Below are 56,077 nucleotides of genomic sequence, written 5' to 3'. Positions count from 1 at the left end.
ACTGGCATCAAGTGGCAAGAATAAAGGAACAAGAACTGTCGGATGAAATAAATATAAAAAGAGGAGTGAGACAAGGCTGTATATTGTCGCCTTTATTTTTTAACTTATATTCGGAGGAAATATTTAAGGAAGCCTTAATGGAGACAACCGAAGGTATTATTTTGAATGGAATAACCGTTAGCAATATTAGATATGCCGACGATACCTTAGTGCTCGCTAATTGCGGAGAAAACCTTCAAAATCTAATGAACAAAATATAACAGACTTGTGATCAGTATGGATTAAAACTCAACGTTAAGAAAACTAAATATATGATAGTTAGAAAATAAAATTATATACAGGATGACGGTATAAAAGTCGGAGATCTCGGTGTATCTCGGCAGTAATGTCAATTAGAGCTGGGATCCAACCGCAGAAATTAAAAGCCGAATAGAACAAGCCCGAGCTGCCTTTGTAAAAATGAGAAACGTACTTTTCAGTCACGATCTTAGCATTGACCTTAGAGTTCGAATGACATATTGCTACATCTTTCCTGTCCTACTGTATGGAGTGGAAGCGTGGACTCTAACTGTAACTGAGGCTATCCTTAGACGCTTGACAGCCTTTGAGATGTGGGTATATAGACGACTACTGAAAATAAGCTGGGTCGACAGAGCTAGAAATGAGGAGGTCTTTAGACGGCTGAACAAAACAACACAACTGGTCAATATAATAAAGAAACGCAAGCTGGAATACCTCGGTCACATTATGAGACACCCTGAAACTTATGATCCTTTACATCTGATCATTCAGGGAAAGATCCAAGGTAATCGTGGTCCTGGTAGAAGAAGAACATCATGGCTGAAAAGTCTAAGGCAATGGTATGGAAAATCGTTATTTAGAGCAGCTTTCAATAAATTCACGATAGCGAATATGGTAGCCAACATGATATCCAACGATCAATAACGGTCATGGAACTAAAAGAAGAAGAAGTTGTAAGTATTGAAATATTCACCTTGTTTACATATAATAATTATTTTAATAAATTTACAGTTTTCTCCTGAAGAAGTCACAAAATCGTAACGAAATATTGAGACATAGAACAAATAGAGTTTTATTTCCTACAGACCGATTGCTGAAAACTTACGAATAACCATTCTTATCACCGTAAATCAGAAAAAAAATCTCTATTATATTAGCCTTGCAATTTTACTTTTATATTAAATTTATTAGTCTGCAAATGTTCTAAAATTATATGCTATTACCTGGAAACTCTATTTATTTTATTCGAAGCAGACCACAGAAGCCTCTTAACTTGCTCTTTCCCAAACTATCGCAATGTTGCTATTTAAATCGATGATAAATCGTAAAATTTATACATTACTTAATCTCTTTCTGTTCATTAAACAGAAATAAAATCACTATTATATTCTTTGAGACTGTTTAATATCTTTAAATTAGTAGGACTTTTTACAATAAATCTTTGCTTTCTGAAGTGACGATATATTCTATAAATTATTTAAGAATTTATAGGTGATCAAATTTTGATGTATTTTCATAACGTAGAAACCACGGTCTCACGGTAAGATGGTTTCGCATTGGAAAGTATTGATTAATCGCTGTAAATTTTTCTAAAAAAGGTAATATAATCAGCATTTTCACTATTGTATTATCTTTCTTTTGTACTTAACATTAATTTAATAATGTATAAAGTATTTTGACTCGTTTTGTTATACTTTTAAGACGATCTATTAACGGTTTATTACATCTTTTTTTCCTTATTTCGTCATAATATCAATAAATACCCTTTTTTCTGAACGTGCAAAAAATATACATACAGCTTTCGTACATAAAATACCTATTGAATATGAGAAATTGGGGTTTTTACAGGTTTCTAGTCAATTAATATTCTTTTTCTTCTTAAGGCGTCCATCTAAAAACTTTTTGGCGAAATTCGGCTGTCATCAGTGGTACGCGTATTTTAGTAATCGTCACCTAAGTAATTGGTTTTTGCTACAACTTTATTATTTTTTAACTGTTTCATTTGTAATTTTTTTCTACCATTCTTCTTTCTTATTTTAAGCAAGTTAAAAAATTCTTTAGATAGAATACTTTTTAGTGTATAGACCAGGTAGTTTCCACTAGGATGTAGGTATAAACTATAGTGCGAAAACCAATTCAGTAGTTCTTTTCCATATCCCAATCGCATCTACTCTACTTATCTATCCTATTTAATTTATTTTTTCTTTATATTTTTCTTTTTTTTTCTTCTTTTTATGACTCTTATTTTTCTTCATCTGATTCTTCTTCTTCTTCTGATAAAGTAGGCTATGCAGCCTGTAGGCATTCGCACTGGTTAAATTATGCGTAAGAATTCTTCTTCTGCTCTTCTTATTATTGTACTGATATTAGGTATTTCGCACCAGTTTTTTATGTCTCTGAACCATAAGTGTCGATTGCGATCTGATTCTCTCTGGCCTTCAATTTTCACGTTAAAATACTTTTGAAAAGATAATATTTGTCGCCTCAAGATAAAATAGATAGCATATTGTCTATATATTGGATCTTTCGCTGTTTATTCATATTTAGAAGATCTCTTTGGATATTAATTAGTTCTTCTTAATACACCACATACACTTCTAAGACACCACATATCGAACGTTTTAATACTGTTTATTGATCTTATTTTAAGCGCCCAGGTTCCGCTACCGTACATTATTTTTGGCCATATATATCATTTTAAGATGCGTATCATAATCACCATCATAGTCATTAACATCTTGGTAGATGTGTTCTGGTTTATCATTGATCTTCAGCAGCTCGGATAGTCTGATAAATAATACTTCTCCATTGGTCGTGGTCTTCTGTTATATGCACTGCCTCAGTATACTGCTTGTTAATAAGCTTTTCTGATATCTGCCCATCGCTGTTGAGATCTGCCACGTTAGCGTTGATTCTGAGGCCTTCCTTGGTTCACTAACCGCTCCATTTTGTGACCTTTTCGATGGATATGACCAAAGCATGCCAGACCCAGTTTAGCTCAGTCATTGCTGCTCACGGTGGACTAACACATAGTGGGAAAGTATTTTCGTAAATGGAGGCTCCAACCAAACGCTACCAAAACAGAGGTTTACAGTTTCCACACGCTTGCAGGAAGAACACTCAACATCTAATTTGAAAACACCACATTCGCCTACAATAAAACACTAAAGTACCTTGGGGTGACTCTTGACAGAACCCTATCTTTCAAGGAACATCTGTCAAAAACAGCGGAAAAACTTAAATCCAGATACGACATCATCCAGAAGCTGTGCGACACAACATGGGGAGCATCGGCTTTCACCTTACGATCAGCAGTCCTGAGACTTGTCTTCTCAAGTGCGAAATACTGCTCTTCAGCCTGACTTAACAATTTACATACACACAAAATAGATGCACAATTGAACAATACAATTGAGACTGATTGCTAGCGTTATCAAATCCACTTTCTTACTAGTGAGTACAGAAAGATACTTAGTAACGAGATCCTGCCAATCCATCAAGATATAGATGCTGCTAACAGTAACCATCTAAACTCCAGACGACCGCCAATAAAACAGCACAGACTGCTGTGGAAAATGAGTTCAACTTAACGACCACTTGGACTCGAGAATGGATGGAACAACAAAATAGCAACTTACCCTGCATCACACAAAAACCACCAGGTTTGGACTTACCACGCAACACATGGACTATGCTGAACCGAATCAGAACCCAACACGGCAGATGCGGTTCCATGATGCACAAATGGGGTAAAAGACCATCCCCACTCTGTATCTGCGGAAAACCCCAAACCATCTGTCACATCACAGAACAGTGTCCCACAAGATCCTATCATGGCAGGTCAAAGGATTTCCTAATGGAGACTCTGGTAAATTTAAATGTAAATAAATGTAGTTAAATGCTCTTCGAATTTTTGGGTTCACAACTGCCTGTGTTATTTATTCTTCATCTGATTGAGTTCGAGTGCATGTTTCTAATTTATTTTATGTAAAATATGCCGAGAGTTTTGACGCAAAGGCAGCTACAGCTGGCCCTGGTGGTACGTGAGTTGAGCGATGAAAATAGTAAGTATATCTTAACTTTTGGAGGTTTGTGCACGTTTGTACATATTATTTTTTCTGTTACTCAGCAGTCGTTCTTTCTAGAGCAAATTAACGCTGTCTATATTCGACTTGATGTAGATCAACTAACAGACGAGGAAGATTTTGCGAAGGACCTTGTAAATAATGGCCAGAATATTGACATAGCACGCACTTTCGAGATTCTTATTCCATCCCAGACAATCTAGATGAGGAATCTGATAATCAACATTTTGGAAATATAACGTCAAGAAGTCTTAGAAGCAACGGCAGGAAGTGAAAAACCAATTTGGAGAGCTGGACAATTCGTGCACCAAAATCTACCTGTATCTAAAGAAGAGGAACAAATTCAAGAATTAAAAGGCGAATTATAGGACCTGTCTCCATTGGATAATTTTTTAAAGTTTATCGATGAGGACCTAATGGATTTGATTGTTTAGTTTTAGGAAAAATACGCACATACCAAAAATAGATCACTTGAGAGAGGCACTCTGCCGAAACAGCTATAGTGATAAGATATAATATATTTTGTGTAAGTTTTTAAAAACAAAGATTTCAGTATTTTATTGTTATATAATTTTAAGGCTTTTGTTAATTTGATATTGAAGTTTGAGATTTGTAGAGCTTACCAGAGTTAATTTAAAGGGAATCTACCGTTATCTTTCTTCAAGTTCACATATTCTCCCTGTGTTTTTTAGTTTTAATATTTCACATTCATAACTGGTATTCGCTTATGTTCAACCAAAATTGCATAACTTACAAATTTCCCTGTAGATATTTATGTAGTACTGTCATTTAGCGTTTAACCAACGATTCAGTAAGCTCCATTGCATTATATTTTAAGTTACTAGCATTAGTGTCTGCTTAACTGACGTTACGGAAAAAATCTACAATTCATTTTGTAAATAATAGTGTCTAATCAAACTGCTAATAATAACTATTCATTGCATCGCTGTTTTGTCACACAACATCCGCAAATTACCAATTATTAGTTTCATAAAGTTCTCCCTTCATAATAAATATATTAATAATTTAATTGGTAAAATAATGGTCGAACTTTCACTATAAATTATTAGTTAATTTTTTAAGCTATTACTATAAAGTGGAGATCAAGTAATTTATTTTGTACGCAGCATCAACTGCTTTTACAAGTCATAAAACGATTTCAAATAAATTTTAAGTTGTTTATCTAATGCATTTGCATACATTATAAATAATAAAAACAATAAAAATGAAATTTATGTAAAAAAATATGCTAATAGAGGCGCTTAAAGATGCTGAGTGGTCTTGTGATGAGTTAATGTTTTATAATGATAATCATACGAGATTTATTATATCTAGTAACTTTTGGTCAAAAGCTCAATTGATAAATAGGTAATCCATTCGTTCTGGAAAAAATATGTCTTAATAAATTGTAATAAAATGGAAAATATGACAAACATAGACCACTATGCCTGTATCACAATAAATAAAACACAATAAAGCAAATTTTGTTGTAATAAATGATTTCAGAGTTTATATCTTTAGGAAAAACAATATAGAGCAGCCACATAATAAGAATGAGTGTAGAGTAAATCATTAAACAGCAAAAGAAGTACACGAAGGCCGAGAAAAGAAAGGAGTTATAACTTTGGAGTTGGCGGAAATAGAAACGAGAAAAAAATGCCGAAATCTTCGCAATAATATTTATAAGCTTAAGATATATTTGCTACATACTTTAAACATTTGAATTATAGAAGCGAATATATTTATATAATAAAAAAATAATCATCATTTAATGGTTTAACGAGTAATGACAGTGTAATTGGTTTGTATTAATACGAAACACTCCATCATAAGAAATGTTATTACGAAAACGCCATTTCTACAAATAGAATAATTTATATTAGGAAATATTATGTTGTGCTGAAAAGTGTCGAAATAATAAAATCTTATAAGGATAATTAATGTGAAGTATCATGTATTTGTATGTTATTATGTATTTGTAGATCTCAGTGATGTACTTCGTATATTAATTATTACAAGTAGAATTTATTCATTTTGTAACTAATTTTATAATTGAAATTTCGCAGAGCAATATAATAAAAATAATAAAAAGACTCATGTTTTTGTAAACAATTGTGACAAATCAAAGAATGTAGAATAAAAGTATTTCTGAAGTGTGTAAACATGTACATATTTCCAAGCTGAGCGCTTTAGGCTCACAAAGCCATCTTCAGAGCTATGGTCAAGTTTTGAAACAGTACCACTACTTAGGAGATATCTCATTTTGGTGGAAAAGTCCACAAATTTTTTTTAAGCTATTTTTTGAGATTAAAATATTTCTTAAAAAAAAAACACAAAAAGACTGTACACTGAACTACACAAAAACACATTCAAAAATTTGGTTATGGTACGGGTGTTGGAGTTAATAGTGCTTATAAATTTTAAATAAAAATAGTAAAATTAAGCATACTGGGTGGTGAATCGTCAAATTAGCCATAGGAAACTAAATGGGAAATTCTAAATTGTGTGTAATTCCTGCTTCTCTAATTATTTTACATCAAAAGTCATAGGAAACTATTACGTTAAAATTGTTCTACGAATTAAACGTACTCCAAAATTTTGGCAAAAATATAATACATTTTTCAGGCCACCCCTAAAAGTCAGGTCGCACGTAGTGCAAGAATGTGTATGATGTGTTGCGTTTGATCACATTGATGTAAGATGTTTGACAATTTTTTAATTGTCAATATTTTTATTTTATGATTAAATTATAAACGATAAATTTTATTAATACTACAATTACTACTAACAATAAAAATTGCTTTGTAAAATTATTATTAGTACATTTTTTAATCAACTTTATTGCTTTTTAAACAATAAATCACAAAATAACTTTTTTTTTGTTCTTGGCTTGGACAATTGTTATTCAGCCAGTCGCAATCAGCATGAGCTTTATTATCGAATTTAAATATGCATATAAATATTTAACGAATTAGTGAAACATGATTAATATAATAATAATAATATAATTATTCCATACTTAGCTAATGTACATACTATGTTAATAAATACTATATTACACCTTTATTTCAGTTATTGACAGACGTCATGTGAAATACATAGTGTATAAATCTTACAAATAAAAATATCTACCTACTATGTTAATAAATACAACTATAGTAAGGATAAGGAGTGGCATATACTCAATACAAAAGAAGAAGTATTGAAAAGGTGGGTGGAACACTATAAAGAACTACTTACTATCGAAGTAGAAGATCCAAATCAACCACCCCCAGGAGCAAACAATAATACACCATTGCAGCCTCCATCAATTCAGGAAGTACGGGATGCAATAAAACACCTAAAAAATAATAAATCTCCAGGAAGTGATGGTATACCCGCGGAACTTATTAAATGTGGAGGTGCTACTCTGACTAATCATATATATATATATATATATATATATATATATATATATATATATATATATATATATATATATATATAGAAAAAGTAGTCCAAAGTTTTTTGACTAGTTTGGAAAAAATATGTAAATACTTTTTTCTTTTTGGGTGTGGTAGTCAATAAAAAATAGAGCTTTGCTAAGGCGTACTATTTATTCTGAATCCAAGCTTTCGGTGGTTTTTTGCCACCTTTATCAAGGTCTACAAAGAAAATTACTATGAAGTAACAAACTGAATGGTGCCAAAAAGGCTGTAAAAAACTATAAAAAACTTACCCGAATGTAAGATTCGTGGCATAAACAACAACGTTAAATAACATGATAAAACTGAGGTTGCAACTAAACTTAAAAATGTTACTGTTAAAAAACACTTTAAAAATTACTAAAAACGTTAAAAGTTAAAAACAAAATGTAGGACGACATGTTGAAAACAGTCGTCGTTGCAGGCTTGATTTCAGTCACATTTCACGAGCAGAAAGAGAAAGTGAGTGGATAATTATTGTTTAAATAGTTTGGAGAAAATACAAAAAACAACTTTGAAAATAACGTCTAACAGAATACTGTTAGTGAATTTTTAGTACTGCCAACTGTATTACCAACTTGAAATTAAGCGGGAAATTAAAAATGTAAATTATAACATAAGCAATCGAAAGAAAATAGTATTTAGTAAATTTTCTAAACCTATTTACTAAATACTATTTTCTTTCGATTGCTTATGTTATAATTTACATTTTTAATTTCCCGCTTAATTTCAAGTTGGTAATACAGTTGGCAGTACTAAAAATTCACTAACAGTATTCTGTTAGACGTTATTTTCAAAGTTGTTTTTTGTATTTTCTCCAAACTATTTAAACAATAATTATCCACTCACTTTCTCTTTCTGCTCGTGAAATGTGACTGAAATCAAGCCTGCAACGACGACTGTTTTCAACATGTCGTCCTACATTTTGTTTTTAACTTTTAACGTTTTTAGTAATTTTTAAAGTGTTTTTTAACAGTAACATTTTTAAGTTTAGTTGCAACCTCAGTTTTATCATGTTATTTAACGTTGTTGTTTATGCCACGAATCTTACATTCGGGTAAGTTTTTTATAGTTTTTTACAGCCTTTTTGGCACCATTCAGTTTGTTACTTCATAGTAATTTTCTTTGTAGACCTTGATAAAGGTGGCAAAAAACCACCGAAAGCTTGGATTCAGAATAAATAGTACGCCTTAGCAAAGCTCTATTTTTTATTGACTACCACACCCAAAAAGAAAAAAGTATTTACATATATATATATATATATATATATATATATATAAAATAATACTGAGAGCCTGGAATGAGAAACAAATCCCAGAAGAGTGGTGTATTGGGATCGTTTGCCAGCTACACAAAAAGGGGGATGAATTAGAATGCAGAAACTATAGGGGAATAACCCTCCTTAGTACAGCATACAAAATATTTTCGAGTATTTTATATGGTCGCCTGAGTGCATATTCAGGGGAGCTTCTTGGCGAATATCAAAGTGGTTTTAGGTCTGGTCGATCAACAACAGACCAGATCTTTGTGCTAAGGCAAATACTGGAAATAACCAATGAATTCAATATCGACACATACCATCTTTTCATAGACTTCAAATCGGCCTATGATTATGTCCTAAGAAATAAATTGTATGAAGCCATGGATAAATTCCACATCCCCGATAAACTGATAATGATTGGTTAAGGCTACAATGCGTAAAGTTGTTTGCAAAGTCGAAATACAGGGCGAACAATCACAGGCATTTGAAACGCATGTTGGGCGGCGACAGAGAGATGCGCTGGGTGTCTCCTTTTCCTCTGGAAAAGGCGGTCAGGGATGCCCAAATAGACAACACAGGAAACATTTTTAATAAATTATCCCAAATTTTGGCATATGCAGATGATGTGGACCTAGTTGCCCGCACAACACGCAAGCTAGAAGAAATGTATACCACCTTGTCAAACGCCTCAAAAAATATGGGCCTGCAAGTAAATAAAGATAAAACTAAGATAATGACATCAACACCCAACAATAGAGCCAGAAACATCGGCCACCAATTCACGGTTGATAATTCTACCTTTGAAGTGGTGGACAAATTCATATACTTAGGCTCCCTGATCACCAAGGAGAACGTCATGACGAAAGAAATCAAGCGAAGAATAATCCTAGCAAATAAATGCTATTTTGGACTGAGTAGACATATGAGAAGCAGAAACTTAAGCCAAAAAACAAAAATAACCATATACAAAACCCTTATACAACCAGTGTTGACATATGGGTCGGAGACATGGACCATTTCCAAGGCAGATGAAAATCTCCTGCTTATATTTGAACGAAGGATCCTGAGAAGAATATTCGGTGGCATCTGTGAAAATGGTGTTTGGAGAAGGAGGTACAACTACGAGATATATCACAGATATAAACATATATTTGGTGGTAAAGACGTAGTATCCTTTATAAAAATAGGAAGACTAAGATGGGTAGGACATCTGGCAAGATCACAGCAGAACAACCCTCCTAGAAGAATCCTTATGTCGCAACCTGTGGGAAGTAGAAGTAGGGGTAGGCCAAAACTCAGATGGAGGGATGGTGTAGATGAGGATGGCAGACAAATAGGCGCAGCAAACTGGCAACAGTTGGCAATGGATAGAACTGACTGGCGTAATAGACTTGGGAAGGTCGAGGCTCTTTTATAGGGCTGTAGCACCAATGATGATGATGATGGTAATATATATTTTTTTTTCACTACGTTAGGACATAAACCCGATTCAACACATCGGAGGTTTAGATCCTCTTAGTGATTGTTTTACTATATTTTTTATTTTTTTTCTTATATTTTTCTTTTTTTTTATTTTTTTTAATATATTTTTTATAATCCTTTTTTTATTTTTGTTTAATTTATTTTTTTTAAATCTATTTTTTTTAAGTATTTTTTTATATTTCTTTTTTTAATCTTTTTTTTTAATTTTTTTTATGGTAATTCAAATATTGTCATACATCTTACATCAATGTGATCAAACGCAATACGTAATACACATTCTTGTACTACGTGTGGCCTGACTTTACGGGGTGGCCTGAAAAATGTATTATATTTTTGCGAAATTTTAGAGTACGCTTAGTTAGTAGATCAGTTTTAACAATTGTTTTCGATACATATTTCAGTCCTCTACAAAGAGTTTCCTATGACTTTTGGTGTAAATTAGGGAAGCAGGAATTCAACAATTTAGAATTTTCCATTGAGTTTCCTATGGTCCGTTTGACGATTCACCACCCTGTATAAATTCTTTTTTTTTTCTTCTTTACGTGCCATCTCCGCGACGAAGGTTGGTAATCATCATGGCTATTCTGATCTTAGATGCTCTCGCTCTGAATAGTTCGATTGATGTGCATCCGTACCATTCCATCAAGTTACACAACCATGAGATTATGAGATTCTTCTCCTTCCTACATTTCTCTTACCCTGGATTTTCCCTTGTATAATTAATCAAGGTATGTTGTATCTTTTATTACGCATAACATGAGCCAGGTATTGCAGCTTTCGTGTCTTGATGGTTTCCAATATTTCCATTCTTTTGTTGACTCGTTGTAATGACTTCGTTGTTTGTTACATGCTCGGTCCATGATATCTTCAGGATTAGTCTATACACCCATAGTTCAAATGATTCCAACCAGAGTCGTGAAAATATATCACCTTGCCAACCTAGCTCTCAAGTCTAATTTCAGTTGTTTTACACAACTTATGTTTCTCATTTTATTGAAGTTTGTTCGTGCTTTCTCTATTCGAACTTTGGTTTCTTTGGACTATTCGTTTGTGTGATTAATTATTGTGCCAAGATAATTGTAGTTTTTAATTTGTTTTACTAAAGTTTTACCGTTAATTTTCAGGCTTTTATCATTATTTTGGGTTTTTGATATCCTCATAAATTTAGTTTTCTTGATGTTTATTGAAAATCCATATTCTTCTCCATACTCAACTATCTTGTTTATTAGCTTTTGGAGATCTTACAGGTTGTCTGCTATTATGATAGTATCGTCCGCATATCTAATGTTGTTAATTGGTGTTCCATTGACCTTTATTCCTGCTGTTTCTCCCTCAAGAGTTCTTTTCATAATTTATCCAGAGTATGCATTGAATAGTAGTGGTAACAATACACACCCCTGCCGCACTCCTCTTTTAATTTCGAACTCTTCTGATGTGTGTTCATTAATGCGCCTGTGTGCCTGCTGTTTATAATATAGATTTGTCATAATTCGAAGGTCATTTTATTGTAATTGTTTTGCTTTGAAGATGTCCATTAGCTCTTTGTGGCAGACTTTATCGAGAGCCTTGTTGTAATCTATGAAACAGATGTACATATCTAGGTTCACATCCAAGCATCTCTGAATTAGTACGTTCAATGCAAAGAGACCTTCACGGGTACCTACCAAATCCAAATTGGGTTTCTTCAATATCCATATTAAGTATTTGGTAAATGAGACTTCTGCATCGGTGCATTCTCTAGCATTTTTTTTTGGGAGACAAATAAATGTTGAGGTGAACAATTCATTGGGTATGTCACCCGACTGATAAATTAAATTAAAGAGCTTTAAGAGGATATCCAGGTACTCATTTTCTATTATTTTAAGGATATCAATAGGCAGTTGATCTGGCCCCGGGCCTTTTCGGTTTCTGGTGTTCTTTAGTGCATACAATATTTCTTCCTTTGTAATTTCTATACTTGTTTCGCTATCCTCGAAAGATATGTCTTGTAGGTTTCCTCTTTCGTCGTCGAAGAGCTCTTCCATTATATTGTTTCTATCGTTTTATTTTTATATGTTAATTATACACATTAATTCGATAACTTTTAGACAAAGTTTACAACAATTAGTTTTGCTAAAATATATTTGTAATGTTTAAAAAAAAATTGTAAAAATAATAAGCAAAATTAAAAAAAAAACTAAGACGTATAGATTTAATTCAATAAATTTAATTTTAGGTATTCAATGACATTTTTTAATTAGTTATAATTAAAAATGTCATTAAATACCTTGTCTCCACTGATTTGCATGGAAAACCTAAACACTACCGTTTAAGTGTTTTTAAAAGCTTATTTATAAAAGCATTTAAGTCTTAAAAAATGTAGTACTAAAGTCTTCGAACAGCTTATTAAGCAAAAATCATAATTAAATACAATTACTTAATTGATATAGCCCGTTTATCTTTAATTAGAGTCAAAATTTATTAATGCATCAATAAATTACAACAATTAGTAATGCTCGTTAGGAAAATTAGAAACTAGAATTTAATATAGACAATAAATCATCGCGTACCTTAAAAGTCTATACTCTTAACAATGTTGGTTTTTATAAGCAATATATCAAATAATATTACCTTCTGCGACGAGATAAAACACTTTTCTCTGTGAGATAAGTTGTCTCTGTGTGAATACAAATATCTTTACTCCTTAGTTGTTATTTCAGTCAATATTACTTTTTTATATGTTATATTGAGATATAAAAATAATCTATTAAAAAAGTTATATTATTTTAAAACATTAATTAGGAATAATAGCGTCCCTTAAGCTTAAATTAATTATTAAAGTAACTTAGACGCAATATTCTGTAGGAAGTTAATTTTTTATTCGCTGTTGTGTATTCTTCATCATCTTTATCATTCTGGTTTTTCAACCCTACGTGGGTCCTAGCCTCCTCAAGAATTTCTCTCCAGTCGTCCTTATCCATCGCCTTTCTTCGACAAGCACATATTCCTATATTTCTCATGTCTTCATCGATGTTATCAAGGAACCTTGTTCTGGGTCTTCCTCTTCTTCTCTGACCAATGGGTCTATCAAGGAGGGTTTTTCCAGCTGGGTCATTTTGTTTCATCCACATTACATGCTCTATCCATCAGACGTTCTTAATATGTTTTACGGTATCAGGTGATATATTCTATAAAGTTCGAAGTAGTATTGTCTTCTCCACACTCCATTGTCATTCACTGCTTCATAGATTCATCTTAGTACTTTCCTTTCGAAACATCCTAAAAAACATCATTTCTGAGTCCATATTTCTTGTATAATCTGCTGTAATGCCATTATGGTATCATGGCCACCTTCTTTATAGTTTCAGTTCAGCTGGAAGATTATCTATTCCGGGTGATTTGTTCTGGCTAGTTTTTTTAACTGCATCTTTAACTTTAAGAATCGTTGGTGGTTCCTATTACCTCTCATCTGCTCCCCTTACCTCATCTCTTTCGTCTTCCAGCTTTTCTTATACTTCCTTCATATTAAGTGCCTGGTTAAAGTATTCTACCCATCTATTCAATACATCTTTCCTTGATGTTAATAGGTCGCCATTGTGACTTCTGCATCGTCTTGTGGTTGCCTTGAATTATTTTTTGTTGATGTTAACTTTCTTATACAATGCTCTGAATTCTTTCCCTCTGTTTAGGTTTTCTAGAAATTTAAGTTCCTTATTTAGGTGTTTTCGTTTTTTTTCTTTTGTGGATCCTCTTTTCTTCTCTTCTTTTTGTCTGGTAATTCTCTACAGTTATTCTAGTTCGTCGGGTAAGCATCTTTCTGTAGGCTTAATTTTTTTCTTTGGTTCCTTAGCCTGTTGGTGATCTTTTCCGAGTACCGTTCTGCAATTGTCGCATCTCTCAGATTTTGCACACATTTCATTTTTTGTATCCATTTTGTTTTCTTTATTGGTGTTTGAAATTCTAGCCCTCAATGTTGAGATCACTGGGCAATGATCTGAGTCTATGTTTGCGACTTTATTATAACTTCTGAACTTTATTACGTCTGTTCCATCGCTTGAATCTATTAAGATGTGATCAATCTGACTCGTTGTTCTTCCATCAAAAGAGGTCTAGTTTACCTTGTGTATGTCCTTGTGTTCAAAATAGGTGTCATATTTTGCTAAGTTTATCAGTCGTTATCCATTACCGCCACTAATTTTGTGTAGGCTATGCTTTTCTATCGTGTAGGCATGAAAACTCGCTCTCATCCTATTCTTGCATTCATGTCATCTAATACAATCTTAATGTCATTTCTGGGACAGAAATGTATTTTTACACCGATTAAAAAAACATATTGTTCTACGACTCATAAACCCCGAGTAAGCCCTTTTTTTCAAAAGTTTAACAGGGCTTTGTTAATATAAAAAAAAAGAAATTAAAAAAGAACCATTTGAAATTTCAAGTTAACATAAAAAAAAATTAAAAACGATTCCTTTAAAAATAAGCCGTGTATGATGCGTAAAAGGTAAAGGGTAAAAGGCGAAACCCTTTCGCCTCTACTTTTTAATTTATGTGAACTTTTAGTTATTTAGACTCTATATGTGATTTTTATACGATTTGCACCATTTGTCAAATTTATTGACCTATATTTTGATTAATATCACCATGGCACATATATGTCCCCCCAGGTTATAATTATGTCCCAGTAGTTACAAAACTCAATGAAAGGAGGAAACACAGAAATAAATATATAAATGTTTTGGATGGGTTGGAGTCAGTAAGGGGGCTATTGGTTAACTATTTATTATCTCGAGCTTTCAATTGTGTTTACAATTATTAATAATGTACTGATATTACTAATATTACAAGAGCTGCTAAAAAAGACAAAATATCTTACAAAGTTGAACTACAAAGAAAAAATTTTTGTTAACTGACCAAATAAAATTAGTTTGGTAAATAAAATTGTATACAAAAGTAAATAAAAGCATGATCTTTCTGAACAGAAAGCGAAACGCCTTCAATAAATATATGAAGTAGCCACCTTCTTTGTCTTTTATTTCTCCACTTTGACCGAAAAACCCACCACTCTTCGAGTGTTCCTTAGTTTATATTGGATTGACGGTCGTACTCCTTTTCTCGATATATATATATATATATATATATATATATATATATATATATATATATATATATATATATATATATATATATATATATATATATATTCACCCATTTCTCTCTAACGACCAGGGACATCCTCGAGAAGAACAGGATCCAGAGGATGCATAGACATACCCATAAACTGATCGACCACCTGATCAGGGTCTAGCCGGATGGTTGCCGAAGATCAACCAATAAAGGAAGTAGGTACGATGCCAAAATAAGTACCTACACAAGAAGACGACAGGAAGACACCAACCGAAGACCAGGAATCCGAAAGGAAAAATATTCAGAAGCAGACGGTGCAAGAGCGGGACGTCGCGTCGGAAAGAAGATAATGAAATATTAAATTTGAAATGTAAATATTATTAGGGCAATAAACGTTTTTATTTTTATTTTTATTTTTATTTTTTATTTTATTTTCTCTAACGTGCATTTTTCTTATTGCTTCCCATAGTTTTTTCTTCAGCACACATCATATGGACAAAAGTAGAAGATATTATTATCGTTGGTAAGAGAGGTCTAGGTGTTAAAAGACTTTATGACTGCGTAACAATCGTCAGTGGATGTGAATACACAGTAATGACATGCTTAGCTTAACATATCACCTGAAAGGGTAATGGACGGTGGATACATATGCAGACAGACACGGTACCTTCAGGACACCTTAAGAAGAAGGTGCCTATTTATTGAAATGCTACGAAAATTATTCGCGAACAAATGTGCTAGAATTGAATTTAGTGTTAAGAGTGAATATAGTGCACAATTAAAAATTAAAAAACTTTTTCTTCAGTAGGTAACTATATTTTTCAACTTACAAACATATTAATATCTACTACCAAATGTTAACATTTATTTAAAATATTGTTGTCAATTTTTAGTGGTTTATGCAAAATTAAGACTACCGTTTCAGAACTGTAAATTAATACCATTATATTGTTTTAGGAAGGTTTTTATTAAAATTTGTGTAACATTAGAAAACAATTTATCAAATACTATTTACAACAAAAAACTGGTTTACCAGACAATGAAAAATATATTTCTAATCCGTAAAAAACCTATGATTAAGTTGGGAAAATCAGATTAAATTACAAATTTCTAATACATAGGCGTAAAAATTTCAAATGATCGATGAAATCAACTGATATTTGTTGATTTTTATAGATAGAAAGTAAAATTTCCACAATCTGTTTATTTTTTTTTGGCAAATGTTGTTATTACAATGTTCTTATAAACACTTACAATTCATAATAATTTTTTAAGGAAATAAGTCATCGACAAATAAGTACATATTATTTGTTTTGAGTATTTAATTTAGCTAAATTATTATTATTAACGAGAGCTACCAAAACAATAATTACAAAATATGTTTAATGTTGTAGCATATGTTGACGAATTTACCAACATAAAAGAATTTTAAATAACTTGAAAACCGATCGAATCCACCAAGAATGTCTATATTTGGACGTAAAGCGTTTCCCAGTTTTCTCTATAGTAGACCTTCTAGTACCATAGCTTGGCAATTATTGCTCTCAATTATTTACGGTCCCTAGTTTGTGCTCTTCAATTTCTAACACCTTTCTCTTTAAGGTCCTTTTCTGCTTCATCTAACTATCTTTGTCTCGGTCGACTCACTTTTCTTTTATCACCTCACTCTGTATTTAATAATATTTTTTGTATTTCTTATTTTTTTATTCTTTAAAAATAATACAACCATCTCAATATTGTTCCCAAGGCGAAGAACTTCATGGTTTTGTACACAAGTGAAGGAAAAACGTAAAAAAAAGAAAAAAAGACTTACTTTAAATACGTACCAAAAAAAAAACACAAGAGGCATACCAAAATTACAAGACAATTAGAAATAAAACACATGCACTTGTAAAAGAAATAAAAAATGATCACTGGGAACACTTTTTCAAAGAAATAGAACATGATTTTTACGGTCTGCAAAAGGAAATATGGCGCTTCATATGAGGTCAAAGAACGAAGGTAAAGGAACTGATAGAACCAAAATACATAGAAAAGGATACTTGGATTGACAACCTGAAAAAGCTCTATGCAAGGGAAGAACAAACGACGCTAGAACCGGAAAAACTAGAAATTGCCACAAATGAAGAACTTAATATAAATGTACAGGAAGTTCGCAAAATACTTAAAAAACTTAAGAACAGAAAAGCAGCAGGTAAAGGCGGAATACCAAACGAATTACTGAACTATTGTGACCAAGATTCCCCAAAAACTTGACGCCTAATATGTTTACTACATATATTGAATAGAATAGGGGATATTATGCATCCCTGTCGAACTCCAGATTTTAATTTGAAGTTTTTTGAAACCACATTATTAACTTTTACATAAGCAATATTATTTACATATAGTTTTTGTAATAAATATATTAGATGTTCTGGCGTACCCATTTCTCTAAGTATATGCCACATTTTATCCCATTTTACGGTATCGAAGGCCTGGGAATAGTCAACAAAGCATAAATTATGTTAAACTCTCGAGATTTTTCGATAATTTGACGAACATTAAGAATATGTTCTCTTGTTGCTCTACCTGGGATGAATCCGCATTGTTCTTGGAGAATTTGTGGAAGAGAATTGATTTTGGTCTTTCACTGATGATGGTTAGAAATACTTTGCTCGCATGTGATATCAATGCTACTGTATTGCCGCCTCAATTTCTGATTTTCATATTTGAGGTTTTTTTTCATAACTTCTTTTCTCTGTATTGTCTGAGTCGTTGTTAGAGAATAGTATTTCGCAATATTGTTTCCACACCTCTGTGATACCGTTTGGGTTTGTTATGGTATTTTCCATAACAAAGTATAACCATGGTATGGTGATACTTGACTTTTGAGAAAAGTTCTCTAGATTCTTGGCGGTCAGCATATTCCTCTAGTAGTACACATTATGTTTACACATATAATAATAATAATTATATGTACACATATAATTATTTTTGTCCCTTCTGCACAAGTGTTTTATAGTTGTATTTATGGTGCATATTTTAATTTCTTTTTGTTTTAAATTTTATGTGCCGTTTTTAAGTTTTCGTCTTTCAGTCATCCAATGTTTTTCCTAGCTGTTTTGTTCATTCAGAAATTTTGTAAATTTAGAAAATGATTTACTGAAAGCTTACCCTTGTTTATAGTTTTCGTAAACTTTGAAAAAATATTCGTCATAATAGAAAATTAGGCAATTATAAATGCTTTACAGGACACAAGTAAAAATCGATTATTGACCTAATCTCGAAGGAAATAGAATGATTGAAAATTTACTAATTAAACGAAAACTAAATTAAAATCCGGAAAAAACAAAGTGTAGATTTATTGTAGAATGTCAAAACTTTAGAATGAAGAAAAAGAAGATAGAAATACATAGTTGATAAAGCCGTCGATAGGGAAACGATTGTACCGAAAATTTCTAGACATGTATCAATTTTTAATATTTAAAAGGAACTAAAGAAATCAGCTGTTGACTGGTGAATATTGTGACACAGTTATTCATAATTAAAATCGAGATGCTTAATTATCACGACTTTTTTATCTCCTATGTAATTAAGTTCTTCAGATCCGATGGCTTTCAAAATAAACCTAATTAAAATAACTCGTTTTCGAGGTGTAAAACACCAATATATTTCATTTTCTATACCCTTATATAACATACGAGGGCATTAACAGTTAGATCAACAAAAAATCCGAAGCACACTCGAATCAGCCGGTTACAACATAACCTCAACTAACACCGGAAACTAATTTAATTAATGCAAAATATTTAGGAAGTATTCTGTAATTGCACGTCCCACCTGCTCAACTTTATCTTGAGTACACGAAGAAAGCGAAATTCAGAGAGCCCATCATATACGTTCTCCAATATGTACTGACCTACTGGGGGAAAGCACTGACAGAATACGAAATACCGCCCGGTATAAAGCTACAGTTCTTAGAATAGAATATTCAGTAAATACACTGCCTTAATCCCCTTACAGAGGGGTCCAAACCATTCGAGATGAAGTGCTTTTTGCTGTTGGTTAGTGTCTTTTTGTTTTTGTGATTTTTGTGCCGCATTTCGCGAGGTTGATCATTTACAAAAATATTCGCGTTTAAATGTTGATGTCTACCAAAGTGTCTTAAACGATAACATAATTAGGGCTAAGTTAAGCTTTTATTTCCAAAAAAGATCAGATTGAAATAATTTAAAAAACCAATTCATTAATTAACTGTAATATTTGCATATTTTTATTATTTTGGCAATGAAACTTTGATTTTTTCAAAAAGCTTTACATATTTTTTCATTAGTTGTGTTATTATAAAAGGATAAATGTCATTTTGTAGAAGTAGTTATCATTTTTTTTGTATAAATACTCTTAAGGGGTTTAGGTCGTATAAAATTTGGCAGTTTTTCTTATTTTAAGCGTTTTTGGTATATTTTTGGACTATTTTTAAATAAAATAACTTGTTTTTAATCAAAAATTATTTAACTAGGTTCAAAAAATGAGAAGCTTTTGAATAATTTTAATTTTCTAAAGTATCCAAGAAGTTTTTTTTTGTTTTTGGATATATGGCAACTTTTATGACTGAAACCAAAAGAATTTTAATAATTTAGTTTTATTTGCCTTACTCATAATAACAATTCAGACATGCTAAATACATTTGATATATTAGAAAAAAAGCTTTTAAAATATACCTAACCACAAATAACAAAAAAAAATATTTTATGCCCATTTTAAGCAGTGAGTGTAAATGTCTTTTTAATATCCATCTTTTTTTAATCTCTTCAGATATGCATTCTTTATTCTTTTAATTAACTATATTTTTTTGATTTTGTTATCATATTTTAAAAACTTCATTCTCAAATTTTCAATTTTTATTCTGATATCAGGTTAGTTTGTTTATGTATCCCAATTAAGCGTTCAGTACTTTTCTTTATCTAACTCCAAACAAGAAATTAAGATTATAATATACGATTTAATATATCAATATTATTACGTTTAAATATCATAAAAAAAATATGAAAATTCAAGCAAAGAAAGTGACTAAAGGTAAATGTAAAAAAGGTAAATGTGTCTATCACTGTACAATGTGATATCACATACTCGTAGTTCTTTGACTGAATGCTTTTAATAGTCTTTTCTTCTTTTTCTTTTTAACAGCTCTCCATTTTTTCTGTATATTAACTTGCCCAATACAACTTTAAACACCTTTTGTTAAGATTTGTTAATTGACATATTTAAATTCTTTAATAACGATCATGTTGATTGAGACTGGCTGAATGACAATTGTCCAAGCCAAAATAAAAAAAAAGATTTGTCTTGATTTACATTTTACTGTCTTCCTTCGTCTCTCTTTTAGCTTTCTTGGTGCATCCAGAACTGCGCAAGAGCCTTTTCCGCTTATTTCTACCCTGTTCTTTCTTTACCCAATTTAGTCCTGCCTAGTCTTTTGTATTCATTATACCATCTTGTTTCTGGTGTTTCTCATTATCTTTTTGATCTCCAGTAAATAATTTTCAATTGCATATATTAAAAAAAATACAGTTATGATTTGATTTCACGTATAGTGCCTATGTATACTCGCTTATACGTATTTCATCTTACCAGGATTCATCTGGATTTTCCGGAAAATATTTGATGTCACTTTTAGAGCTTCTATACCATTCGCTCTGATGAATCCTGGTAGGATAAAGTACGTATACGCAATATATAGAGACACTATACATGAAATCAAATCTTAACTGTCTCTTATTTTATTTCGGTTTAATCTTTATGAGTACAAGAAACCAGTTCACCAAGGATTTTGCTTAGATGAGGAGATATGTTGTGGAATGCAACTTTTAAATTCCGTATGTCTTTCTTACATCTTTTTGCATCGTATGTTTTGTCTTGCAATTTATAGAAGGTACAGATTAAAGCAAAAATCTGAATTTTGTGAACCAAGAAATCTTCGCATTTCTACTTTAGTGTTTTACGTATATACTCATTCTATTCTATCTGCATATTGAGCCAAATCCTTCTTTCGTATTGGGCTGTTTCTGATATGCTTTTTACTATTGTTTTCCTTCTAATCCAGTTGTTTCTTATTCAAAAAAAGAAAAAATCTGAATAGTAAGATTCTTCCTGAAACGTAAGAACATACTCAGCATCGCTCAGTCCATTGTGACGACTTCTTTAAGTCTATTTCATTTGTTAGCATTTAAGTATAAACTGCACATGGTAGTATGGGGAGAAAACTTTGAGATATTTATTATTTTTCAATATATGAACTAATTTTCTACATGTAGTCGATTCGAGGCTTCTTGTTCCATGTATTTCTTTTGTTTTATATCTTTTATTCTGTCTTATTAATTATTAAATAAGGCCCCTCGAAATGGTCAAAAACAGCCCTTTTGACCTTTTCGAGGTGCTATATTTAAGGAACTATATTTCTGAGCATCTCGTTTTTTTTTATCATAATGTCAACTTTTTGATAAAATAATTTACAAAACCGTAAAAGGAAAGTTTTATTTTATAGGTAAAGAAAAGGAATTTTATGATTTTCAATTAATTGTCAAAATTTAACCTCACAAGAGAAAAATAGTAAAAACCGGGATATACAAATGTAAATGAGTACTTTGTAAATTGAAACCTATTGAGTAAATTCGTAGATACAGCGATGTAAAAATAGTCAGTTTTTTAAAAATCGTATTCATTATTATTTGTAAACTGATACTACTTTTTGCTGACAATCTTAAATTGCCTAAAAATTTAGATCAAGATAGTTATGTTTATATTCAATAATGTTTACTTATTGAATTTCTTGGCCCGGCTCTACTATTTTTTTTTGACGGCCTAAAAATTGAGCTTTTTGCTTCATAAGTAGCCAATACATGTGATCGTTAATGATTTCTCTCATCTGTTTGATTACTCAGCAATGTTAAAACAAAACGAATTATTAAAAAAGATAAGAAAACCTAAATTTTAAGCTTTTAAGAAAGCTTAAAATACCCTGTGTCTTACACTGACTGAATCTTACACCTTTTCTAAGTGTACGAAGCCTAGTCTTAAATATATTATATTCATTCAACTTTTATATTATTATGTTAACAGACAAGTAGTCATAATGAGAGCTTAGATTTAAAGGCAACAAAAACTGAAAAAGATAATAGAGAAGTTTCCCTAATAATAGGGAAGTTCCTCTAGATATTATAAAAACTATCAAAAACATCTACCACAACAACAAAATGGAAGTCAGAATAGATGGACAACTTACAGAACCTATAGAAATAGGCAGCAGAATAAGACAAGGGGGTTCATTGAGCCTCATGCTTTTCAATTTGATCATGGATAAAATCGTCAAAATCGTTAACAAAGAAAGACGATACAGAATGGGAAACAAAGAAATAAAAATACTCTTTTACGCAGATGAAGCAATATCGTTAGCCCAAGATGAAGATGGTCTGCAAAGACTGGTACACAGATTCAACATAAGATCAAAAGAATTTAATATAAAAATCTCATCTCAGAAAACTAAAAGAATAGTAGTCAGCAAAGAACCAACCAGATGTAAAATAAGAATTGATGACATTAGCATTGAGCAAGTAATGAAAATAAAATACCTGGGAATTACACTGTCCAGCTATGGAGACCTGGACAAAGAAGTAAGAGGTCAAGTACAGAAAGCAAATAGACTGGCAGAATGCCTTAATAACACTATATGGCGAAACAGACACATTAACACTGAGATGAAGTCAAGAATTTATTAAGACAGTGTATGACGAATAATGAAATATGCCTAAGAAACAAGACCCGACACAGCCACAACGTAAAGGCATATTTCTTTTTTTTTAATTAATTGACCATTAGTTCTAAGTGCCGATTTAATTTTTGACTTAATTTATTTACTAATTTTACTGACTCACATAAATTTATATGCTATCTCGTTCATAATTTCTTCTACTTTTTAATTTTTTTTCGATTTAATTATTTTCTTTGTGTTTTGCCTTTGATATTTGTATTTTTCTCGTTCCTCTTCTTTGTTTGGGCTTAACCATTTCAATCTTGTTTTATTCTTTCCTTCTACTGCTAATTTGCACTCATCGTTCGAATCGATGTTGGCCCTTCTTTGGGGTTTAACGTCATTTATCGATTCTTTGTGTATCGTTTTAATCAGTTTATGGTCTATTTGGTTTCCCTCCAGACTTCCTAGTCTTCTTCTTCTTTACGTGCCATCTCCGCGACGAAGGTTGGAAATCATCACTGCTATTCTAACTTTTGACACTACAGCCCGAAAGAGTTCAGTTGAGCTGCATCCAAACAATTCTCTGAGGTTTCGCAGCCAGGACATTTTTCTTCTACCTATGCTTGAATCTTTCCCTGCATTATTAGTTTTATTAATTCATATCTGTCACCACGTGTTATATGACCTAGATATTGTAGTTTTCTTATTTTGATGGAATCCACTATCTCCCTGCTGTTCTCTATGCTTCTAAGTACTTCTTCATTGGTTATTCTGTCTGTCCAGAAGATTCTCAGCATTCTTCGATATGTCTACATTTTAAATGCTTCCAATTTATTAAAACATTGTTTATTTAAAGTCCATGTCTCCACACCATACAAAAGAATAGAAAGTACACAACACTTTGGTACTGGTTTTTTTAAGATTTAGGCTGAGGTCTCTACAACATAATATTTGTTTCATATTATTCAATGCACTTCTAGCCTTTTCTATTCTACCTCTAATTTTTTTGGTATAATCGGTTTTCATTAATGTTTGTCCCTTAATAGTTATAATCCTGAACTTGTTTATCGTCTTATTATTTTGTAGATTGATGTATCTAATATTTTTCTTTGGTATAATCATGAATTTTGTTTTCTTTATGTTTAGTGCCAGACCAAATTCTTCACTCGCTGCAACAACCTTATCCAAAATTCTTTGTGGATTTGTAAATGGTTTCCTGGTTAAATAGAAATAAATTCCTGGCCTTATCCATGTTATTTTGTGTATGTCTTTGTGTTTATATCTCGTGGTACTTATGTTCATGTTTAATGCAGCTGCTAAGACTTCTTAAATATCATCATTAAATTCTTACATTACCAATTTTATTTCATTTTAGTATTCAAACTACTTCGAGCCATGTTGCCCTTGTAATTAGTGGTTCAGGTGGCAAAGAGACATCGGGAAGTCTTTCTTTATATATCTTTACCCTCAACAGAGCCTTTACGAAAATTGTTTCCATAAAATATTCAAATTCATTCATCAACGGAAACAGATTTCTTATATCTTCTGCTATTCTATTTGTTTCGTGGGCTAAGGATAAAAAATCTTTAAATTAACATCAGCTTCTGACATATATGCCGCAGCATCTGAAAGCATTAATTAAAAACAATTTTGCAATAAATATTAAGTGAAATTTTTGACACATTTTATAGGTGAATATTTGTGATATTTTTCCTATTTTCAAGTGAGACTTAAGTTTTTTGTGCATTTTTAGAAGCTATTTTTGCAATAATTAGGCAATAAATAAAAAAAAATCAGTTTACAAACTCTTATTTTAAAGAATTTTCTATGCTTTTTCAGTATTTTTCAGTAAAATTGTGTCACTTTTCCATATAATTTGTTCACCCTCTCACCTTCACCTTCATAAATATTTTGTTTATTACAACATATTCTTTCGTATACGAATGATTTTTGACACTATTATTTTTAATGTTTTTTAAAAATTTGGTAAATTAGTACATAATAAGCTTAAATTACCATACATGTTTAGTAAGAAAGGATGAAATATCTAAAAAAATCACAAATTTTCATAATTGTGAAAATGCGCTAAATCTCTCTTCACATACTCTGCTGAATACAATAATTATTATTGTCATTTACCCGATTTTGATAACGTGCCGTGTAAGTGTGTTAAACAATTACGGCGAAAATATTATGATGGTATTAAAATATTTCACGACAAAATGATTACGTTTAATTAGGAGAAAATTCTGATATGAAGTACATGTGGACCGCCATTCAAGGTACCTGTAATTACAGATGTGTTACGCACATCATTCGGATGCCTTAAAAGTTGAGGTGATTTACGAATTTTGCGTTGTCTTTAGAGGTAATTGAATTTGGTTTCTTCTTGATGATGATTTATTACCGTGGGTTTAACAATAAGACCCAAATTGGGAGAAATTTTTAATGGAGGGACTTTTTTGGTTAATGTTTCGCTACGAATATACTTTCATTTCTTCAAGTGTTCTAAAAATGTATTTATTAAAGAATTTCTTTAACAATATATTAAGGAGGTGAAATGCAAACTAGCTTAATCACAAATAAGCTATTATTCAGGAAGCGTGAAAAACTTGTAGCTTTGCTATGAAAAAGGATTATGAGTTCTAATCAATATTATGCAATAGCATTGATTCTCAAACTCTTGTACCAACCAAGACATGGGTTTGGGTCAGAAGTCAGTAGACCAGTTACCTCCAAATATTTTTTTAACATCTTGGGTCTTTTCTTTGGTTAACACATGATGACGTGAGTTTTTCAGTCTTACTTGTCCAAGTTTGTTTTTCCCTTTCTTTCTCAAAGATAAAAAAGACTATTTTCCGTCATACTTGTAGTTTTTCAATCTGGAAGACGAATTATAGAGTTAAGTTATTCTGTATATGCTTCTAGATAAGGTCACAGAAGATGACACGAGGCTGTAATTGAAAGTAGTAATGACATTTGATCTTTGATCGAGTGAAACATACTGAAATGGTAGCCATTCTTCAGCAGGTAGGTATTGATGATAAAGACCGACGTATCATTAAAAATGTTTACTAACATAAACGTGCATTCCTCATGATTGACCGAAATAATTATGAAAAGGTGCAAATACGAAAAGAAGCAAGACATGTCTGCATTTTGTCCTTTGTAACTTAAGAGAACCAACAGTATCACTTACCTTGATTGTAATTTAAATGAGAGCTAAGAAATTAGCAAAGAAATTAGAATATGTATAGAGAAGGCCAGAGCTGCAACAGTATCAGTTTGAGAGTAAAAATGCGATTAGTGAGATGTTGTGTATTCTCTACATTTTAATATGGTGTGGAAAACTGGATGTGTTGAAGAATACTATTGATATGTTGAATAGATAAAGTTCGTAACGAAGTTATTTGGTACTTCTTCTTGTAAAAGACGTTTCGTATGAATTTACATTTGCCAAAAATTTTTAAAAGATTTACCTTACAAAGATATCCAGCTCTAAAAAGATGAAAGTAAAGCAAAGTTTAACTTATGAACCATGAAAATTACACGTTCAGTTTTTTATAACACTATTTCATCATGTGTAGTGCAAATTTTAGATTTGACTAAGTGGTAATGTTAAATTCTGGTTTTTATGACACTGAAGTATGAAGAAAATATTTACAAATAAAAAACCAACCCTACCAAACCAAAAATCCTTACCAATATATTTGTAAAATCAAAAATTCAACATGAAAATTTTACAATTAGGATATAATATTATGTCACATAAGAATTCTAATATCCATTTTGGTAAAAAAATACAGTTTAATCAGATTTCCTGTATTATAAGCATTCACCATTTCGAGAAACACGGATAAACAAGCAATCCTTCTATAAACTACAAATTTTATCGACATGATGATGGCAGTGATGTTTCCATTTCCTGCTCCTCAATTGATTCACGCTATAAATTACGGAGAAAGTAACATCTTGGAATTCGCCGAACAATAGCCAGTAATGGAAGAAAATGATCATATCGAAGAATAAGTGTTAAGGTATGAATTCGTGTAAGAAAGCTTATTGTCAAACGATATATTCTATACAGTTCCGCACGAGATTGAATATTTTATATATGGGAATAAATCACAATGAATTGAAATAGGAATTAATGTTTTTTGTTTTTGATTATTAATGCGGAAATGATTTGATTAACTTTGGGGGAAATATTTTTGTCTTGCAATACTCCACTCATTTTTTTTCTGACTTGAGATTTGAGACCAAATCTCAATAAATGTAAAATAAGACGTTGTGCTGTTAGTTGTGTAATATGCCGAGAGAAACCAAAGAACTTAATATTTCTTTTCTAGATTAGAACCAGAAACAGAAATAAGTAGGTTATTACATTTAGATTTTTAGATATGATTCTAACTTTATTTCAGACTGCCTTGATTTAACCTGTTAATTCCTTTTACAATTGGCGGTAAATGAAATGTCGACAGTTCAGATTTACTTGGCCTTGGTGTAGTAGGCATTACTCACTTCATAGGGCTAAAGTCTTGGAAGACGTTTATGCTCTCGGTTGATATCAAATTTTCGTCTTTCTGTGCTTGAGTTGGACTGTAGATGATGTCTACCTGACCTACTGTTTACTTATTAGTGTTGGTATATTCTTACTGATAACTTCTTTCCTCCTTAATTCTATTGATGAATTTGCTACATCATTTACTTCATTAATTTTTCTCCTTTTACGAAAAAGTTATTTCAAAAATATTGAAGTAACTTTCCATTGGACTCTATTTTTATTTTCTCATGTATGATTTATGTTAATTTATCAAAAGAATAAGTGATCTTAAAGTTTCACTCAGATAAAAATTATAACATTAACAAGGTATTCTGTAAATTCAGTTCTTTTTCTGATAAGCATTTTTTGTATAGAATTAGTTTTCTTCGAAGTGCTTTAAGATCTCTTTTACTGTTGTTTTGTTTTATTTCTTCTACCTTTTAAAATTTCTTATTTATAAGTGACAATGGATACAGAGCAAAACTATGTCAGACATAGTTGTTTTTCCTAAAATATGTTTTCGCTGCAGTAAGTGTTTTAAAGATCAAATTTTTAATATATATTTGATGATTTAAACTGTAATTCAAATATCTGTCATTGTGTGTTGGTTTCTGTATACTTTGGTTACTTACTAATTATTTACAATTTGTATTTCAGAAATTTGGTGAAAACGATTTCCGGATTGCAATCGAAAGTCAAAAATAAAAACAAAATAATGTTTTTTCCAATTCATTGTGGCTTATTCCCATTTATAAAATTTCAGTGAAAACATGCCACATGCCATAATTAAATAAGTTCAAAACCTTACGAATAACAAATTGTTTATTAAATATTAAAGACAATAATCAATTTATGGCATTTCTCCAATTTATTTAGTTTGTCATATTAAGACCGACCATATGAATATGTTTGCATATATTAATGGATCAGATTAGGATTAGACTACAAGTTGTTGACAATATCATTTAACTTTTAGTATAGAGGTGGAAATATCGGTTAGGTCGATATATTATCACCAATATGGATTAAACGTTTTTTCTTTGTTTCACTTAGATTAGGTCGTTTATGTTCTTCTTTCTGTAATATAAAAGTGTCGATTTATATATTATATCTATTCTACATTCTATTTGCTTTGAAAATAAGTTGTAGTACTTAAGTACTATCATAGTATCGAGTATTCTTCAATAATATAATCCAGTTAAGACATTTTCCTACATTTATAAATGAACTAGCTGGCGTAAATAACGTGTGAAAATTCAATAGCTAAGAATTAACAGAAAAACAAGAAAATACTCAAGAAATTGAATCAATTTAAAGCTTTCTGATAAATAATATTTTTGTTTTTTTCTGTGGTGCGTAAACATACAGCGATGACGGTTTACCGACTCGCTAATAATTTTCTATGCGTAAACCATGGAAACTACAACTCAATTCTGCAAATTTCCAACGGTTGGCCTATCGTCATAGCCAAATGCACGGGAAATTGTAATCGCTTAAAATCAAATGGTAACTTCGGTTGAATCATCGGTATATGCAGGATCAAGACATTCTCTCCCTTGGATTTTTACTTGAGGATCGTTGCCTTTATGACATTGTTTAATAGTCTTCTCATATTAAGTCTCGCTGCATTGCGCAGTTGACGTTAAATAATTTTCAGCAGCATAATGACAACTGATACTAGTTTTAATTTTAAATTGATAAGTGGAAGTCCAATCAATTCCAATGAATTTAAAACCTCTGTAGGATATTTAACTACGTCATCCTGGTTTATAACTGTGTCATCTGATTTGAACGAAAACAACTTTCCTGAAAAAAAATTCTGAATAGTCACATTAAGATCATCGACATCTGTCCTTTATTCACATTGCTAGGAAGTCAGATCACGAATATACGAAGAGATTATATATATACACCGGTATTTAGGCGCCACGCCCTTCCGGTAGGGATCTATGGAGGAGTATCACCGAGTCGCAAGCCCTTATCACTTGCCGTACTGCTCCATCATAGGCCTATCAGACACCAGTATATTCTAGTCTAAGCCGCAGATTCGTTTTAGAATTTTAACTTGCTGCGTTAGCCTTTTTTTATTTTTCTGTACACCGAGATCCACTAAACCATTCGACAGTGAAGCGAATGAGAATTGGCCGCCTGGCCCGCTTGGCTATCTGACTGACACGAAGAGATTAACATTTTCAAAACCAGCGGGCATAAGAAGTAGAGGACGACCACGAAGGAGATGAATTGATGATGTGGAAGAAGACCTACAGATTCTCAGGGTCAGAAGATGGACGGAAGTTGCCAGGAATTGACAGGAGTGGCGACTTCTTTGTGCGCAGGCCAAGATCCACAACGGATTGTCGAGCCACTTATGATAATGACGATCTGTCCTTTTGCCGCCAATATTATTCGTTCACTCAGCCAATTATCGTTATTGAACTGCTGAATAAGCTCCTCTTTCGAGTCATTGAAGCTACAGAAATCTGTGGGGAATGCAATGAATCCGGTCGAGGTGTCAATTTAACACTGTGGGTTCGACAGCGGGTAACACTTCGCAAACACAATTGCACTTTGATCTTGGTGCAAAACACTTGCATGTTAGGTAATAATTACAGCATTGTTACATGCCGCCATAAATTTGATGATGTTAGGCATGCGTTTAGCTTGGCCACAGCAGTTTATTGGTAAATAATAAAAAGAGTTTGACAATAGAATTGTGGTTCCAAAAAAAGTGCTTTGGTTTTCACGAATATTTTTTAGTTATGTCCAGTGTTTATAATGACCTCTTGTGGCCATGCGTCCTTTGTACAAATTCATACGAATGACATCTTCTGTCACTTAATATTGTGCGGTTTACAATATCAAATGCTTTAGTGAGATCTACAAATATTCATAAAGAAGGTATTTTATGATCTAAAGAATTCTAAATATTTTTTATCAATTTACTAATTGCATCTTCTGTAGACTTTCCTTTTTTAAAGCCATATTGACTTTCAAATGATACATTATGTTTCTTCAAAAAATTATTTAGATGATATTTTAGAATTTTTTCGATTACTTTACTGAGATTCAAAGTCAAGCTTATCGGTCTATTGCTTCCAAGTTCACTACGATCTCCACCTTTAAAAAGCGGTTTAATGATACCTGGTTTTAATACATTGGGAATTATAGCTAATCTGAAACAGTTACATATTATATAAGTCAATTTTTTGAGCAATTTGTTCCGCGTTTGATTTTTTTATTTTTTAGTATGTGTATAGTTTTTATGACTTTATCTTCATTCGTTGAAAATTAATATATAGTATTTTTTACATACTCAATCTCTTCAACATAATTGAGAGGTGTATCAATTTTCTCTGCATATTTTTTTCTCAAGTCACTGAAATAGGTATTAAATAGATCTGCAATTTTTCCATGATCTGTTATTAAATTAAGTCATTAAATTTTTTTTTTCTTTTGCTATTAATCCCGAGATAATTTTTGGATAAATTATAATCGTTACTGATATTCATGTCACTGGAGTCTTTCTTAGATTTTTTATATAAATTATTTGTTGCAAATTATTATTATTATTTTTACAAAAATCAAAATAAAATAAATGTATTAACAGCAGTAGTATAAAATCCTAGAAGTTCTCTCTCGGACTATTGTAGAAAAGTTTAATATTCGTAATTCCACGGTTTTAAAAATTTTGATTTGAAACGGAATCAATTCCGTTTATATAAATTTCAATGTCATTAAGAACTAAGAGAAGGAAATGCTAAGAGACGAGCGGAATTTTGTTACGAAATTTTAGAGAGGGCTAATGCAGACTGACAATTTTTAAAAAACGTTTTGTGCAGTGATGAATGTACATTTACATTAAATAATAAACCAAATGTTCAAAATTATAGAATTTGGTCGACAAGAAGGCCTGAGGATATTATTGAAAGCCATACCCAATATCGTCGAAAAATAAATGTCTGGTTAGGAATATTTAAACACAGTATTATTGGACCATTTTTCTATGAGGAAAATTTAAAAAGTTTTTGGTTTGGTTTTGAAAAAAAATTGGTTTCAAATGGATGGATGCCCTGCGCACAATAACTGGAAGTTTAAGGTATTCCTGAAAAACTGCTTTAATAATTGTTTGATTGGACTTAACTCCAACCTTAAGTGGCCTCTGAGATCGAGAGACCAAGCTCCTAACGATTATTTTATCTGGGGGCATCTTAAGTCAAAAATCTATTTTAACCAAAAATTTACAGATATTTATTAAAATTAAATTATTATAAATTATTTTTAAGAATAAGGATCACAGTAAAACTATATTGAAATTAAAATCCTTAAACTAATTTTCGAAACCAAATTCAGAATTTTGCTTTAATCTGTACCTGCTATGAATTGCAAGGCAAAACAGACGTTGATAAAGATGTTATTAGAGACATGGGGAATCTAAAAATTGCATTTCACAACATATCTCCTCAACTAAGCAAAATTCTTAGCGAATTAGTTTCTAGTACTCGTACAGAGTATATCGGAATAAAAAGGAAAAGACAGTTAAGATTTGATTTCACGTACAGGGCGCCTGTGCATCCACTTATATGTATTTCGGCCTAATAGGCCTCTTCAGAACGGCTTTCACAGTCTCTCTGAACGTGAAAATAAATCTTCTCTGTCTTAGGAAGCAACTCTAACATGGCTTCGTATAGGCGCAAATAGCGACATCTAACCTAACCTAACCTAACCTAACTGTCTTTTCCTTTTGATATTGAAATTCTTTGAATTGTTGTAAAACCTGAAATTAAATTGGAGTGTTTTAGAATATCTTACCTTTGATCACAACATTATTGCACTATTGCCTGAATACAACATTATTGCGATTTTTCGTCAACTGAGCTTTGTAAACAATATAATTTATTGTTTACAAAGTAATATTTATAGTTTAGTAGTCGTATTTGGTAAAATTTGTTGTTTATAATTTAATTTTAAAATAAAAATATTGACAATTCAAATATTGTCAAACATTACATAAATATGTTCAAACGCAACACTTCATACACATTCTTGCACTACGTGTGATCTGGAGTATTTTATTAAATTTTGGAGTACGTTTAATTTGTAGAACAATTTTAACGTTTGTTTTATTACAGACCTTTCTTATGACTTTTGATTGGGGAAGCAGGATTTTAACAATTTAGAATTTTCCATTGAGTTTCCTATTGCCCGATTGACGATTCACCACCCGGTATATATATATATATATATATATATATATATATATATATATATATATATATATATATATATATATATATATATATATATATATATATATATATACTATATAATATTAAATTATTAGGGTAATTAGATATTATATTAAACATTTGGATTAAAACATTAGATTAAAAGTTAATAAAAACAAAAAAAAAATCTTAAGAGGGGAATCCAACTCCAACAATTCGCATGCAAAGTAAAAAATGTAAATAGACGTGAAGGTAGCCAGGGTTTTATTGACGTCAAACCAAAGAAGTATATATAATTGTTATGTAGTTCCAGGCTGATATACTTCTTACGTTCCAGTTAGCTATTTTTATATGAGTGGGTTGAGTATTTTTTTGCTTTGGCGTGCGAAGGTTTTGCTTATTGACGACTAAGGAGGCCGCCAGAGCAAAAGACAATAACATAAAAATTATTTTTCAGTCAGAAGATAAGCGAGAAAGAGTGAAAATTTGTTCTGGTGTGTTTTGTCTTAATATTTTCTTTAAAAAATATTGAAAATATACTACATATGGAAACTATACTCTATAAAACAACTTTAAAACCTATACTAACCAGCGTAGCTAAAATTCTAACTAAAAACGCGACCCAGATGAAGCATCATTAATAATAGCATTGTTCTTTGGGTGGTTTGACACCATTTAAATTGATTTGATGTAATAAACAACAAATTTCTATAGACTCTTTGTGGTTTTTGTTTACACAATAAACTGTTAAAATGACAAGAATAACAGTCTATAAGAATAGAGATTTACGATACAAATTACAACGTCTATAAAAATTAAATATGCAGAAAGAATGGTAATTCCCGTCGCGGCAATAACTAGATAATTTTAAAATGACCTGCAGACAGAAAGTAACCGGTATGAGGTTACACTCCTTGCTTTGGAAATTGTCTATTGCTTTGCGTAACGCAGTTAATCCGCATTTTATCGCTTTTTGTAGGAGGAGAAGTTTCTCTGATTCCAATGTCATCAATATTATTTGAAGTATTTAGCAAACTATAGTAATTAAAATTCTTCGAGCACACTCAATTATTTTGAAATCTAACGGCTACGTTTTTTGGTTTTGTATGTAGATTAGGAAAGATAGGCGACCATCTTAAACGCTTGACAGTAAATAAAAATGTTTATGATTTTATTAAAAACATACATAAAAATAAAATAATTAAAAACAGTAAAAATATATTTTTAATTTGTTTTTAAAAATATTTATCTAAGCGCATTCATATTTGATATTTTTATGTCAGGTCTAGATCAAGCAGGCAACAAGTGAACAAAATTTTGATAAAAATAAACACAAGATTGTGAACAAAATATCTTACAAGACAAAATTGATGCGAATTGTCCATATCACAGTAAAGAAAGTTCAACATAATTCTGGTGTTGAAGATGTATTCTTCTTCTTCAGGTGCCATCTCCGTTACGGAGGTTGGCAATCATCATAGCTATTTTAATTTTTGAGGCAGTAGCTCTAAATAGTTGTTTGAGCTGCATCAAAACCATTCTCTCAGGTTCTTAAGCCATGAAATTCGTCTTCTTCCGATGCTTCTTCTACCATCTATCTATCCTTGCATTATGGGTCGCAGGATGCCATACTAATCGCCCTCATCACATGTCCGAGATACTGTAGCTTTTTCTCTTTAATTGTAAGTTTAACTTCCTTCTCTTTACCTATTCTTCTCAGTACTTCATTGTTCGTAACTCTATCTACCCAGGAAATCCTCATAATTCTTCTATAGGTCCACATTTCGAATGCGTTAAGTCGTCTCATTGTGTCTAGATTTATTGTCTGTGATTCCACTCCATAGTATAGTACACCGTACACGTAACATTTTGTTAGGCTTACTTAAAGAGCTAATGTTAAATTTTTGCCACATAGAACCTTTTTCATTTTCATAAAAGTAGAACGTGCTTTTTCGATTCTGACTTTGATTTCTGCAGTGTAGTCATTATTTTCTGTTATAAGTGTTCCTAGGTAAGTGTACTTTTGTACTCTTTAGATCTGCTAGCCCTCTACTATCAAGATTTCGGTTTATAATTACGGTATTATGGTTGTTTTTACAAATTTTCATAAACTTCGTCTTTTTGATATTGAGCGAGAGTTGAGCGTACTCTCTACTACACATTACTATTTTACTTATGAGTCTTTCCAGGTCTTGTAAACTATCGGCTATTATTACTATATCATCTGCATATCTGATGTTGTTAACTAAGACTCCATTTACTTTTATGCCGACTGTTTCATCTTCCAGAGTTTCTTGAATTACCTCTTCAGAATAAGCGTTAAATAATAAAGGTGATAGTATGCAGCCTTGCCTGACTCCTCTCTTTATTTCCATTTGTTCAGATGTCTCTTTTTCAATTCGTACTATTGCTCGCTGATTGTAATAAAGGTTTGTTATTAGCCTTAAATCTCTTTCATTTAGGTTTTTATTTTTTAGAATTTCCATGAGTCGGTCATGTTTTACTTTATCAAACGCTTTATTGTAGTCTATAAAACAGACGTAAAGAGGACGGTTAACATCCAAACATCTCAGCGTCAGCACGTTGAAGGAGAATAGGAGAATAGATGAATAGAGAAGATGTATTGCAATGTTGCGAAAAGAAATTGTAAACAAAGTAAAAGAGGAAAATCGCAGTGGTTGGCTGTGTAAACAAGCTGTGTAAACATAATTTAGAAAAATGTGTAAACATTGTTACGTAAACTTTGATACTTATTTCACAGATCAATTTTTAATTACAAATGTGAAGATGATATTGGAATAAGAGGTGAGATTCGTTCAAGATTTAAATGAAAACTTAACTTTTAATGATGAAAGGCTTGATCTTGAAATAAAGAAGTAGTGACAGAAGTAGTGACATCTTTTGATGACTCTCTATCTATCCACTATCTATCCACTAATGGATGTTAGCGATCACATTTTCCATTAATTCTCTATTTCTTGCAGTATGTATCAGAGATTGTATGTCGTTAATCCCTGTCCATTGCCTTATGTTTTGGAGCCAGGACATTTTCTTGCGTCCCATTCCTCTCTTGCCTTCAATTTTACCCTCGATTATAAGTTGAAGGAACTGGTATTTTTCATTTCGCATGATGTAACCTAGATACGCCGTTTTCCTTTTCTTGATGGTTTCGAAAGGTTGGCGTTCTTGGTTTATTCTTTTAAGGACATCTATATTTGTGATTTTCGCTGTCCATGGTATTTTTAGGATATGGTCATAGAGCCACATTTCGAACGCTTCTAATCTGTTTATATCCCTCTTTTTGAGTGTCCAGCCCTCTACGCCATATAGCAGCACTGACCACACGTAGTACTTAGTAAACCTTAGTCTCAGTTGAAGATCGAACTCTGAATAAGTCAGTACCTTCTTGAATTTTACGAAAGCTTGTCGAGCTTGCTCAATGCGACATTTTACTTCCCTGTCCGTTGCCCAGTCTTCAAAAAGCCACGATCCCAGATATTTAAATTTACTCACTCTTTCAATGGACTTAGTATTCAGTGTTATGGTGCAGTTTTCAAGTGCATCCAAGTTTCTGGAGTTTAAATAAAATAAAATTTAAATAAAATTTATAAAGCTGGCTATATTCCGACGGATTGGCTGCTGTCGACTTTTGTGGCGATACCTGAAAAAAAAAATGTGAAAAGATGTTTTAAAAATATTTCTTTAAATTTTGCACTCAAGGATGTCTCAAAAACTATAAGAACAAGTTAGTGACACGCAGTTTGGGTTTCTTAGTAACCTTGGAATCCAAGAAGCACAGATTATGATACAGAGATGCAGAGATATAGGCTATCCCGTTTATATGTGTTTTATTGACTTTGAGAAGGCGTTTGATCGAATAAAATATACTGAAATGATAGCCATTCTTCAGCAGGTAGGTATTAATGATAAAGACCTAAGTATCATTAAAACTCCTTACTGGCATTAACATGCAAATATCCGAATTGGCCAGCATGGCTCTGAAAGCATAAAATACGAAGAGGAGTAAGACAGGGTTGCATTTTGTAGCTACTAATATTTAACATCTATTTGGAGTTCGGTTTCACTGAAGCATTGGATAGTGTTTATTGCGGTATCAAAATTATTGGCATCAATATGAATTATTTGAGGTACGCAGATGACACAGTGTTAATTGCAAATTGTTGTGGACTAAAGCTAAACACCATATGGACAAAAGTAATGGTTTTCAGTAAAACGGCAATACAATCAAATGAGACTGAAAATTAGATTATTAAGATGTTGTGTATTCTCTATATGGTGTCGAAGGCTGGACTTTAACAGATACCGTACCAAGGAAACTTAAAGCCTTTAAAATCTGGTTGTATCGGGGAGTCCTGCGAATAAGTTGCATATGGGAAAGGTACCGGAAGTAGTCATATCAGTTAAAATAGCAAATTGGAATATTTTTGTCTTGTTACGAGTCACCCAGAGAGATATAATGTACTTTATTTAATAATACAAGGCAAGGTAGATGGATGAAGTGGGCCAGGTCGAAAAAGAACGTCACGGCTTAAAAACCTGAGGGAATGGTTTAACAGATTCTCTGCATCCATTTTCCGAGCTGCTGTCAACAAAATTAGTATAGCCAAAAGAAAGTGTAATCTTTTTACGTAAACGTATATACTTGTACCACAGATGAATTGTTGCTGATGTGAAGATGATATTGGAATAAGTGGTGAGATTCGGTCAAGCTTTAGAGATTTCCTAAGAACGTGCACTCATATGGACCTGCAGTTTTACACTGCATCGTCCACATTGTGCTGACAACTTGTAAAATGTATTGTCAACGCAAATGCATTGTCATCAAACTCTTTGATATTTACTGACTCGAGATAGGACTTGCAAACATCTTCGTACTCGAGAACAGCCACAATTAGACAAAAATTTCACAGAAATGTATTGGATTTATTTCCATTTTGTTCGCGAAACAAGCAGTTTCTGTTTTGTCCGTTTGGTATGGTCCTAACATTGGGAACACTATTTTATTTCAAATATATTTTTTTTAAGTTTCTGTCTATAAAGATGGCTTCAGTACATCTAAAGCCCTGTTGTGTTTTGCTTTTAGTGTTGTGATTAGTAAGTTAAGGTCCCTATAGTTTCTTGAGTCATTTATGTCTATTTCTTCTTTAAAGAGGGATATTAAAATACTTTTCTGAATTGATTTCCAAAGTTGTTAAGTTGTGATTTTTTGTATTATATGTTTATGTTATGTATGTTCACGTAGATTTTAAGGTTGTGTATTGTGTGTTGCATATGTATTGTGTATAAATTATCGATGATATATCGAGGACTTCCTAATAATTCGCTATTCTTGTTACTGACTTCTTCTTTTAGTACAGGCAACCAAAGCCTGCTACATTCAACTCATTGATTTGCTACACATTTTTCTTGGAAAAATGCTGCTTCCTAGGCTTTTGTCTGTTTCATGTCTGTTTCTTTTATTGTAACATAATAAATATAGTATTTATCTCAGACATGACACAAGAAAACAGTTTTAGAACCTTTTTTTAATAAAAAGAGTTATTTCTCAGTCCTCCTCAGGATCATCTCTTTTTTTTTCACTGTCGGGACGAAAGTATGTCAAGAAGCCAATATCGTGCCAAAGCTATAATAACCCAGAGTTAGCTAGTTTTCTGAGGTATCGTTTAAGCAATACTCAGTTTGTGTGTTAGTGTATATCACGTTCAATCAAGAGTTAATGACTTAGATGGGACCCTTTTGTTATTTTTCTAGTTGATTCGCCTTAGTTGATCTGTCCGATGGTTCTATATACTCATAGAGCGTTTCCCATTTGCTATTGGAGCTCCCGTTCAGTCTCTCCCGCATGATGTACTGGCGAGCTCGGAGTCACAGTGTCTGACCGACAAGAAAAAACTTTCCCAGTATTCTCCGTTATTTTTTTAAACTAAGACGTGTGTTTCGTTTAGAATCCAATTGTAATGGTTGTATTACTTGTTGAATTTTACATTGTAGAATTGCTTTCTGTGTTTCATCGCATTTCATCTTCCAAGGCGTCCTATTTCCGAATATGACCTCTGCCTTTCTCTGAATATGACCTCTGTCCTCTGTAATGTTCTATTTTTTTTTATATAAATATTATATGTATTCCAGAATTAATGCTTTTACTTTAATTTTCTTTTGTATCTGTAATAAGAAAGTACAGCTATTAATTTAGAGGAAATCTTTTGGCATTAAATTTTCTAATAGCTAGTTCATTAAACAGGAGTTTAAAAAAAAATGTAATTTTGATTTGAGAGATTTAGATTTGAGAGAGATTGTAGTCATCGAATTTTGGCCCAAAAATATTTAAACAAAAAAATGGATAGACGTCTTTTAATCAAAAAATGCCAACATAAGCATTACACTAATAAAAGAAATTCAGAGTATGTATATATAAAGACAGCTTTTATATCTCATTAAAATGTGAAGCTTTCTTAAGATTTTAAAATAAATAAAGGATTAGAAGATGAGTGGATACGTCAAGATTATGTGATTAAACCATATATTAATAAATAAACAACTGAAATGATATAGCTATCTAAAAATAACGACTGAGAAAAGATTATCTAAATAAATCCTAATGCGCAAAAATAAATATCTTAGATTAGAGAAATGGAAAACCCAGAAAAATTGTTAGAAGTAATTAAATCGAAAATGCGGAAAAAAAGAGGACAAGTAGACAGATCAATGACAGTGGAAATTTGATACTCCATATTTTTTTTTTATTTCGTCATGTGCTGACATTTTATTCAATTTTTTCGTAAGTTATAGACGATTTTATATAAAGTTCAAAAAAACGTCTGTTTTGTGGGTGAAGTTACCCCCCTACTAAAAAGATGGAGTGTTTTTTTTAACTTTTTATTTGGTTTACTGAGATTGGTGTAGTAGATTTTTGAGAACAACGTCCCAAATTTTTGAAAAATGTGATTTCGAGATTTTTTATTTTATTTTTTCGGTTTTCCCGTTCCTGTTATTATATTCCTGTTCCTTACATTTAATTTTATTTAAAATGTTTATATCATGTTTAGCTGTTCCTCTTACCTTTTTATTATTAGTTTTCCAAAATTTTCGTTATTTGAGTTTTTTCTATTGCTTTAGGTTATTTTTCCTAATTTATCGTTTTTATTAAACTCCTTTCCTATTTTTTCTGTCAATTTTTTAATTGAATAACCACACCATTTCAGAGCAGAGAAGTAACGATTTTCTCAAGACACTGTTTGATACAGGTATCTAACACCTGCATTTGTTATATTTGGGGATAAAATATATAATAAACGAAATATGCAAAATAACTAACGTCATTTTTACTTATCAATATATAAAAAATGATTTTAAATACTCTTAGACCGGTAAATTATATGTATTAAAGTAGATTGTTTGAAAATCAATAATAACTTTTTTTAAAAATGCTAAAAAAACTGTAATTTTGGGTAAAAATGGGGACAATATACCGAATATTCAGTTATAAAAATTTCAAGAAGTTTCACTTTATAGTCATTGTAAAATTAAAATTGTTTATCCCAAGAAGCTTTTATCTACAACGCTATTATACGTAGACTATTGGGTTTACTTAAATTGTGAAAGCACTCAATTGAAGAGAAGGGCTAATATTATTAGCCAACTTAACCTTCTCCAGTTTACTGTTTCAAAAACTGAATTCCTAATTTTAAATTTATAAAAGTCGCAATATCTCCGGTTCTAATCAACGAAAACACGGAATACGGTTAATCCGGCACTACCCTGGGGTCTTCTAGCCTAGTATCCTACTCGGCCTAAAGATGGCAGGGTGTCTTGTTCCGTAACGTAGATGTCCAGAAAAGATTTCCCACACCGTTGCTTGTCAAAATTCAATTATGAGCCTTCTTAGGCTCTTACTGAATTCTGGCAATACGGCTATTAAAAAAAAATCAACGAAAATTTTACTTTTCTCTTATTAATATTAGTTAAAAAGGCTAAAAAATGTTTCTTAAACATTTATGTATTATAGTTATAAATATTATATTTTAAAATACGTTTTCAAAAAAATTATGCTCACCATGTTTACAATTACTTTTCTTGACTCAAAAACATTACAAATATATTTTAAACAAACTTATTTTTATAAACTTTGCATAGCTAATTATAAATAAAAATAGTAAAATTAGGTATATACATTTTAATATGTTAATAATGTATACAGATTATTATTAATAAAAATTAATTTTTTTTTTAAATTTATTGTTAAAAGATATTATTTATACCTATAATACATGAATGTTTCAGTTACCTATTATTTCATAACGTTTTCTACTACTAATAATAAAATAAAATTAAAATGTAAATAAATATTTATTTTAAATTGTTTAAAAAAATTACTGGGTTAAATAAATAAACAATTCTTAAATTAACTAATTACTTTTTTATAATTTATGAAGCGATGTACCAAATTATAAAAAAATCAGTTTTCGTTGATTAGAAACTGGAGATACTGTATTTTATCAATTTGTTATGAATTTTGTTTTTGAAATAGTAAAATTGGAAGGGAGCAAATCACTTCGCTTTTAAACCCTTCATTTTTGGCGCATCATGGCTAGTTTTTTAAAGAAATCGTTTTGATTTTTTTTGTCGAAACTTTTAATCGTCCAAATCATCATCATCATCTTTGACGCCACAATCCTCGGTGGATCCAGATCTGCTCAAAGATTCGTCACCATTCTGTTCGGTTTCTCTGCCATCTTCTGATCTCTAGTATCCCTAAGCCGCCCTCAACTCCATTTAACGGTTGGCCTCTGCCTTTTCTTCCTCTAGGTATTCCTGCCGTTAGCTTTTTAGCAATCATATTGTCAGGCATTCGTATTATGTGTCTGGCCCATATAAGTCGCTGTATTTTAATGAACGTTACGACATCTGGTCCGCTAAAGGGTTGGTATAATTCAAAATTAAATCTGTTGCGCCACTGCCCTTGATCATTTATAGCTTCAAATATTTTGCGGAGTATCTTACGCTCGAATATTCGTAAGTATTATCTTCTTCTGCTATAAAGTCCATGTTTCCGCCCCATATGTGAGGACCTACCTCAGCAGTGTTTTGTATATAACAATTTTAGTTTTTCTTTGGATATTACTTGAGCAGAGAACATAAAATATAGAGGACAGGCCTTAATAAACCAACTTAGTGCGCTAATACTAGAAGTATGGGATGCCGAAGAAATGCCTCAAGAATGGAGAAAGTTGATTATAATTCCTATACACAAAAAGGGAGAGAGAACTGAATGCGAAAACTATAGAGGAATATCCTTATTAGAGGTAATGTATAAAGTACTCGCCATACTAATTAAAAAACGATTAGAAATATATATAGAGAATAATCTAGGAGAATACCAGGGAGGATTTCGGAAAGGAAGATCAACAACCGATCAAATTTTTATGCTACAACAAATCCCGATCAATTGCTATGAATACAACATTTCAGCACAAGTACTTTTCATTTATTACAAAGCCGCAAAGGACTCAAACTAAATATCACAAAAACCAAATGGATGTTAGTAAGCAAAACCCAACAACCACCACAGCAACTGATATTAGACAATGAAAGAATTGAACACGTGGATTCGTACATCTACTTGGAAACAACAGTTAACTCAAGTTGGGATCAAGCGAAGGAAATACGTATAAGAGTAGAAAAGGCAAGAGCATCGTTCACTAGCATGAAGCAAATTTTCATCTCTAAAAGCCTCACCCTACCTCTCAAAATTCGACTTCTGAAATGTTATGTATTCTCGGTTTTGTTATATGGAATGGAGGTGTGGACAATGACCGCAACATTGATGAAAAAAGTAGAGGCCTTCGAAATGTGGGCTTACCGACGTATATTACGTATATCCTGGACTGAGCACGTGACCAACGAAGAGGTACTACGCCGGATAGGTAAAGAGAGAGAGGTAGGAATAAGTATAAAGAAAAGAAAGTTGGAATACTTGGGTCACGTTATGAGGCATAATAAATATAGAGTACTACAACTGATCGTTCAAGGGAAAATAGACAGTAGTAGGGGTCCAGGGAGGAGAAGACACTCGTGGCTCCAAAACTTGCGGCAATGGTTCGGATTGTCATCTGCTGAACTATTCAGATCTGCCGTAAACAAAGTCAGAATAGCCATGTTGATTGCCAACGTTCGGAACGGACAAGGCACATTAAGAAGAAGACAAAGCCGCCTACGATACAATAGACAGAAACAAATTAATAAAAACGCTAAAAGAATTCCAAGTGCCAGAAAAAATAATAAGATTGGTAAAAATGACAATTAGACAAACCATTTGTGCTGTGAGATGCAACGGTACAGTCTCAGAAGAATTCGAAGTGAAAAAAGGTGTTCGCCAAGGAGACCCGTTGTCTACATTGCTATTTAATATAGTTCTAGAAAAAATTGTAAGGGTTAGTGGGATAAATAGGTCCGAAACTATTTTATATGAGAAGACGAACTAATGCAGAAGTGTACCATTTGTATGCTAACCCTACAATAACAAGTGGTGAAAAAACGTAGACTAGAACGGCTCGGTTATCTAGAAAGAATGCAAGGTAGTAGACTAGTCAAGAATATTGCTTGGAGAGTACCTGAGAGCAAAAAAAAGAGAGGAAGACCAAGAAAGAAATGGAGAGATGTAGTTATGGAAGATGTCAGGGAGATGGGAATCGGAGATTGGAAGCTGATAGTTAAGAACAGAAAACTACATACATACATTTCTTGAGTAGAACTTTTGTTTAAGTCCATAGGATGCTTTATTTGTAAGGTTTATTCGTTCTTCTAATTTCTTCGCTTGTTTTGCTGGTGGTATTCACTAGCGAGCTAAGTTATTTGATCCTGCCAACACGTTCAAAGATATTACTTCCAAATACTGTTTCCCGTTCCTTATTTGCTATAGGATCCTTGGTAACTAACATGTACTACTTGGTTTTGTCTTCGTTGATGACTAGACCGAGACCTGTTTCGCAGCCGTTTCCAATTCTAGGAAATATTGCTCAACATCTCGCTTGCTACGCCCTGTTATGTCAATGCCATTAACGTATGCTAAAATTTGTATTGATCTGTTGTAAATAGTACCGCCGTCTCTAATTCGTCTGTCTCGGACAGCCTTTTTCAAGGCATCCAGGGCATCCCCTTTTCTGAATACATCCTTTATCTCATCGGATCGAGAATTTTCTCCCTGTTACCTAACCCTGGCTTTTAAGTTAGACATTGTCATTCTCGTTAATCAGATAAGTCTTTCTGGTATACCAAACTCATGCATTGATTGGTATAATACTGTTCTCTTGACACTGTCGTATGCGGCCTTGAAATCGACGAATAGGTGATGGGTTTCAATGTTAAATTCTAATGTTTTCTCGAGGATCTGTCTTATTGAATGAATCTGGTCAATTGTTGATTTTTCTGGAGTAACTCCGGCCTGGCATTTTCCAACTATGCCAACTGTATAAATTTGTAGCCTTTCGTAGAGAATATTTGCTAGTGGTTTGTAAGCAGTTGTTAACAGGGTTATCTATACCTCTGTAGTTGTCACACTGAAGCTTAGTCGTTCAAATGGTGCTTTTTAAATTTCTTAATTGTTAAAAACAAAGCACCGGTGAATTGTTTTTTTTTAGTTCGTGTAAAAATACCAATATTTCAACAAAAAAATTTAACTTTCTACATGTTGATTCGTCTGAGTAATTTTAAATGTTTATTAGCTTAATATTGTATTTTTTGCAAACCTATTTTGCAATATTTAACATAAACTTTTTATTCGTCAAATGATTTAATAGTAGTCTTAAGTTGTTCCTAGAAACTTTATTGAATTCTCTTTTTAATAATTAAAAACTTAACTATAATTCATTTTAGAAAAATATATGCTAATAGATTGACATTCTAAACGGTTTTATATAATATTCGAGTGTAGAGTTAGAATAAATTTTGTATTTAGGAATTCCATCCACGAATTTGTTTGCCTTATTTCAATCTGCCGGCTGATTATTTTTTAACATATTTCATTATATTTCAATGCTCAAGTCGATTACAAAATACTAAGAAACTATTTCATTAATCTAATATTCGATATATATGCTGTGCAAGTAGTTTTTGAAATAATTTCATAAGTTTAACCGGAGAAAGTATTTTTTATTTAAAAATTGCAAACAAAGAATATAATTACAGAAGAAACTTTCAATACAAGTAGAGGCATGTTTCCGTCTTACAAAATTCTTAAATTGTCGATAATAAACCGACAATGTAAACAAAATATAAGCATAAAATAACAAATAAGTTAGTCGCAGCTAACCGTTTTCCTTAGTGAAAAATTAGTAAGAATGACACTCAGAAAAACGAAGAAGAGGGTTAAAATAAATGGAAAAAACAGATGAAGTTAAGTCAGTGAGGGAGTGCGACAAGAGTACCCACTTTTATTACTGTTATTCAGTGTCCTTCTTAAAATTGTCGTCAAAAAAGTCGGAATCAACAGGACAGGACTTGTATATCAACAAAAATACCAATGCCTAGTATCCGCTGATGACATAGTACTGATAATCAGATGTAAACAAGAATTAAAAGAAATGTTAAAAATACTAGAAGTGACGGCGAGAAAGACAAATGTATAGATAAACGAAGAAAAGACCACATATACGGAATATACAGAATGACAATATATACAAGGACAATAAATGATAATAATCACAGATGGAAAAATATATAAATTTGAAGAAGTAGAAAAATTCCAGTTCGTAGGAGCAACATTAACCAGGAGACCAAATATGAAGGAAGACATTCAATAGAGAATAATGGCTGGAAATCGTTGTATCTTTGCTCTTAACAAGTTATTAAGAAATAAAAGCATATCTAGAAGGGCTCTGATAAGAATATATAAGACAGTGATAAGACTTATAGTATTATATGCCAGTAAAGCATGGATGATAAACAAATCCGAACAAGTCATATTATAAGTGTAGGAGAGAAAGTTCTTAGGAAAATATGTGGATGAAAGCTATGGAATCGAAAGCGGATAAAAAGACGAAATATAGAACTAGAGAAGATGTATGGAGAAAATCACAAATGCTGATACGGTTGAAACATACCCAAAGACGAGATCAGCTAAAATAATACTAACAAGAGGAATAGGGGGAAAAAAGAGGAAAGGTGGGTCGAAAACTAGGTAGAAGGAGGTTAAAACGGATATAGAAAAACTTAAAATTCCAAATTGGAAAAATAAAGCAACGACATGAAAAGAATGAAAAATAATAGTAAAGACATACGTTTTAGATTAGGGGAAAGAGACAAATATTTATTCGTTATTGTTTCATATAAATTAAAAATTGCAGAATTTATAAAATAGTATATTCAAAATGTACTTTTTAAAAGCTTTCACTCTTTATATTTGAAGCATACAATATATGCATTATAAAAACATCCCAACACTGCCAAACCGAAATATTTTATTTCATTATTGACATTTGCGGCTATATTCAGCTTGTAATTTTGGTAAACTCCACCCATATTTTTTAATAGATCGATATAGTGTTTCAGTAAATCAGTAAATGATAAATTTCTGCCATTTAAATTTTTATTATACGTTTAATTTTATATTTATATATTTTATAAATAGTATATAGTAATCAAAACGTGATCATTATATATTAGAAATCACAACAAATTAGAAAAAAAATTGAGACATATAATAAATTATGCAATTTTTTACGATGCTATTTGCGAGCTATTTGATTAACATACTATCCATTAACATTAGTCATTTGATGGTCTAGTTTACTTTCTTCGATTTAGGGCTGGGCTCTAAACATCCGCATTCACGTGACATAACTGCTATTTGATAAAAGAGAGCAGGTACACACTTCCTACGGCTCGTTAATATGTAGCTACATTTGATTTTATTGATCGTATCTATAAAAGTGTCGAGGTGGTGCCATATACGTAGACGAAATATGTATATCGAAATTGTTACGTGAATGCTAAGTTATTGTTTTATTGAAGTAATAAAACTTTTCGTATTTATTAGATTATTAGCACTAGGAGCCGTTTCAGGACGAGATAAATAGGTGAAATCAAGCATTACCAAACGATTTTCCAATTAACAAGATCAACAAAACATTTTTCAACAAAAAAAAGACAGAGCTATGTTTACATAAAAAGAAGAACAAGAAAATAATAACAAGCTGTATTCATTTTGTAATAACATATCGTCGGTATACTGTGAAACCCAGGTAAATGTCGGAATACCGAAATCGAGAAAAAACGTTTTTAAAGTTTAGTTTTATATTGTGAATTAAGCAGTCAGTTTGTTTTTGATGTTAGGTATTCTAGTGAAAGATGCATATATCTGAAATGACATTCTATCATTAGTTTGAAAAAGTTGAGACACCTATCTGAGTAATCCTAAATTTAAGTTGGAAATGCTATCACTTACCTGGTTTTACCTGTAAATCTAAATAAATCAATTACTCTTCAAATAACATATTTAACACAAATATAATAAACCAAGTATAATATTGTCCAGTTTTTTGATCGAGATATGAGGCTTTTACTAGGTAATAGCAATGTTTTAAGGTATTAGTCGATATTTATGTCATTTTTGGTTTTCCCTGAAAATTTTATTAACAGCTGTGTGTAGTTATAGTTATTGTTTATATGAATGACAGGCAGTTTTATAGAAAAAATCAAATTTATTTCGAATATAATAATAACAATATTATTATTATGAGGCTTCCTCGTCCGATTCGTCACTGAAAGCAGGCTCTGGCAAGATGTCTGTTACATCATTTCCCATTTTCAAATTACGATACCACCCCTGATATTCCTCCGGTATCACTCCCTTATCACATAGCTGTACCAAATCTCTCTTTTTTGCTATGCTAATTGGCAAATGTGCATCATAAAGTCGCTTAAGTTCTTCAAGATTGCTTGAATTAGTTGATAACTTGGCGTGTTTTTTTCTTGTTGACTGTCGTGCAGTATCAGTAAGGAAATAATTGAAGCTTGTTGACATGTCATAATTAAAATAGATTCTGTTTGTCTCTCCTTTCACGAATCTCATTCTTTTTATCTTCAACCACATTATTTTTTCGCCGTTTTGGTCTTTTGTCCGTTTTTTAATTAAAGTGTATGACAAATTTTTTAAATCATAAAAGTCGTAGTATTTAAATTCTTTACATTTGTATGGTTCTATACATACTTTTTTATCATCAACCTTGATATTTTTATTTCCTCTTGCATTTTGAAAAACAGACAAGTAATCTGGCATCCCATAGATAGATCTGTGTTTTTTAGCAGTTTCGTTACTACTCTGCATAGAGTCAACTTCCGTATAGGAATGTCCAGACTCTAAAAATTTGTGTTCAATAATATTTAAACGGATTCTGTCCTCTGCAGGTATCAGAAAATAAACTTATTTCACTTACATATTCTGGAACACATTTTGATAAGTAGTGGAGTATAATGCTTTTTATTTCAGAACTTCCTTGTCTACCGTTAATTTCTGATCAGTCAAAACAGTAAGCTGCATTTGGTAATGCGGCTACGTATACACACTACGTAGATCGAAAGTAACTGAAACAAAATCCCGTTGTTCATTAGATCTTTTCTTATCATTTTGTTTTTTAAGATTACATACTTCTTTTCTTTTCTGATGTTCTCTGTAACTGTCTTCTAAATCCGATTTGTCAGTTGGATTAGCCCTATCATATTTATTACAAACTAAACATTGATCTTTTTTAGCAACAAAAAAGCTTAAATTATAGTCGTTAGAAAATATTCTTCGATATGTAATTTCGCTAACACCTTCCAGTTTCTTCTGCTCATAGTCATTTATAAAAAGTTGGTACATTTTTCTTATACTTAAATTTTTGTCCAAATATTCACGCTTTGAACTTTGGCGAATATAATGTGGGCCCATGGTTGGAAAAGACTCAATATGAGCCTTCACTATTTTTTGGGTTTTATTGCTTGTTTTATTTGGCGGTGTATGCTTGCCTTTTTTATCCGTATCTGCATAACAGCCTAGAATATCAGTTTTTCTTACAACATCTTGTATTAACGACGCTGATATACAAAGTGTCTTACAAAGAAATTTCTCACATACCTGTATGTCTTGACCATTCAAAGAAAAGTAACACTTTTTGGAAAATGCACGTGGTTTTTTAAACTTCAACGAACTGCAACGACTCTCTTTGGGCAATAAGAAAATGTTTCTGGCCTATATATTCTAACTTTCAATAATCACGACATAGTCTTTGTTTGTAATCTTCGCTGAAATAACTGGCACATTTGTAAAAGCACTCTGAACAATTAACTGGTTTTGGCATTGCTGGTCTATGGTCTTTTTTTTATCTTATAAGGCAAACCCTCAGCATGCCTCCTTTTTGCAACATTTATTACCCAATCTTTGGGGTTAGATTTTCCCCAACGTTTTAGTGAACATACGTCTTTCCATACTTTGTCAAAAAGTAGATTTAATATCCAACTAGCTATTTCAGTTGACACTAAATTGTTCGTGGGTGCACCTATTTCAGTATCTTTTTTCTCATCATTTAGGCTATCAAAGTGTGTAAATCATATAGACTTCCTAGAGAGAGCGATCCCTCTTCACTTGGCTGATATGTGGGGTCTACATCTGAAAAGTCACTATCAAAAATGGATTCCATCATTGAGACTATATTGTTCTCAGAATCATCAAGAATTGAACTGCTGTCTTTAGTTATTCTATCTGTGTATGTGTTATGAAGATCATTTATGGGTTTAGCTTAGTAACCATTTCTAAATTTTAACTCAACCCGTTTTCAGGTAAAATGAAGTAAGTGTACTTAAGGGTTTTTACTAGTCGATATGAAAGAGAAATTTTAATAAATCATACACGTAAAATGTATTAAAGACACTTATCACCTTTTTACTGAATATGGTTTGCAGTAGTAGAAACATATTGTTGTCCGGCATAATAATATATGTGGGCTTACTTTGTTTTACATGCAACAGAACTTTAATTTTATGGAAGTAAGTAGCGATATATTGTTTTATTTGAAAATAAAAAGTTGATTAGGTGTAACTTATTTGTATATTACACAAACTATCTGCTGAATGGTAAGTCGTATCATTTATTGGGTTTTACCTGTATGTAGAGCGGAAAAAGCTGAGAATTTTGGTATACTTAACTCAATATTTTAAAATTTGTCATTTACCTGGTTTTCGCAGTATACCGACGATATATTTGCAGAAACTAAATTACGACACATTGCTCGCTAAGTAATATTGATGGCATTGTCTTAAATGCCGACCATCAAATAATGAGTTTATTGACTGAAATTGTTTGCATTTTTATTACTAAAGAGAAAATCAAATAAACAAGCCAAATATGCAGTATTATTGTGACTTTATTTGCATTTTATATACGTTTCATGTTTAATGGCTCTTTATAGTATTTCGCAATGCGAAACATCTCTGAATCACTTCAAGGTTCATTAATAGCCTTTAAAACTTTCAAAGCATTCTGTATGCACTGTCATTCGAAAAATAAATATCTTTTGTTTATTAACAGCATACACTTTTCATAATGTGTGCCGATATGTTCAAGATGATGATATTGGGAAAGTTAAAATTGCAGGAAAGAAATTATTATTTGAGCTCCTGTCGGTAAACCATCATCGCATAATTATTCACAGTTTGTATGGTCAAAACTAATCATAAAAAGATACATAAAAGAAAGTAATTAATCATAAAAATATATGTCTTCATTGTGAAATATGTTGGAATCTCTTTGTTGCTAACAAAAGTTGTAGGTGTCAACGATTGACTGTTTTCTTTAAATGATATGAATAATGAACATAAATCATTAGAAGAAACTTTCATCACTCTTTATAGGTTGATGTAATTCAAAACTTTATGTAACCACCAAAATACTGAATTATATATATATATATATATATATATATATATATATATATATATATATATATATATATATATATATATAATATTTATAAGCTGTTTATAATTTATTAGCCCATGAAACAAAACCGAAAAATCACTTAAAAAATCGAAAAATTACTTGGTGCTATTTTTTAACTGGAATATCTGGGATGTCGATAGAAAGGCCGTATTATCAAGGAACCTTTTTCATTCATTTCAATATTGTGAAAAACTAAACATAAGTAATCTTCTGTCTGATCCATTCTATTCTTTTTCGATCTCTCTTTGTTATACCTAGCATGCATTGCTCCATTGGCCTTTGAGTGACTTTAAGTTTCGATATTATCTCCTTCTTTAGTGTCCAAGTTTCGCAGCCGTATATCATGATTGGTAGTATACACTAATCGAATGTTTTTTTCTTCAGGTGGATTGGCATCTTCGATTGGCTATTATTACATCTTGAACATCCACTAGCTAACTGTACATAGTTTTTGTTTTTGTCAAGTTAATTTTTAGACCAACTTCACTGCTAGCTGCATTTAGGTCGCTTATAAATTCTTGTAGTTCTGCAGGATGATTAGCAATCAGAACGATGTCGTCTGCAAGTATTAGGCTAGTTGTAGTAGTATATGCTGGTATTAGGCTAGTTGTTTATTTTGTTATCAGTCAGAGGCCTTTTTCAGGTCAATAAAGCAAATTTACCTTATATTTACCTTATGCTTTATATATAAAGCAAATTGCAAAGACTATTATCATCCATAGTGTCATGCAATATGCCATATGTCGTTATACGTTCATTAATAACGAAGATGATGTGTAGTGCCCTTTTAGTAGTAAATCTATTTGTATTCATTGTACCCTATGATATCTCGTATGTCGCTATACGTTCATTATTAATGAAGATACTGTGTAGTATGCTTTAGTCGCCTTATTTGTTTTTTCTTACCCAATATATTCGTTATTTCCTCCCCTTTCATTTGCTATGTCGCATATTAGAATTCGTTCAGTTATTTATTTTGTATTCATCCAGAGGCCTTCTTTAAGTCAATAAATTAAAATTTGTCTTTTAGTTAAACTACGAGTATTTTTATCCACAGTGCCCTATGACATCTCGTATGTCACTAAACTTTCATTAATAATGAAGACACGCTCCAATCGGACCAATAACAAAGGAGATGTCGATTAATGAAATTTCATATCTGCTTATTACTGAATTGTTAATATTTTTTTTATAATAATACCACACATTTAAGTTCTTTTTCCTTTGAAAATTTTGCTTAATGATTTTAGTAATTTTCAAAGTTTGTTAAATATAAAATATAGAATTTATTCATCATTTAGATTTTTTTTATTATTTTATATTTATATTTAATTACTTCATTTTAATTATCATTATATTTTATTAAAATTGTTTAAAAAAATCAAAAAGTGATATATGTTGTAATTCTGGGAATGAAAGCATAGCTTTCTTATCGTCTACGCACAGAGCCATGGTTTTTAATTTAATTTATTTTATTTTATTCGATTCGATTTTAATTAATTTAATTTACTTAATTTCACTTAATTTTATTTTGTTTTATATATATTTTATATAAAACAAAATATATATAAGTGGATCCGGTATATCTCGAGTTAATATAAAAAAATTAATTTTGCCAAAAAAAAAAAAAATATTCGTAGAATTAATATTATTTATTATTAATAATAAATATTCTATGTAATTAATAAGTATTAATATATGTAATTAATATTGTTAGTATTTTTAATTAAACGCATGGTTTCAAGAACAAAACATGATAGACTCATAATAGGTTGAAATGTCAGTTGGTATTTCAGATTTCTTTCCTGAAGCTAGAATTTTAAATCTAAACTAACATACAACTTGACATTATTTTGTATTAAATCGTTCCTTAAAAATATTAATATTATTTATTAATTATATTATTCATCATCAGGGCTTTTCATTCCGGGTGGAATGTTTGCCGCTCTTACTTAGAGCTCTCTGATTCGCTTATTGCGGTGAATAACCCCGCATTCCACTTGTATGTTGTCCAAGTTTGTTGTATGACTTGGCTTTCGTTACAATGTTCTTCCACTCATTTCATATGATATGTGCATAATTCCCTCCAGTTTATCACTTCCAGAATTTTGATATCTCTCATGACTTGATCCTCCCATCTCTCTCTGGGTCTTCCCCTTGTTCTTTCAGTTGCTGGTTTCCATCTGGTGATTTTCTTGATCAGTAGGTGGTTTTTCCTTCTCTCTCTGTGTCCCAGCCATCTCAGCCTCTTTGCTTTAATAAATCTGACTATACCTTCTCCCTTCATTATGTCTCTTAGTTCATGGTTCATTCTTCTTCTTATTTCTCCGTTATCCATTCTTATCGGGCCCATAATTTGTCTGAGTATTTTCCATTCGAAAATTCTGAATTTTTCTTCATATTTTTCCGTGAGGCACATTTTCTCAGCTGCGTACGTAACTGCTGGTCTGATTGCAACTCTGTATATTTTCAGTTTTGTATTTCTGGATAAAATCTTGTCCTTCACGAGCCTATGATATCTCTAGTATGTTTTGTTGCCTGCTAGTATTGGTTCCGTTACTTCTCTTGTTTTGGGCATTCACTATTACTCCCAAATCTTTAAATTGTTGGACTCTTTCAAAAGTGTAGTTTTCTATTTGGATTTCTCTCGTCCTGTTATCTTCTTTTCTAGAGCAAAGTGGATATTTTATTTTTCCTTCGTTAATTTCTAGACCTCTTTTCCGTGCTTATTTTGCCAGGATTGTTACTGCTTCTTTTAATCTTTCCTTGTCTCTTCCCATAAGAACTAAATCATTTGCATATGCAACTATTTGTGTTGAGAAAAGGGCTATAGTTCCTTTAATTTTGCTGGCCTTGACTGTTCCTTCTACTGATTTGCTGGTATATTTTGATTTTTCATTTCAATAAATAATTTATTTCTTCCAATTACAGTCAAAGACTTGTCTGAAGTCTACGAAGAGGATGTATATTATATTAAGTAATATGTAATTAATATTTTTTGTATTATTACTTCATATTTCTTATATTCTTCTTCATATTATATGGTACTTCATATTTCTTTCCTAGACGGCGCTGTTGCCTAGAAGAACTTCTAAACTTTTGATCTCCCGCTTCCCTAATTATTAAAAAGGGATAGATACTTTTTGCAGATGAGTGAAATCTGGCTTCCCTAGTAGCAATGCCCTTCTGAAATCCAATTTACCAATCCCTCAAAGTTCGTAGCATTTTTATAGATTCTCATTTGTATAATTTTAAGGAGCTATTTTAGAATGAGGAGAAAAACTAGTTTGTTTTATTGATCACGTCAAAAACATATTTATTTTAAAATCTAAAAATAGTTCATAAATAATACCAAAATTTTTAACAGTTTACTTTTTTAAAACGCTATAGAAAACTATCTTGTTCTTATAATAAATTTTTGTGTACTTTTTTATTTAACTATATTTTTAATGTTTGCTTATTTTGAACTAAAACCACTTCTTGTTTATTCCAGGTGATTGTAGGAAGCTTCCTAATTGTACCTCTGAACAGTAATCCTGTTAGTCTTTCGCGCTCAAAGAGATCCTTTAGCCAGCCCAAAGGATACTGGAGCAAAAAGTTGACATGGAAAACCGAATGGGTAAAAGTTTGGAAGCAAGAGAAAAAGCTCAAGTGGGTTTCCGAGTGGAAGAAGACCCAAGTACCTGCCTGGAAAGAAGTACAGGTACCAATTTGGAAGGAAATACAAGTTCCTGATTGGAAAGTGATTTCTAAGCCAATATGGAATGAAATTAAAGTTCCAGCATGGAAGGAGATACAAGTTCCTGATTGGAAGGAAGTGAAGGTTCCGGCTTGGAAGGAAATAAAGGTGCCTGATTGGAAAGAAGTTCAAGTGCCAGATTGGAAAGAGGTTCAAGTGCCAGCTTGGAAGCAGATTTGGATTCCAGTGTGGAAGGAAGTTCAAGTGCCTGCTTGGAAAGAAATTCAAGTTCCCGAATGGAAGAAATCATATGCGCCAGAGTGGGTAAAAGAAGGAATTCACGGAGAGCACTATTTGGGCAAAGACGACCACGGTAGTGAGTACACAGCACATGACATTTGGAAAAAGAAACTTATCTGGAAACCTGTCTGGAAGAAGGTGTGGAGAACAGAAAAGAAACAAATCTGGGTGCCACAAAAGAAGATGGAGTGGAAGTCCGAATGGAAACAAATCTGGAAAACTGAGAAAAAGCAAATATGGAGAACAGAAAAAGTACAGATTTGGCGAACAGAAAAACAACAAATATGGATCCCAAAGAAAGAACAAATTTGGAGGACCGAAAAGAAACAAATTTGGGTTCCCAAGAAGCAACTGATTTGGAAACAAGAAAAAGTTCAGATTTGGAGAACGGAGAAAGTTCAAAAATGGGTGACGGAGAAAAAGGAAATCTGGAAGGACGAATGGAAACAGATATGGGTTCCGGTTTGGAAAACGATAGAAGTGCCTGCTTGGAAGAAAATTTCAAAACCGATATGGGAAAAAGTGTGGGTGAGCGTGCACGTACATGACCATCACGGTTGGGACTAATATTTGTTGTTTTTTTATCTTTCTGTACATAATTCTTTTGTTCTAGTACAAAAACTGTAAAATTGTATATACGACAGGTTTGCCAGTGAGTTATTTTCTTAATAGTTTATGCTTAGGAATATTGTTTGTTGTATTTGTTTTTATTTTTAGGTATTAAATATTTTTAAATAACTTTATCTTTTAATAATCATTGATAACATTTTTCTGTTGATAAATTCATATACCTTGCAAGGAGAACCAGACAGATGAGGTATCAACAATGGATGGGCAGCATATGGAGCTCTTAAAAACGTATTTAAAGACAAAAACGTATATTCGATCAGTCTGTTCTTACACTAATCAACTACGGTGAGGAAATACTGCCGCTCACAAGAAATAATTAATAGCACAAAGAAGGATGGTGGGTTTACTAATAGGAGTAGTTCTTAGGTTTGAAGCCAGGCAATAGTTCATCTACCCGGGTTCCCTTGCCGTCCACTAAACTATATCTCTCAACACTTATCATAATATGTCCAAAGTACTCTAATATCCATTTTTTTATTGTAACAAGCATTGAATATTATTCAGAATATCGTGGCTAAGAAACATCCGACAATGTACAGGACCAAATTTAAACAGCT

At 31.7% G+C, this 56,077-nt stretch overlaps 1 protein-coding gene across 1 annotated transcript; it reads left to right on the top strand.

The window, feature by feature from the left end:
- Nucleotides 1-19,348: 19,348 nt before the first annotated feature.
- LOC140439129 (uncharacterized) lies at nt 19,349-55,628 on the top strand. Its single transcript, XM_072528834.1, has 2 exons — nt 19,349-19,465; nt 54,405-55,628. Exons 1-2 carry the CDS (start codon nt 19,445-19,447, stop codon nt 55,455-55,457), a joined length of 1,074 nt encoding a protein of 357 aa, XP_072384935.1. The 5' UTR covers nt 19,349-19,444; the 3' UTR covers nt 55,458-55,628.
- Nucleotides 55,629-56,077: the final 449 nt, after the last annotated feature.

Source organism: Diabrotica undecimpunctata, chromosome 4, assembly GCF_040954645.1.
Source record: "Diabrotica undecimpunctata isolate CICGRU chromosome 4, icDiaUnde3, whole genome shotgun sequence".
NCBI lineage: Eukaryota > Metazoa > Arthropoda > Insecta > Coleoptera > Chrysomelidae > Diabrotica > Diabrotica undecimpunctata.
Note: the sequence above shows the minus strand (reverse complement) of the source record. Positions and strands in the feature narration are given on the sequence as shown.

Excerpts from the sequence above, each read along its gene's own strand:
- LOC140439129 (XM_072528834.1), top strand. The coding sequence starts at position 19,445 with ATGAAGTGCTTTTTGCTGTTG. Across the intron at positions 19,466-54,404 it reads TGAAGTGCTTTTTGCTGTTG|GTGATTGTAGGAAGCTTCCT; the intron begins GTTAGTGTCTTT and ends TGTTTATTCCAG.